The sequence below is a fragment of the Rosa rugosa genome, chromosome 4, assembly GCF_958449725.1.
Source record: "Rosa rugosa chromosome 4, drRosRugo1.1, whole genome shotgun sequence".
Classification (NCBI taxonomy): domain Eukaryota; kingdom Viridiplantae; phylum Streptophyta; class Magnoliopsida; order Rosales; family Rosaceae; genus Rosa; species Rosa rugosa.
Genome location: NC_084823.1, coordinates 11,214,292 through 11,275,239, shown reverse-complemented (window position 1 = coordinate 11,275,239; position 60,948 = coordinate 11,214,292). Strand labels below are relative to the sequence as shown.

The window sequence follows — 60,948 nt, the reverse complement described above, 5'->3', positions numbered from 1 at the left end:
ATTTGAATCATTTGAATGATATGGTTTATCAAAGAGTCCCACAGATGCGTTGTTCATCTAGGTTCATTAAACCCAGAATTCATCTCTAGCTCAACCTTCACTTCTTCCTTCTTTAGTCCGGGGAGGTTTGCCTTGAAGATATAGGCATCTGGGGTCTCCTTCCAATCGATTCGGGTATGGGCGAAGGCGAAGGTGTCGTCGGCAGTGGAGGAGGAGTTGATGAGAGAGCCTATGAAGGGGTCCCAGATGTCGAGGGAAAATGGGTCGAAGACGTTGCTGCGTCGGCTGGTGCCAAAGAGACAAAGAGCCATTGCTGGTAGGCTTGTTAAGGTTTTTGATTTGCTGGTGTAGGTAGGTATTGGAAGACTTGGTTGTTTTGGATGATTCTGATAATGGAGGAAAAGTGGATGTTTTGATCGATTAGGGATGCATTTCAGGCAAAAAGACGTGTTTGCCCTTTGTTTATGGGCCCACGTGCTTGGCATGTGACTTTTTTAACAGAATCGTCAACAAAATCTGATGGAAGTACCTCGTCGATAGCAAAATATGAGTTTAGGTATCACATTGATACCATTGAGAGTATGAGTATCAAATTGGCCGGTGCACAAGAGTTGAGGCACTGATGGTGCATTTTTCTCTATATTTTTTGCCTTTAAGGGTTTGTTTGAAATCAGATTTTTAGAATTTCAGTGAATACCAAATGTGGAGGTAGAAACAAACATCAAAATTTATAAAACCTCCTTACACTACATCAAGTTCACAATTTTCAAGGCTAAATGAGCTAAACCATATGTAAGCCCTGTTTCCCTTATTTCAAACATGCTTGCACGATATTAGTTCAAATTCCTTCATCATTGATCTTACTTCCTCCCTAACAACACTAATTTCACTCGTGTCAGTCCCTTCTAAATTCACCAAACCTAAAACATTTAATGAATCACCTTCAATTTCACCTTCATACTACTAGACCAAATGATTACTGGGCTGCTGGTGTATATTTCAGTTGTTACGTAATAATAAAAAAAGAAATTTGAAATTCTAGTTATTTAATTTTATTAAAAAGAAAAAGAAAAAGAGAGGATATATGAGTCATTTCACGCTATCCCGTGTCGGTCCCGTCTATATATACCCCAGAACTACGAAAGCTAGGTATAAAAAGCCCCAAATTTTTCTGCGCTCAGAAAAAAGCTTCCGAAGCTCAACGTTCACAGAGAGAGAGAGAGAGAGCACGACACTCAGACCCCCCAACAATCTCCTCTACAGCGTCGCCACCAAAATCCGTAACTCCATTCCCCCCTCTCTCAATTTCAATTCTTCATCTACTTTTCCTTTTCCCCCTCTAGATTTATTCTTCTGCTTCCCTAATCTTATCCCAAGCCCTAAAAAATCCCCAACAATTTCGGATTTGGGGTTCGACGAATTCGTTCTCAATTTCGTTTCTTTGTGTGGATTTCGTGACAGATCGAAGAAAATGGCGACGTTTGAGCTCTACAGGAGGTCAACGATCGGAATGTGCCTGACTGAGACTTTGGACGAGATGGTTCAGAACGGGACTCTCAGTCCTGAGCTTGCCATTCAGGTTCTGGTCCAGTTCGATAAGGTACTGTGTTTGCCCTATTTTTTTTTTTTTTTTTTGGATTAATTGATTTTTATTTGTGTATTGATTTTTGTTTCTGATGGGGTTTGTGGGGGGTTTGCGTTAGTCTATGACTGAAGCTCTGGAAACCCAAGTGAAGAGCAAGGTCTCCATCAAGGTAATGTTTTTTATTTTATGTTTGTATTTCTGGGTTTTCGTACTGAGATTTGAATTACTGAGATGGTTTGTTGGGTCTGAACATGCGTCTCCCGTGTGGTTTGATTGTGTATTTGAGTTGAATTTTGTCTTAGAACAGTTGTATGTTTCACGTCGAAACCTAAGTGATTGTTCCGTTGATTGGGCATTATCATCTGGGTGTGTTGCAGTTGATTGTGTTATTGAAGTGTGGTTCTTATGATGCTTTGATATTATCGATGTGCATGCGTGTTTGAATTTGAATTCACATTAGTTGTACAAAATAGTTGGCGAGGGATTTTTTGCATTTCTATTTTGTTTTACAGTCTCTTCGAGGTAATGGTATTAACTGATGAGTTGGACATATCTTTGGCGTCTTTATGAGCATCAATTTCCGTGCATTTTCTTTCTTATAGTTTAATTTGTTTTGAGTAGATGAGAGTTACGATTAGTTGTACTGGTCCTTTTGTAATTGTTGCATACTTTCCTGGGCGATGGGGACATTTGTTCAACTCTTTGTGTACTTTGTTTTCCAATTTGAATACAACTTTAATCAAAACGATAGTTGCAGAGCTGAAGTTTAATATATGGTTCGCTTAGCACTTAGGATTATTTTTGAAACATGGTTATCCCCCTTTTGGGATTTTTATTTTTATTCCTTGTTCCAAAATTTGAGTTGAAGGAAACCTTATAAAGTTCTTTTACTCACTGGAATTTAATATTCTTGCACTTTATCCGACATGCAGGGGATAATACTTCAGTTGTAATTTCAAATTTGAATTCTGAACTTTAAAATGTCTTAAGATATGTGCAGTCAACAGCAACTTGCAAAAAAAAAATATATATACTGACACTGGATTTTTCGGGACTGTTATTTTGGCAGATTGTTAAACTGTATCTATTCTATGTTTATCACCACTGATTGTCAAGTATCATTCAACATGGGGTGCTTGTTTCTTGAATTTATTTTTAGTGCCCTTCTTCTCTGTGTAATAAATTTATAAATTACGCAAGGGGGAAACAAAAATTGGAGAACACTTCTTGCTTTTGTTGGTATTTTTCGAATATTGTTTCTCTTGTTTGACTTGCTGCTAATAGTTTGGAGTCTATATTTTATGTCACGACAAGCTGCTCCTTCTTGTTGGCTTACACCTTTTAGATGAAAACCATTAAGTGGGTGTGGGTCCAAGGTACGGCCGCTCCTGATAAGCCTATAGGTAGATAGAGTTACCCGACACGAATGATGCCTTTGTGTAGTCGTAGATATCCTGTTATCTAGGCATATAATCGAAGTTGCATGCATGCATACTATTAAGTCTAGCATTCACCGATAATTCCATTTACCCTAATCAAATCTCCAAAATATAGCAAATAATAATGGTTTGACAATAAATGTACTTTTCTTCAAAAGTTAACATAAATGGCAAGTTTGTAACGGTTTCCATTACGAAGGTGTTTGATTTGATAAGTTCCATTTCTGTGATTTTTATTTTATTTAAAAAACTTAATTTTTATTCTTGGATAATGTTTGGGTGCCATTTTCTGTTAATCCCCCTGGATTAATATGCTACCACTCAATTTGGATAGGATTTAATTTAGTTTCTCAAAGGGGATATACCAAAAATGGCATCTCATAGTGAAAATGTGATGTGCATGAAACATTGTCATGACAAGAGTGCCATTTTTATGCATGCCTCTACGTCAAGTGCCATATTAGGGAATTCCCCAAATTCAAATATATCTGCTGTATTTGGATTTTGAAGAACTTGTGGAGGTCCCTTGCCTGCCAATGGGTTATGTGGGCCAGCAGTTCATTTTTGATACTTCACTAGTTTATATTGATGTTAACTTGTCAATGGTCTTCCATTGAGAAGTCTTAAATATTATAACTTCTGTTTTTGGAAAGTAATAGAAACTGATATTTTTTATATAAACAATAGCACTTGGCATTTTGACTGATTGATGTGCCGAAGTTGTTACTGAAACAAGATAATTGAGGAAGTGTGATCATATGTAAAAAATAATAGTTTGATTTAAACAGGGTTTATCCTTGATTTCACTGTCTTTGTTGTTTCAACTGAACTCTTTTCGTTTGTTCTGCTTTTGGTCTTTGTAGTATGACATTTAACTTTCCCCACATGGACACATGTTCGGCACTCTTATGAATCATGATTCCTTTTTGATCTTTCATTCCTGTGTCTCTTATTTCTATCATGATGTGGACCATCAATACTTGTACATAAGAGTGAAGTGTGCAGCATCTGAGCTATTTCTGACAAAAGGTGTATCCTATGCAGGGACATCTGCACACCTACAGATTCTGCGACAATGTTTGGACCTTTATCTTACAGGATGCTGTGTTTAAGAATGAGGATAGTCCGGAAACTGTTGGCCGCGTTAAAATAGTGGCATGCGACTCAAAGCTGCTCTCACAATGAGATATCAGACTGTTGGTGGTATGCTAAATAAGGACTTTGCAATCTGTTGTACTGGAGGGTGAGGAAGAATATAGCAGTTAGTCTGGTTACTTGCAGGAACTGGAAACTGTAGGAGACACATAAGTTATAAAGCCCTCTACGTTGACAGCTGTAGTTATTTGATGTTGTTATATTGAGGATGGTGTGTGCTTGTTCTATTGTTCTCTTGAGAAGATGAAACGGACTGGAGATCAAATAGTTCTACATTTGTATTATGGACAGTATTATTATGCTGTATACATTAGCATTGAGATGTTTGATGTTTTATTTGTATTGCATTTCGTCTCTCTGGCCAATGGTGTTACTGTGTCAGTTGACAATCGGTGATCTTAGCAGTTTTGGAAAGTTGTCTGGGGTGTTTCTATTTGTTTACACCATAACAAAACTGTTTTCTAGTCATTGACACCATTACCCTATACAAAAGTATTTCATCTCCCAAAAGTTTCATAGGCTGATTTCATCCTTTTTTCTTTTTTGGTTACAACGAGGCCCAAAGGGCCTAAAGCAAAAATAAACACTAGCCATGGAGGCTAACTTTCGATCTTCTGCTCCTCATAACTCCACAAATATCATCCATAAAAGCACTTGAAGCTTGGGGGGGGGGGGCCGGCTTGTATTGAAAATAACAATCTCAGGATCATGAGAGAGGCTGCTCTTAGCCATGGCATCTGCTGTCATATTGCTTTCTCTAAAAATATGTTTAATCTTCACATCTTCAAAATCATTAAGTAGAGACTTGCAGCTGTTCAAAGCTGATTTCATCCTTTTTCTCCCTTATTTTTGATTGAATATTTATTTTCTTTTGCATTATACTCTTCAGTTGTCTCAATTTTCTCACAATTCAAACAAACTGCTTTGCATGTCTGAAACGGTATAGTCCTTCTCTTGAGAGTTTTTTCATGGGTTTAATGTCCGAAAAGAAAATTGAGGTTTTGATAAGGTTTCAGTGTTTCACATGAAGTTTTTCGTCAACCATTACCCATAAAGTTTCACATAGTTGACAAAAAAAACTAAAAGCTAGATAAGATTTTAATCGGAATAAATTGGCACATGTAATGAAATTACAAGTACAAGAACACAAGTGATTTAGAGTGTAATTAAGGAGATAAAATGAAATTTACTTTAAAAATCAAGTTGTGTAAATATTTGTCACCCCTAAAGTTTTGCTTAAAATTATAGCCAAAATACTAATAGGGGAGTGCTTTGAAATAGCAATGGGGATTGGATTCTCGGCTTTGCTGCAAACTAGTGGCAAAACTTTAAAGATGACATCCATGGTTAATTTTAATCATATCATTGTCGAATCTGATTCTTCTCTTGATAAACTTGATTAGAGGGCAGTGGGATGATACTCATTGTCTTCATTGTTTTTGATCAAATTGTAAAGCTATCATGTTGGGGAAGCTATAATGTAATACGGTTGCCGATGAACTTACTCACACGGAATGTTTATTGGCCCAAACAAACACCAGATATAAATTTTTCTTAGGCCCAAATGAAGAACAGATATAGGCCCAAAATAAAGGTTCTAACAAAGCGCGCCAATCATAATTCGAATCGTGGAAGATGGTTTCAGAACCAAAGTGCCACCACTGCTTCGAATCTCCGATCACTTTCCATATCTCCCTCTCAAATTATTATTCCATCAGCATCCGATTCTCTCCTTCAAAACCCCCCAGAAAGGATTTTCCCTTTCTTGGTTTTCGAGCTTACTGCTCTGAACCTCACCAATGGCGACCTCCACTTCTTCCCAGGCTCCAGTAACTCCTCGGCTCCATCGCTTCGAGCTCGTCGAAGGGATGCAACTTCAGGTAATAATACCAAAATTTATTCCCTTAATTAATCAATTAATGGATTTCGTGGATTGATTGTGTTGGATTCATTGGATGTTGCAGATTAATGTCTCTGGGTCTTGTAAAGGACGCAATGTTAGACTTGAATTTCAACTTAGCAAATCCAGCAGCGCTTGGATTCTTCACTGGGGTTGTGTTTTCCCTGCAAACATGTAATACCAAAACCCCCCAAATTTTTTCTTTTTTGATTTTTGTTTTTAATATCTAGGTGTGTGTGTGTGTATGGTTTTTGATTACTATGTACAGGAACTGGTATATTCCCAATTCGGGTACGTATACTTTCAAGCAAGGTTCATTGCAGACTCCATTCACCAAGGTCTTTTCAAAACCCCATTTTCCTATATATGAATATATTCTCTCCACATATTCCTCTGCTTTATTAAGTTTCAATTTTTTTGGACTTGTGGTAAATTTTAGTTCAGTTCAATTAGTAGTCTTAGTATGTTTAATATACTATTCTGCAATGTAAATTGAATATCATTGACAAAGTGGTTGTCTTTGACCGGTCTTACTCTTTTTTGTACATTATGTGCATGGGTAGAGAATTGACCCAACTGTAAGAACTAAGATCAAAGAATAAGAAATCCTGAAAAGAATGATCATTATGTTATAACAGCCATTTTCAAACTGTTAGTGGATCCTCTCCTCTGTTTCTTCTCTGAGTTGCAGAAAGGAGAATTATATTTGTTAACCATTGAGTTGCGGGACCCCAATATACATGCTATTGAATTTGTTGTAAAAGATGGCAGTCGAGATAGATGGTTTGGATTCTTTCTCTCATGGGCACTTTGATATTTAATTTATAGAGCTGACCTTAAAGCAGTTTTTGGTTTATATATCTGTGTTAGGTTGAAACTAAATCATGGAAATTTTTGAGTAGAAATTCCTGAGAGTGATCCAACTTCTTTAAAGCCCTCTGTACCGAAAGAGCTGATTGAACGCAAGGCATTTTTAGTTTAGGAAAGCAAAGGCAGACCCATGAGCTCGCCACAACAACAAAAGGTAGATCCATGGTTATTATTATTATTTTTTTTTTATCACAGTGCTCTTGCTGTGTTGGACTAAAAGGATTCTTGGTTGATACTAAGAGAATACATATCTATATGGACTTTCCATGGCCCCTATCTAATTGATAGACTATTGTCTCATATGACACACACACACACTAGACAATCAACTGATGATTTGTTTCGCTTTCTTTAATGTGTTCAATTTTTGTTTTTGTTTTGATTTTTTTCTGTACTTCAGCAAATAAGTGTGTAACTGAAAATTTATCAAATACTGAGGATAAGGCAATTACATTGTAATGTTGAAAATATTGCTTATATTTCTTCCACTTCATGGTAGTTTTATTTGGTGCATATGTTAGTGTGAGTCTATGACTATCACTGAAAAAACAAACCACATTGTATTGTTTACTTCGTATGTCTTACACAGCAAGACTATGAGGGTGCTTTGATAGAGAGACAAAATCAGCTATCGAAAGGAATATCCTTGAATGAGTTGCACAGTAGTTTTTCAACTTCCAATACCAAGAAAGTGGTTGGTTATAGAGAGCAGCTAAGGAGTGAAATGACATACTCTTACAAAAGGAAACATAACGTTCAGCAGTGGTTGCAAAAGCATACCACAGGACCTGCCAAAAACACAATCTCAAGTTCAGCTCTCGTGGATCTTGTTGACAAATCTATGGGAGGAGATGATGTAGTCTCACGGAGAAGTTATCATGTTGGCAACTATGAAGTAGTGGTTAGTTTCTTCTACTTCGAATCCTTAGTTTTGTATGACTTCGCTTTCCATAGGTTGGAATGATCTACTGATAGCAGCATTTTAATGTGGTATTTTAATAGTTAATTCCTCACATTTTGCTTAGTTAATTCCTTAACGAATCGATTTTTAACTTAATTTCTATTTTTTTAGGTACATTGGAGTAGATGATGATGAAATGAGCATTAGGTCCATAATTACCTATAAATGATGGAGAAAAATGGAAATGTACTAAAAGGTCAATTTTACACATTTTCCTACTCCGGCTAGGAGAAACCAAGCCAAGCAAGGAAGAAGGAGCGGCCGCCTGACCAAATGAACTCCAAATGAGCTGAAACTTTCCAGATCCATTCTAGACATCCTAAGGATCGTTTCTTATGAAGAGTGCCAGAGCTAGAATTGAGCGGAAGGCCTTCAAACAGTCAGCCCAATTTCCTGCAGAAGCAAAACTGGAAAACTGGACCCGTAAGGAGTCCAGCAGAGATTCTGGCCCAAAGACATGGAAATAAATTCTGAAATTTTACCAAAATGATCTACACTCATGGTAGATCATTTCATATGAAGAAGTCAAGAGCCAAAACTGAATTCCTGTTGGAGAAATAATTGAAGGAATAAAGGGGCAGAAATTGACCTAAAACCAGCTCAATATTCACATGTTCATGTTTCCTACCCACATGAAGAAAGCTAGATGCTTTTCTCTTTTTCCTTGGATATATTTTTCTGCTCCAATAGATCATCATCACTTCCATACTTCTGCACCTTCATGCCTTGCTTTCATTTCATCATTACTCCATCTTTTCCATATTTTACAAACCACTTTCATTATTTTTCTTCCATTTATCATTTCACTCTTCTTTTTCTTCCATATATAAACACCTTCTCCTCTCACTCTAAACATATTCCTTCATCCATTTCATCTTCTTTGTCTCTCCATTTCCATTCCATTTTTCTCTCCATTCTCTAGTTGCAAAATTCTGCGTTTTCAAGTAAGAAGAAGAAGAAGAAGAAGGAGCCGGGAATATCATATCCTCCATCGTCCACCTTGAAGGCTTGCTTCCAAGATTCAAGATTTCAACGTTTCAAGCACTCCATCTCCATCTCCAACTCACGGTGTAATTCATTCTTTTTCCTTATTTAATTTCGTAGGAATTTGTTTCTAGTTAACAATAACATTAAGGGCAAAGTTTAAGCCCAATTTCTATGATTGAATAAAAATTGTGATTTCTTTATGTTGATTTTTATGTTGCTTATGTGAGATTGCTTAATTGATTTTGGATTATGGAAAACTTTTATATGTATGTGTTCTTTGATGGCCAACTTAGGATATATGCATGTAATTGGTGCTAGATTTAAGTAGTAAAGGCTTTGGACAAAAGTCGAAATCAATTAAGGAGGATTGCAAATAGATGGACTTTTTCATACTAGGTTGTGCACTTTGGTTGACATCCTTTCTTTGTTCTTCATGCATTGAATGTGTTCTTGATTAGCTAGTTTTCTAGACTATGATTGCATGTTCAATAGGTTTAATTTAGGTGCTTTCACTTAGATTAAATATTCAAGGAAAGTAAAATATGGGAAATCATTTGCTTCGAATGTTTCACATGGTCAACTTATTTCTCATGACATAGATAATCAACTATAGGAATTGTAATTGGATTTCATTCATATGATTGTAGTTTTGATCTTTGTTTCTTGTGTTCCACCCTTGTATATGTGTTTTTACACTTTCTTTATTTCATTTAATTTTAATTCCAATTCTATAATCTCAAAACCCCCCTTTTTATATTAACTTGTATATATTTTTATTCTTTATTTTATTTTTGTACATAATACTTTTTACTTTATTATTTTAATTCTTTATTTGTTTTTTTTTGACAATGACAGGTGTACCCTCAATCCCCGGAATAGAACGATCCCTATTTGCTTATACTACTAACGATGTTTTCAGGGTTAAATTATGCGCTTGCTTTGAGCGTATCAATTTTTGGCGCCGTTGCCGGGGAATTGAAAAATCACTTGTTTTTGTTTTTAATTATTGTATATAAACTGTTTGATACTTAGTTTAAATTAACTAAGTCGTTTTTTTTATTGTTGAATACGAGTTTAATTGTGAGTTGTAAATTAAAGAAGGAATAGGTGAAGTCGTGTTTATTAATATTGGCGTAAACCCTTTATTGGTACCTAGTTCAGGTCCCTTAAGGTTGAGGGCGGCCTTTATTAACATTCATTGAACTGTCTAACACACTTAGGACCTTTTACATCCTAGTAAGAATATCCTATGTGAGATGGTGTCTAGGAAGGGGACAACGTTCATGACGGGTTTTTGAATCCAGAAGTGCTTACAAATGGGCCTAGCTCATGCCAAAATGGATTTTTCCTCTCGTGTTCACCCTCCCCTACCTGGCCATTTCAGTAAGGTTGCCCAACGGATGTAGGAGGGACTTTGTGTCTAGACGACTATACTTGGGCCGCACGTCCAGTTGATTTACCGCTTGGAATTAGATTTGATATCAATAATGTTTATAACAAAAGAAATACTTGTGCATACTCTTTACGTGTAAATTATTTTGTTGTTTCACACTTTATACTTGTAAAAATACTTTTTACGTTTTATACTCACTTGTGTACTTAACTTGTGTCTTATGTACAAAATACTTGTTAATTATACTTGTAGTTTGTAATTCATAGTTACTTGTTTATTTTTTTTGTATTTCTTTGTTAATATTAAGTTACTAACTTTATTTAATGTAGGTACCGTCTGGCTGCAAGACGTAAAATACAAGCGTTGCTTGGGAGGCAACCCAATTCAGAATATAATCAGATTTGCTTTCTCTTCCCCTTTTACTCCTCCATTTTCTTTTTGTTTTAGTAGTTATTTTCGTAAATTCCATCCCTATATGCTTACTTATTTCATTGCATGCTTTTAATTGATTACATTGAGGATAATGCAATATTTAAGTGTGGGGGAAGGGATTTATATTTTTGTGTTTCATTTTGAATCCTATAAATATTTTTGTCTTTCATTTTGAGTCCTATAAATATTTTTGAGTCCTATATTTAAAAAAAAAAAAAAAAAAAAAAATAATAATAATAATAATAAAATAATAATAAAAAAAAATAATAAAATAAAAAAAAATAAAAAAAAAAATAAAAAAAAAAATAATAATAAAATAAAATTAAAAAAAAATAATAATAAAAAAAAAATGCATTCATTCAGTCTTATTAAATTCAGCTATTTACAAAAAAAAAAAAAAAAAAAAAAAAAAAATAATAATAATAATAATAATAATAATAATACTCTATACTAAGCCATGTCTGCATCTCTGTAGGAGTTGAGGCTGAGCTCAAGGGAAATGTGAGAGCCACCGCCATAACCGCTACCTCTCTCGGAAGTAGTCTTCATGATGCCCAAGATGTCCTCACCATGCATGGGGAATAGTGGAAGGGTTTCAATCTCCTGGTGATCTCCTCCTCGTTGTTGCAGGGATGTTTGTCCTCCTGTTGTGCCAAAAGAGTTGTACTGGTATTAGTGTTGAAGTGTGAGGAAGAATATGAAACAAAATTTAAATCAAGAAATCCTTCATTACCAGTAGAATCGGTGGAACCAAAGTTGAGATTAATGGATCTACCATCATCAGTAGAACTAGTGGACCCAAAATTGATGTCAATGGATCCACCAGCTGGCCCAAAATTGATGTCGATGGATCCACCAGCACCAGTAGAACCAGTGGACCCAAAATTGAGATCAATGGATCCACCAGTACCAGGAGAACTAGTTCCCATGGGCACTTGAGCAGCCTGATTGCACCTCTTCATCTGCTTCTCTCGAGCCCTGACATTCTGGAACCAAAAATAAATGTTCTTGCCCTCAACATGTCCATACTGGTTCAGCTGGAGACAGATCTCGTGAATGTGCTCTGTAGTTGGGCACTTAACTCCCTTGTCGTAGTAAAGATCCTTGAGGATCCTTATTTGATCTGGAGTAGGAACCCACCTGGCACGGCTTCGCCAGAAATCTGTGTTGGCACTACTCCCAGCTGCTTGGTTGTTTCCTCCATCCTCGATTTGTTGCTGGGTTTGTAGCTCCATCAGTTGCAGAGTTCGTGGTTCCATGGTGATGGGTTGAGGGGATGTGAAGATCGAAGAGTAAAGTTGTCGAGTGTTTGAAGGAGTTGTTGTTAAAGGGATTAAGGATGATGATGGTGTGTTGGAGATCTGAAAGTTCAGAGGAAAGATGGGATTGAATCAACTAGATGGGAGAGAAGATCAGAAGAGAAGGATTGAATCGAAGAAGAAATATTTTGAGTTTTGAAAGAAGAGGAAAGCTGAAGAGTTGGGAGAGAGGGGCTGGAACTCAGGAGAGATTTTCGTTCCTTTGGAGTGAACAGTTGCGCCCTCAGAATGCACCTATTTATAGAGCGAGGTGAGCAGATCTCCACCGTTGGATGGACGATTCCTGTGATTCATTCTACGCGTTGGATTAAAGTCGCCCTGAAACCCGGAAAAGTTGTTGGCGCGTGGAGAGCGTGTAAGGGGACCGAGGGAATCTCGAGGCGCTGTGGCAGACAGCTGTAGCCGAAAGCAGATTTGACTGCCGTAAATCACGGAAGGGATAAGCCGTGACACAAGTGGGCCGTACTTGGGCCTGTCTCGGATCAAGGCATCACTGTAGCTTTGGGTGGAGGCCTGATGGGCCGAGTTTCAGAAACAGTTTTGGACATGATGGGCCGAGTTTCTGAAACAGTTTTGGATGAGTTGGGCCGGATTTCTGTAACAGTTTTGGATACGTTGGGCTGGGTTTCTGCAACAGTCTTGGATGTTTTGTGCCGAATTGTTGAAACAGTTGAAACAGTTGGTTTAAATAAAAGGATTGGTATGGATAATAACGTGAGCAGCCGTGCTCGAGTGGTTGAGTGTAAAGTTCGTGTACAAGAGGTCTGAGGTTCGAACCTCGCCTCTCGTTTATTTTTATTATGTTCGTTTATGACATAATAAGTATAAAATTTGTACACATTATATTAAGCACAGCTTGTGCTCCAGTGGTTGGGGACAAAGGTTTCGTGCAGCAGGTTAAGGTTCGAACCTTGCCTCCCCCGCTTATTTTATTTATGTCACTCCATCAGAACCCTCCTCCGAAGGCTGAAACCAGCAAGAAGGCTGCCACTCGCCCGCATACCGCTCCTCCAAAGGAGTAAATGGAGGTACAAGTCTAGGCTGAAAGACTTTAAACATTAAGCGCTGCATGGGAGGCAACCCATTTCAACCGTAGCTGTGGAGGAGCCATCAACGCAGATTTGCTCTCTTAAACTCTATCTCCTCTATTACTATTTTCTGATTGTATCTTTGTTATTTGCGTTTTTAGTTTTTGTTTTTAGGTTTTCTTGAGTTAATCATTCCATTCACATGATAATTGTTCATTGCATGCTCTAACTTGTTTAACATTGAGGACAATGTATGATTTAAGTGTGGGGGGAAGGATTAATGCTTGTAGTTAGTTTTTGTCATAAAAAGAAAACAAAATAAAAAAATCAGAAAATTAAAAAAATTAAATTAAAAAAAAAAAAAAAAAAAATCGTTAACTTTGTTTTAGGTTTTATATTCATGTTTTGGTTTTTGTTTATCTTTGTTCTTTAGTTTGTTTGTTTTGTTTATTTGTTGTTAGAGTCAAAATGAATTTTGGGTAAATATCTTCTTCATCGTAGGCGCATCCAATGGGATGTGATGTCTAAAGGTCTAGTTTGGATATGAGAAGTGCTGACAAAGGGTCTCGTCCCCTGTCAATCAAGTGAGCTGAGCTCCGCCAAAATCGTTCCTCTCTTCACCTGGTCATGTTCCAAAGGAGTTACCGAAAGGAGAAGAGAAATATCCCTAAGTCCAAAACGTTTTTTCTTGTATGTTGCATCACTTTATGTGTTGTTCTTGTTTTTGTTTTGTTTTGAGTCTTAGGATGCCTTTCAACTGTCTGGGATGATTCTATATCTCTGAAATCATGACTAAAAGAGGATCACAACATTGAGATGATTTTAACATGGTATTCTTTGGTTAATTGAGATATATGAAAAATGTATGCACTTGTAGTGGATATGGATTGCATGACCTTGGTACAGAATATGAGCATGTTAAGATGAGTTGTGATTCATAAAATCCATGTGAGATAATTGAACCATGTCCCTTTTTCTTGGAGTGAAATGAAAAATATATTCTTAATTTCTTGGCGATGTTTTGATGATCTCATTATTCTTTCATCTTGATTGATTGCTTGCCATAGATTAAGTTTAATTGACTAGAGAATGCTAGAATTCGCTCTTGTGCTTGTTGAGACGTGATATCAATACATGGCCCTGATTCTAGAAGGGATAGAGATTCTCTAGGAATTACCACCATTGCCAAATAAACTTGTGTCCCCATTTGTGCCCGTCGTGGGACCCCCCTAGATAAGCCCCTTTGAGCCTACATTAAGCCTTTTCGTTCATCACCCTTAAAATCCTTAACCATGAAGCTTAGTATAGTTACAACCCTACCCTTTGTTCTAAGGACTTAGTGGAGCTATCTTTTGAGACATACTACATGGGTTTGGTGCTAAGGATGAAGATTGAGAAGAGGTGAAAGTTCAAGTGTGGGGATAAACTTGTCCATAAAGAAAAAGATATGTTGAAGCCGTGAAAAATGAAAAGAAAAGAGAAAAATTGTGTACGGCTAAAAAGAAAAAGAAAAAAAAATATATGTTTATGGACTTTCATCCCCCATACTTAGTGATTTTGGAGTTTGCTTTGAATTGAAGGCCCACTACAGAAAAATTTGGCCTTTGTCCATTTCACTAGAGTTCAAGGGAAGTTTATATTGAAGATTGGGCCCAACATGAAGACATTTGGCCCTCTTATATTACCTCTATGGGGAAGTGACGTTTTTGCAATGCCTTGGTGAAATATTTCGAGATCTCTACATTCATATGAGCTCTACTAGGTTTTTAGGACACTTTGATAATCTTTACCTTTCATTTCTTTAAACCTTGAGCCTTAGCCCCATTACAACCTTTGAGAGGACCTTCTTGATCCTTAAGATGGGACAGCCTTTGATGTGGAGATGAGTTACAAGAGTTGAACCTATGGCAGTCCATTCGTGCAAGTAGTTGGTATCCTTCATGAGATCTTAAAAGAAAAATATATGTGCTTTCGTTTATATATATGTGATACACTTTGTTTATCTTTCACATATACTTGAGTGAATAAGCTTTTAAGCATTGCCATGATCTGAGAGAAGAAAGAGTGGATATACCTTGTGAGGATATGAATCATACTTGTCTGAAGCATGCTAAGCTAAACCCCATCACCATTGTTACAACCAAGTCCTACTTGTGTATGTGTGGATTATATGTTTTAATTAACTCTCGAATGCTTAACATTGATTCTTGATTGAGTGCTAATCTTGGTGTTGTGAAAGTATGAGATTTCTGAGACAATATGTTAAAGGGCAATAGAGGTCTTTGTGATGTCAACATCTTGGTCTTTGTCTTTGAATTTACTCTTTTATGTGTGACATTTTTTTTCTTTGTGTTTTGCTTTGTGTTTTACGTTTTTGGTTTCTTTGAGTCTTTGTGTTTTTGTTTCCATACTTGGTCATTTTTTTCGTTGGTTTCTTTGTTTTGTGTCATAGTCTTTTTGGTTTGTTAGTTTTTGATTTTGCTAAGGGACTAGCAAAAGCTAAGTGTGGGGGAATTTGATAGCAGCATTTTAATGTGGTATTTTAATAGTTAATTCCTCACATTTTGCTTAGTTAATTCCTTAACGAATCGATTTTTAACTTAATTTCTATTTTTTTAGGTACATTGGAGTAGATGATGATGAAATGAGCATTAGGTCCATAATTACCTATAAATGATGGAGAAAAATGGAAATGTACTAAAAGGTCAATTTTACACATTTTCCTACTCCGGCTAGGAGAAACCAAGCCAAGCAAGGAAGAAGGAGCGGTCGCCTGACCAAATGAACTCCAAATGAGCTGAAACTTTCCAGATCCATTCTAGACATCCTAAGGATCGTTTCTTATGAAGAGTGCCAGAGCTAGAATTGAGCGGAAGGCCTTCAAACAGTCAGCCCAATTTCCTGCAGAAGCAAAACTGGAAAACTGGACCCGTAAAGAGTCCAGTAGAGATTCTGGCCCAAAGACATGGAAATAAATTCTGAAATTTTACCAAAATGATCTACACTCATGGTAGATCATTTCATATGAAGAGGTCAAGAGCCAAAACTGAATTCCTGTTGGAGAAATAATTGAAGGAATAAAGGGGCAGAAATTGACCTAAAACCAGCTCAATATTCACATGTTCATGTTTCCTACCCACATGAAGAAAGCTAGATGCTTTTCTCTTTTTCCTTGGATATATTTTTCTGCTCCAATAGATCATCATCACTTCCATACTTCTGCACCTTCATGCCTTGCTTTCATTTCATCATTACTCCATCTTTTCCATATTTTACAAACCACTTTCATTATTTTTCTTCCATTTATCATTTCACTCTTCTTTTTCTTCCCTATATAAACACCTTCTCCTCTCACTCTAAACATATTCCTTCATCCATTTCATCTTCTTTGTCTCTCCATTTCCATTCCATTTTTCTCTCCATTCTCTAGTTGCAAAATTCTGCGTTTTCAAGTAAGAAGAAGAAGAAGAAGAAGGAGCCAGGAATATCATATCCTCCATCGTCCACCTTGAAGGCTTGCTTCCAAGATTCAAGATTTCAACGTTTCAAGCACTCCATCTCCATCTCCAACTCACGGTGTAATTCATTCTTTTTCCTTATTTAATTTCGTAGGAATTTGTTTCTAGTTAACAATAACATTAAGGGCAAAGTTTAAGCCCAATTTCTATGATTGAATAAAAATTGTGATTTCTTTATGTTGATTTTTATGTTGCTTATGTGAGATTGCTTAATTGATTTTGGATTATGGAAAACTTTTATATGTATGTGTTCTTTGATGGCCAACTTAGGATATATGCATGTAATTGGTGCTAGATTTAAGTAGTAAAGGCTTTGGACAAAAGTCGAAATCAATTAAGGAGGATTGCAAATAGATGGACTTTTTCATACTAGGTTGTGCACTTTGGTTGACATCCTTTCTTTGTTCTTCATGCATTGAATGTGTTCTTGATTAGCTAGTTTTCTAGACTATGATTGCATGTTCAATAGGTTTAATTTAGGTGCTTTCACTTAGATTAAATATTCAAGGAAAGTAAAATATGGGAAATCATTTGCTTCGAATGTTTCACATGGTCAACTTATTTCTCATGACATAGATAATCAACTATAGGAATTGTAATTGGATTTCATTCATATGATTGTAGTTTTGTCACGCCCCGGATTTTGAATGATAAATTCAAATCCGAAACCTGAATAATTACAATTACAAAATCCAAATCTCGAAACTTCGAGTTCATTATTACAATTCACTCTCACAATATATTATAAAGCTCAAATGAGCATAACACACCTCACAACTTACAATTGTTGTAAAACTCTAACAATTGCTCTAACCGCACGATCACCGTCCTGGTTCTCCTGTCCTGTAGGATTACCCGCTACACAATTTGAATAGTGTACCGGGAGTTGCAACAACACAAAACCCGGTAAGCTTTTTACAGCCAGTATGAGTAAACAAGAAAGAATTGTTGATTTATTTCCTTACAATTATTATAACTCAACACGATCACCATAAAAGGAAGGATACTCTTGAGGCTCTCTTTTAAGAACTCATTCTTAAAAGACTCAAGTATCCTCAACACTTCTCACATAAGACCCCTCACAGTCTCAAGTAACCTCAACATTACCCTCACATCACTACTCAACAATTGGCAGACAGACTCATTATATATATATAGACCCTTATGAGTTACTCTCAATTTCCCTCATAAGGTTACCACATATATATAGACACTTATGAGTTACTCTCAATTTCACTCATAAGGTCACTCCACATTTGGCAGACAGACTCATTATATATATATAGACCCTTATGAGTTACTCTCAATTTCCCTCATAAGGTTACCACATATATATAGACACTTATGAGTTACTCTCAATTTCACTCATAAGGTCACTCCACATTTGGCAGACAGACTAGAGCTCTAACTGAACGTAACCACTCGTCCGGCCACAGACGTGATTACGATTTAATACTATTAATAACCACCAGCCCGGTACGAGAGCGTGATTCACTAATAGATGCCATGGTCGCCTCGTGACCTAGTGATCTCCACAGATCACAACAATTTATTGTTCCTCAACAATAAAACTCAACACCTCTCACAATATATTGTTTCTCAACAATAAACTCAATACCTCTCACAATATATTGTTTCTCAACAATAACTCAACACAACTCCAACAATACATATTATTTCACGTAATAATATATATACAGACATTCACACAGGAATGTCTAGTAACACCAACAATAGTTCATATGATTGCAACAAAATAAAGCAATTAATTGTATTGGGTTCGTAATATGAACCACGTGAGGTTTACTCACCTCTAATCCAGCTGCGTCTTCTTAACAGCTAAAACAACAATTTTCCCGAATTGTCCGCCAAATCAATCCGTCGATAACCTAATCTAATAATGATCTTAACTTAGCCAACAACTCATAAATGAAATTAAACGACGATCCAACGCTCAGATTCAAATTAAACGATGATCCAACGGTCGGATCTGAATTAAATGATGATCCAACGGTCGGACCCTCACGGATCGCCTTTAGGATCATCCTCCAAAATTATCATAAAGACTCAGATCTTCTTGAATCACTCTAACAAACATCTCCATAAAATTATATGAAAATCCGACGGTCAGATTCTCACGAATCGCCTTCCGAATCACTATTTCTCAATTATACGAAGATCCAACGGTCGGATCTTCGCCCGTGACCTCACAAAGTCACCGGGACAGTCATACGATCAACATATCCAAAATTGAAGCAAAACCGATGGTCAGATCTTCACAGATCGTAAACCGAAGATAAACGTAAAAACGTTAAATAGTAACGTCAAAACGTAAATCCACTATTTATCAACTTTTTCTAACATGACCATGTTATATATCAAAACGCTCGTATGGATGCATAGATCATCGCCTAGATAATGAAAACTCGAAATATGGTCTGATGCGCCGCCACAAGCGGTGGTCAGTGGGCGGTCAACGCGGCGGTCAACGCCGGTCAACCACCTCAGATGGCAAAGTGACCAACTACAAACTGGTTCAAAATGAAAGGGTGGTCGACTTCCATACCTGGAGCTAAGTCTGGTTTGGCCTAGATCGTCCTAGATCAAGCGTTGAAGTTGGATTAATCTCGGTCGCACGATCAGATCCTAGATTGAATCAGAGGCGTCCAAAAAGTCAAACATTGATCTAGCGGTCTACACTCAAAATCGTGATGAAAGACTTACATAGGGATGATCAGGGGGAGGAGGAGATCACGAAAATGGGGAGGATCGGCCCGTGCAACGCCGGAAAAGTGGTTTTCCGGTCGGGTCGGGTTCACCTGGCTGGGGTGTCTTCGATCTCCATCTGGGGGCAGCGGCGGGGCAAGGCGACACCGGAGGGAGGCCGGGCTTGGAGCGGCGATCACCGTGGTGTCCGGGTCCGGAGCTGGAGGTGGCCGGAGGGGGGTGAAAAAGCCGGGTCGGGTCGAGCTCGACCCGCCGGGTCTGAGGGGAAAACAGAGAAAACGCGGGGACTGTTCCGCAAATTCAACATGTTTTCGTCCTTAATGAAAAATCAACATTTTTTTGATATTTATAGAAAATTCCCAATTTTCAAATATTCATAACTTATTCATACGAACTCCGAATATTGTGTTCCACATATGTATGAGATCGTATCGACGAGCTCTACAACTTTCATGAAGGAAGTTTTCCCAAATTTTGAACGTATAAAAAGTCAACTTTGTTGACCCCCTAAAAACGTTCGTTTTCGAAAATAAAATCGTTCGAACTAATTCCACAATTTTTCCAAGCTTCGTACTCGCTCCTACTATCGTGAAATCATTTCTAAAAATCCATGGAATTTAATTTGGATTTTTTTTCGGGGTATTACAATCTACCCTCCTTAAAGAAATTTCGTCCCGAAATTTGAGCGTAAGTCAATTCCTCTCGATTAAGGTTGACCTAATCATAGAATCTCCATCTTTTCCAAATCTGTAGTAATCTACAAAGCCACAATCCTTTGTATAAAAATACATTCCTATGGCCACTAAATCCTTTCATCACAATGTAAATTCACAAAACAACTGCTCAACATCACTCCACATCGATTACACAAAATCATCACGTGGATCATCTCATAGATCCTCACATAGATCTTCACATAGATCATCACGTAGATCTTCACATAGATCATCACTCTGTACTGGCATACAAGCACAGTAAACACTCCCACAAAGTGTTTCGCTACTCAATTAGCATCACGGTAAATCTCTATAGTAAAACTCAAGCATGCACCATTCTTCACAACAATAGAGATGCATCACTCAAAACAAATCATCCCCAAAAGCACGCCAATAAATTATGTCACCCAATGATGATGACTTGGGCTTGCTCAATCCTTGGGCTAAGCACTAGGGCTGGCCAATTGGGCCTGAAGAAATCGGACCATCCACATTTCGAACCGGCCCAAACCAATTTGGGTTTAACATTTGGGCCTACCATTCGGGCCGAACAATTGGGCTTACTATTTGGGCCTACAAATTGGGCCTAACATTTGGGCTTACTATTTGGCCCACAACTTTTTAGCTCGGCTACGGTATGAAATTGTACATACCGTAGGTATACCGTATATACGTATGCATATCGTACAGACCGTATATACGTATGTATACCGTACATACCGTATATACGTCCGTATATCAAGCATATACGAGATCCAAAAATATGTGTAGGAGGTAAGGTTCGAACTCCCGACCTCGAACACGAAGGTTTTGCTCCCAACCACTGAAGCAAGAGCTGCCTTCATTAATATATGCTCACGTGTTATATTTATTATGTCATAAGTGACATAAATAAAATAACGGGGAAGACAAGGTTCGAAACCTCAACCTGCCGCACGAAACCTTTGTCCCCCAACCACTGGAGCACAAGCTGTGCTTAATATAATGTGTACAAATGTTATACTTATTATGTCATAAGCGAACATAATAAAAATAAACGAGAGGCAAGGTTCGAACCTCTGACCTCTTGTACAAGAGCCTTGCTCTTCAACCACTAGAGCACCAGCTGCTCTCGTTACTATCCATGAAACTTCTTTTATTTATTCTATCATAAGCGATAGAATAACAACAAACTGTCGGTACACTCCACGTGCCACGACACGTCTCTTCCGTGATTTACGGAAAGCAAATCACTTTCGGCTAAAGCTGTCTGCCACAGCGTCTCGAGGTTCGGCCTGTCCCCTTACACGCTCAACACGCGCCAACAGCTTTTCCTGGTTTCGGGGCGACTTTAATCCAACGCGTGGATTCAAATTCTGAGATCGTTCATCCAACGGTGGAGATCTGCTCACCTTGTTCTATAAATAGGTGCATTCTGGAGAAAAACTGTTCACTCCAAAAGAAAAGAAATTTTCTTCCGAGCTCAAGTCTTTCTCTCTCAACTCTTCAGCCTTTCTCTTCACAAATCCCCAGTTTTTTTTTCACTCTCAGATCTTAAATCTTTTCCTCCAAATCTTCAATCCTTCTTTCTCAGATCTTTTCTTCCATTTGAAGATTCGATCTCATCTTTCCTCTGAGAATCTCAGATCTCCAATCACCAGTTCAACAACTCCAATCCTTCTAACAAAATCTCCCTCAAACACTAAACCATGTATTCCTCGATTTTCACATCCTCTCACCCCATGACCCAAGAGCCACGAACTCTGCAACTAATGGAGCTCCAAACCCTGCAACAAATGGAACCACAACAACAGCAACCAACAGAGGAGGGAGGAAACACCCAAGCAGCTGGAAGTAGTGCCAACATGGATTTCTGGCGAAGCCGTACCAGATGGATTCCTACTCCAGAACAAATAAGAATCCTCAAGGATCTTTACTACGTCAAGGGATTTAAGTGCCCAACTACAGAGCACATTCACGAGATCTGCCTCCAGCTGAACCAGTATGGACATGTTGAGGGTAAGAACATTTACTTTTGGTTCCAGAACGTCAGGGCTCGAGAGAAGCAGATGAATAGGTGTAATCAGGCTGCTCCAGTGCCCATGGGAACTAGTTCTCTTGGTACTGGTGGATCCATTGATCTCAATTTTGGGTCCACTGGTTCTACTGGTGCTGGTGGATCCATCGACATCAATTTTGGGCCAGCTGGTGGATCCATTGACATCAATTTTGGGTCCACTAGTTCTACTGATGATGGTAGATCCATTGATCTCAACTTTGGTTCCACCTATTCTACTGGTAATGAAGGATTTCTTGATTTAAATTTTGTTTCATATTCTTCCTCACACTTCAACACTAATACCAGTACAACTCTTTTGGCACAACAGGAGGACAAACATCCCTGCAACAACGAGGAGGAGATCACCAGGAGGTTCAAACTCTTCCTCTGTTCCCCGTGCATGGCGAGGACGTCTTTGGTAACCTGAAGGCTACTTCCGAGGAAGGTAGCGCTTTTGGTTACTATTCTGGTGGCTCAGGCGGTTACAACAGTGGCTCTAACGTTTCTCTTGAGCTCAGCCTCAATCCATCCGGAGCTGCTGACTAGGCTTAGCATAGCATAGTCCTCGTTTTCCTTTTTTTTTTTTTTTTTGTAATATTTAATCAATAAGATGGTGTGCATGTTTTCTTTTCTTTTTGTTTAACCAACAACAACACCAAGGATCGAACCTTGGTCACCCAATACTATTTTCAAAACCATAAACAACTCTACTGCACACATCTTTCATAATGATGCAATAAAAACAATCACTCAAAAAGAATCCAACAATCAAATATGTCGCATCGAGATCTAGCTAGTATCCTCTGAGTCAAACCAAACACAAACAATTTCATCGATAGGATTAGGGATTTATAAAGCTAAACACATCCTGAGTTAGCTAGGAAAAACCCACGTCTTTAGAGTTACTCTTACAACTCTTATAGAATCTCGATAATTCCATCTATCAATTGCTTCAACAAAAACTCACCACAATTCAATCCCTAACATTTAGCGATTCAGAAATCGAATCAAACTCCATATCACATAGTAATTCACTTGAACCACTATGGATACCTAACAAAGTCACTAAAATCAATATCCGAAATTGCGTTTAACTATATCACCTAAAATCAATCACCAAAGGCACACACTCTCATCCAACATCATTCACAAGAACTGATTCTAACTCTCCCAATTAATTACACCAAAATCAACTCCATTGCAAAACTTTAAGTGTCCCGCCTACTTAAACTTAAAACACACAACAACTTCAAATTCACTGCAGTCCATCTCCATACTACGATCCAAAACTTAAGAAAACTAGTTCACCACACAAAGGCCACAAAATTCAATTTCATTCACTTGAACAAAACTATATTCACAAGTCACGGTCAGGTCATCAACCCATGGTGTTCAAATGAATATTTCAAATCCAGTTTTCCTTGTGAATCGTAACGTATCGTTCCAAAATGATGCAAGCAACATCAACCACGTATATAAGACACATCTCGCGAACTCAATTCAAATTCCGAATCACCAAAACTACTACTAATTCCAATTCTACCAACAATCTTGATTCTGAAGGAATTATAGTACTCAACGACAACCCAAAACAATGGTCTCTCATCTCTAACCATCGAGCACAAAATAAAATTCTTGTCTCGCACCTTAAACCCTGCCTAACAACTTACAAGCACAAGGAAGAAGTAACCACAATAATTTCTTCCCTAACCTCAACCCTACTAACAAACTCTACAAGGACATCTCATTACAAAACAAGATATCTATTATTTGACATGTACATCTCATCCAAAAACATATGTACGTCCAACTTAAGAAGGCAAACTTTCTATCCATTAATACTCGTATCCACACTAGGTACGTGCATAGGTCCACATCATGCCTTCAACCAAACACTTCAACATCCAAAAGAACCTCACTTCCATACAACAATCCTCGTTGACTTAACAGAGTTGAATCAAGAGGTTCCTATTCCTCAAGGATTGTAACTTGCGGCCACTGAACTTATTCCTATACGAACCTACAAGACAACTGTAAGGTTCTAAGTACAACCCCTTCGAATATCCATCACCTAAGGAGTATAGTATGCTTGGCTAATACATGTATAACACTTAAAACACAGTATAAGTCAAATACAATTTCATATTAACCAAGTCAATACTATAGGGAAGGTATTCACGTTCCCTAAACGACCTAGCGGCCTAAACAACTCCCAACACTCACGCATACCCAATGACTTAGCCAATACCGAAGAGCACACGATGGGGATCCGCTGCAGACGGGCCATCACTCGGAAGGTATTGACACATCACCAAATATGCACCTTACGCTCTGATACCAAACTGTCACGCCCCGGATTTTGAATGATAAATTCAAATCCGAAACCTGAATAATTACAATTACAAAATCCAAATCTCGAAACTTCGAGTTCATTATTACAATTCACTCTCACAATATATTATAAAGCTCAAATGAGCATAACACACCTCACAACTTACAATTGTTGTAAAACTCTAACAATTGCTCTAACCGCACGATCACCGTCCTGGTTCTCCTGTCCTGTAGGATTACCCGCTACACAATTTGAATAGTGTACCGGGAGTTGCAACAACACAAAACCCGGTAAGCTTTTTACAGCCAGTATGAGTAAACAAGAAAGAATTGTTGATTTATTTCCTTACAATTATTATAACTCAACACGATCACCATAAAAGGAAGGATACTCTTGAGGCTCTCTTTTAAGAACTCATTCTTAAAAAACTCAAGTATCCTCAACACTTCTCACATAAGACCCCTCACAGTCTCAAGTAACCTCAACATTACCCTCACATCACTACTCAACAATTGGCAGACAGACTCATTATATATATATAGACCCTTATGAGTTACTCTCAATTTCCCTCATAAGGTTACCACATATATATAGACACTTATGAGTTACTCTCAATTTCACTCATAAGGTCACTCCACATTTGGCAGACAGACTCATTATATATATATAGACCCTTATGAGTTACTCTCAATTTCCCTCATAAGGTTACCACATATATATAGACACTTATGAGTTACTCTCAATTTCACTCATAAGGTCACTCCACATTTGGCAGACAGACTAGAGCTCTAACTGAACGTAACCACTCGTCCGGCCACAGACGTGATTACGATTTAATACTATTAATAACCACCAGCCCGGTACGAGAGCGTGATTCACTAATAGATGCCATGGTCGCCTCGTGACCTAGTGATCTCCACAGATCACAACAATTTATTGTTCCTCAACAATAAAACTCAACACCTCTCACAATATATTGTTTCTCAACAATAAACTCAATACCTCTCACAATATATTGTTTCTCAACAATAACTCAACACAACTCCAACAATACATATTATTTCACGTAATAATATATATACAGACATTCACACAGGAATGTCTAGTAACACCAACAATAGTTCATATGATTGCAACAAAATAAAGCAATTAATTGTATTGGGTTCGTAATATGAACCACGTGAGGTTTACTCACCTCTAATCCAGCTGCGTCTTCTTAACAGCTAAAACAACAATTTTCCCGAATTGTCCGCCAAATCAATCCGTCGATAACCTAATCTAATAATGATCTTAACTTAGCCAACAACTCATAAATGAAATTAAACGACGATCCAACGCTCAGATTCAAATTAAACGATGATCCAACGGTCGGATCTGAATTAAATGATGATCCAACGGTCGGACCCTCACGGATCGCCTTTAGGATCATCCTCCAAAATTATCATAAAGACTCAGATCTTCTTGAATCACTCTAACAAACATCTCCATAAAATTATATGAAAATCCGACGGTCAGATTCTCACGAATCGCCTTCCGAATCACTATTTCTCAATTATACGAAGATCCAACGGTCGGATCTTCGCCCGTGACCTCACAAAGTCACCGGGACAGTCATACGATCAACATATCCAAAATTGAAGCAAAACCGATGGTCAGATCTTCACAGATCGTAAACCGAAGATAAACGTAAAAACGTTAAATAGTAACGTCAAAACGTAAATCCACTATTTATCAACTTTTTCTAACATGACCATGTTATATATCAAAACGCTCGTATGGATGCATAGATCATCGCCTAGATAATGAAAACTCGAAATATGGTCTGATGCGCCGCCACAAGCGGTGGTCAGTGGGCGGTCAACGCGGCGGTCAACGCCGGTCAACCACCTCAGATGGCAAAGTGACCAACTACAAACTGGTTCAAAATGAAAGGGTGGTCGACTTCCATACCTGGAGCTAAGTCTGGTTTGGCCTAGATCGTCCTAGATCAAGCGTTGAAGTTGGATTAATCTCGGTCGCACGATCAGATCCTAGATTGAATCAGAGGCGTCCAAAAAGTCAAACATTGATCTAGCGGTCTACACTCAAAATCGTGATGAAAGACTTACATAGGGATGATCAGGGGGAGGAGGAGATCACGAAAATGGGGAGGATCGGCCCGTGCAACGCCGGAAAAGTGGTTTTCCGGTCGGGTCGGGTTCACCTGGCTGGGGTGTCTTCGATCTCCATCTGGGGGCAGCGGCGGGGCAAGGCGACACCGGAGGGAGGCCGGGCTTGGAGCGGCGATCACCGTGGTGTCCGGGTCCGGAGCTGGAGGTGGCCGGAGGGGGGTGAAAAAGCCGGGTCGGGTCGAGCTCGACCCGCCGGGTCTGAGGGGAAAACAGAGAAAACGCGGGGACTGTTCCGCAAATTCAACATGTTTTCGTCCTTAATGAAAAATCAACATTTTTTTGATATTTATAGAAAATTCCCAATTTTCAAATATTCATAACTTATTCATACGAACTCCGAATATTGTGTTCCACATATGTATGAGATCGTATCGACGAGCTCTACAACTTTCATGAAGGAAGTTTTCCCAAATTTTGAACGTATAAAAAGTCAACTTTGTTGACCCCCTAAAAACGTTCGTTTTCGAAAATAAAATCGTTCGAACTAATTCCACAATTTTTCCAAGCTTCGTACTCGCTCCTACTATCGTGAAATCATTTCTAAAAATCCATGGAATTTAATTTGGATTTTTTTTCGGGGTATTACAAGTTTTGATCTTTGTTTCTTGTGTTCCACCCTTGTATATGTGTTTTTACACTTTCTTTATTTCATTTAATTTTAATTCCAATTCTATAATCTCAAAACCCCCCTTTTTATATTAACTTGTATATATTTTTATTCTTTATTTTATTTTTGTACATAATACTTTTTACTTTATTATTTTAATTCTTTATTTGTTTTTGACAATGACAGGTGTACCCTCAATCCCCGGAATAGAACGATCCCTATTTGCTTATACTACTAACGATGTTTTCAGGGTTAAATTATGCGCTTGCTTTGAGCGTATCATCTACCCCAGTTATTTACTAAGAAGGGTCACTGATGTTGCCTTTTCTCTTTGTTATGAGTTCTTTGTCCTTCTTGAATACCAAATCCAATTTTAACTAGTTAAATGAAGGACCAGAGGACAATTGTTACTATGATCTTTCAGTAATTCACAGTATCTCAATTGTGCTTATACTTCATATTGACCTCAACATTTGCAATACATCTGCAGTGAAATTAGTGAAGCTCAAGATAGGTTTACCAGTCTACTACAGAGAGTATATTTAAACCAGCCAAAGGATCGGGATGTAGTGAGACTACTAATGGCACATGTTGGTCGCGGGGGTCAGGGAGATGTTGGACAGAAGATTTGTGATGAAATACTTGTAATTCAGGTATCTAAGTTGTATTGTTGCATATATATCGACACACAAAGACATACATGTGGGGCTCATGTTACAACACCCTTTGCATATAACCTGCCACTTTCCACTATCAGAGAAACAATGACTGCAAGAATGGCATGATGGAGGAATGGCACCAAAAGTTGCAATAGTAGTAGCCCAGATGATGTGATAATTTGTGAGGTATGGTAGTTATGGTTTTGTATTCTAGAACGTATAATATCAGAGCATACCTAATTGGCCACCAAACTGGTTGCAGGTTATTTGTTCAACTCAAGTGCCATGTGTCTGATTGCAAACTAGTTTGATCTTTCTTACTATTGCAAGTTGATGTAGTCATCCCTTTTGTAACAGGCACTCTTACATTACATTAAGACTGATTTTAGAATCGATGTTTATTGGAAAACATTAACTGCAAATGGTCTCACAAAAGAGAAGCTTGGAGTCATGACCGCCCCATTGTCTCAGAGCCTCTAGAATAAATTCCACTTTGTAAAGAAAGAGTGACCCATGAATATGTTATTTCACAGTAGAATAGCTAGGTGAAATGAAACATAAATTGGTTTGATTACAATCTTCTTTATTATTGGATTTGATAGCATTTAATCGTGTTGGATTGCAACCTATGGGCCTTTCTGGTTTTGGATCCTTCAAATCAACCATACTTGAGTTTCATTTTTATTTTTTAATTTTTTAATTTTTTATGAGTTTTACTTAACCCTTAGTTTTATTGTTTTACTATTCAAGTTTTTATTTGATATATCAACATTTCCACAGGCTGTTCATTCAGGTGTTGACCTTGAATCTGCTATTGAAGTTTTGGTTCCCTCAAATAGGGTAATCTTTGTGAACTAGTCAAAGATTTCACTGACTATTGAACTTCCCCTTTGTTTACTGTCAAAAGGTGTATTCTTTTGCAGTTTTGCCTAATAACTGATTCACTTTTTCCTGCTTGATCTCCAGGATCATGATTTCACAAGCACCGTTTGTGATTTGTCCCCTAGACTGCAGGTAAATTTTCCTTTTTGTAGTTTAAGTAATCTTACGCTGAAATCGTTCTTGTAATACTTCTCTTCTTATGTGAGTGATAAAACTCTCTCTTATTGTGCTTCAAATAATAGGAGTGCCTGAACTTTGTCAAAGCACGTCATGGTGATGAAGATATTGTTCCACTAAAGGAGGTCATACTGTCTTACAAACCTTTAACTTTTCAAGTCTCTCTCTATTAAGGAATCATTGTGAAGTTTAAAATCATGTTCCAGAAGTTATTAGAGCTTCGCTCTCTTCTGATCACCTCCATTAGAAGATTAAAAGATATGCTGTTCCTGATATTGCTTTGGCTTCAGCTGTCAAAACAACTATGGAAAGGGGACTCACAGATCTACATTTTTCTAACCCACATGTAACCATCAAATATGCTGTTTGCTCTAAATATCTACTTACTTATTAGAGGAATTAATGTTAATAGATACCATTATGCAAACGAAAATTTATGGCGCTTTTTTATGATACTGAAAACAGGAAATTATGTTCTTCATTTCCTTGTTGCTCGAAAATTTATGCCTGTCAACAGTTAACAATGAAGATCTCATTTACTGCACCAAGGTGGATCTCTCGGTGAGCATGAATGCTGTCATGCTGACCTCTTCTCGTGTATCATTTGGGGAACTTCTAGTTTATGGTTTTGGTACTTGCTCTATTTCAACTATTGGAATGCAATGTTTAGATCCTTTTTTCTTTTTGAAATTTAAATGTCCAATGGAGTCCCTCTTAACTCATGGTTTTATGCTTTTGTCATAGGACTGGTACCGTATTAGTGAACTGTATATGAACCCAATAATGGTCAGTGGGCATCACAATCAAAGGCTATTCTTGATCGCTTACAATTAGTACTTGCTGATAGGTCTCAGTGCTACCAGAAGATGATCCAGCCCAGTGCAAAATATCTTGGTAATTTGCTTGGTGTTCAGAAGCCAGCGGTATGTTGTTGTTGCCTGACTTTTGCATCTATAGTAGACAACGAGTGAGGCTTCTTTTTTATGTCTTCTCCCTAATATCAGATTGATACTTTAATTTTCTGAGTTAATAAGGGCTGGATCAGAGACTATTCTGTCTACTCTATCAATCGTTTTGACTCCATTCTGAGAGAAGCGGCTAACTTAAGCCGGTAAGATTAGGTTGAAGATTCTCTCTAATATCCACTTAAAAATGATGTCTAAGTGATCTGAGTTTTGCTGTTAATATTAGTTTTGCTATACAACTTACACCCGCATTGCTTTATCTAAAGCATATACCTTGATACTGTGTTATTTATATATTTATTTATTTTTTCATATTGTTTGTAAGGATTTAACTTGAGTGTTGGGTTGTGTCCGGCAGTTGGCAGGTTGTCAGCCCAGTTGAAGTGCAGGGTTTTATAACTTCGGTTAATGAGCTAATTGAAAGTCTATAAAAAGCCAACCATTCTAATTGCAACTAGAGTAACTGGGGAAGAGGAGATTCCAGATGGAGTAGTTGCTGTCCTGACACCTGATTCGCCAGATGTTCTATCTCATGTCTCTATAAGAGCAAGAAATAGCAAGGTATATAGCCTTTTATAATTTGATTACAGATTCCCAAATAACAGACTATATTAAGATTTTTGTTGTAGTATATATGAGTCATATTGTATGAGTCATAGTATAAATGTCTATATCATGTAATATGTACTTGAGTGTATGAGGACTTGTGTGACATACTTTATGACAAGGAGCAACAGCATGACACTTATCATCATTGAAGACAAGTATGTGGAGCTGCAGCCCTCATCAACCAAGAGAAGATTATCACCAAAATGATAATATCTTAGAGCTTTCACACTAGCTTTGTATTCCTATATAAACCCTCCATTGTGAGAAGAATAAACACACAATTACTCTCTCCCTCTCTCTGTTAATTTATGCTTGTTCTCAAACACGTTATCAGCACGAAAGTACTCTAGAATTAGAATCGAAATTGACAAGAGTAGAGGAAGTTCATAATCCGATCAAAGTCATTTTTCCAAACCTACAAAAAACCTCCAAACCCTAGCAAATATCAAAGCCCCTGATTCAAGAAGCTCAGAACCGGCCTCAGAATCTCAAGAACCGGCCGGAAACTGCCTGAACCGGCCACCGGAAAATTTGAAGTGCTGCCGGATCGCTGCCGAGTCCTGCCGAGCTGCTGCCGAGACCTGCCGAGCACCTGCCGAGAGAGTCCTGCCGAGCAGCTGCGCAGAAGCTGCCGAGACCTGCCGAGCACCTGCCGAGAGGATCTGCCGAGCCCCTGCCGAGCACCTGCCGAGACCTGCCGAGAGGACCTGCCGAACCCCTGCCGAGCATCTGCCGAGAAGCTGCCGAGCTGCTGCCGACAGATCTGCCGACAGATCTGCAGAGCAAGTTTCCGACGACTTTTCCGGCGACTTTCCGACGACTTTTCCGGCTACTTTTCCGGCGATTTTCTCAACTTTTTCCAGCGATTTTTCCGGTCACCTCCAACAACTTTTTCCGGCCAAAATTTCCGGCAACATTATTTCAAGGTATTATTTACTAAAAGTTTCCGTTTTTGAGTTTTTTTTTCCTCCTTTTTCCTATCTTTCTTTTTTCTTGGGAACTTACAATTAAAAGCGGAATTATAGAAATTCACGCTAAACGAACTAAGAGCGTTCGTAATCAATGAACTAAGAGTGTTCATAATATTCGGACTAAGAGTGTCCGCAAGCATCGATTTATGATCATATTAAACATCATTGTTTTGGTCTAAATCTAAATATTATTGGAAATTGATTTCTTGATAGCATAGCTTGGAAATCTTATTATTTTAGATTTCGAGGAAGTTTAAACTCCGAAACTAATATATCTTCTCTTCTTATTTTCAAGGATGTCGAATGAACCTAGACTCGACTTTCAAATACTTGACTCAACGGGTTCGGAATATCATAGCTGGGTAACCGACGTTGAGAACCATCTCACTTCGAGATGGATATTGCCTATAATCCAGGCACCTAACCAAGGTCTTGTGTTCCAACGAACACCCACAAAGCACGCACAAGCTATTATCTTGATGCGACGCCATATGGATAAAGCACTCAGATTGGAATACATGTCAATCAAAGATGCAAGAGACCTATGGGTAGCGCTAGAAGAGCGTTTTGGTAATATCCAAGATACCCTCCTCCCTGACTTGAAGATTCAGTGGAACAATATACGCTTCTCCGACTTCAAGTCTGTTGCTGAATACAACTCAGAAGCTCTTCGCCTCAAAGCCATGTTGAGGTTCTATGGAAAACCTCTCACAGAAGAAGAACTAATTGAGAAGACTCTCTCCACCATCCCCGTCGCAGCACTTGTGATATCAAAGCAATATCGCACTGAAGTCAATGCTGAACGAATTACGAGGTTCAATGAGCTCATCAATATCATGTCGGTATCTGAAAAGCACGACAACATCCTCGTAAAGAATTATCATTCAAGGCCTATTGGAACCAAGAGCGTTCGCGGGGCAAATTATAATGCACCCAAAAAAGGGCGCAAGGAGCGGTGCCCTAATAATAGGGGACAAGAAGGACGAATGGGTCCATATAACCACCCCAATAAAGAAGGAAACCACAAATTTAGCGCGGACACACGTGGTGGCAACTACACACGTGGTAGCAACTACACACGTGGTGGCAACTCCACACGTGGGAGAGGTAGATACGGTAGCAACATGGGCCGAGGATATGGTAGCACCATAGGCCGGGGAGGTAACAATTTGGGCCGTGGAGGTCGCACCATGAGACGTGGTAGTAGCAGTAACCCTCCAAGGGAATATCCACAACGTGGACAATCTGCACCTCAAATGAAAGGAGGCAACCACAATGACATGTGTCATCGGTGTGGATCAATAGAGCATTGGTTCAAGCAATGCCATGAAAGTACCCAACTAGCTGACAGCTACAAGGAGTATAGGCAATTCAGGGAGCAAGAAACCAACCTTGCCGAAGATGAAGATAGTGAAGATGTCAATCTCACCCTAGAGGACTTCAAAGCTAAACAAGTGCACGAGGATGCCGCAGACTTTGATTAGAATAGTCCTTTCTATTTTCCAATAATGGCAAATGTGCCTTAGTCAATAAATGACAATTGTATTAACTCTTTCTTATGTGGCGCATCAAATGAAGTATGATGTCTAGGAAAGTAATTGAGATCGGGGTACTTAAGCGAGCCTCGCTCCACCAACATCTCTCTCTACTTTCCTGGTCATATTTCATTGGAGTTACCAAACGGATTGAGTGACTACAATTTGTCTCAAGTTTGATTTATTTTGGAATAGACTTTGGAAAACCTTGATGTAATCATTGGCTATTTTCCTCATTAATAAAAGTATCGCATTATCATTCAATGTCATGGACATGTGTTAATATTCCGAACTTTATTATTCTTTTTCAGTATGTTCTCCGGAGAAATGGAATGCCTTCTTGATAGTGGCACCACACATACTATATTAAGACATAGGCAATTATTTTTATGGATGACGCCTAGTCAATCTTCAATAACTACGATGGCAGGATCATCACAATTGATTCATGGTCGAGGACCAGCTCAATTTTTGTTGCCAAATGGCACAAATATTAATATCATCGAAGCTCTATATGCTCCTAGGGCTGGAAGAACCCTATTGAGTTTTAAAGATATAAGAGCCAATGATTTTCATGTGGAAACACATTGTGAGAATGGACAAGAGTTCCTTTGCATCACCTCTAATAACTACGGAAATACACGAGTATTAGAGAAACTTATGTGTCGCTCTAGTGGATTGTATGCAACCACTATTAGAGTAATTGAATCCAACCATGTCATGAATGAAAAATTATGGGATTCTGACACATACAGACTTTGGCACGACCGTTTGGGTCATCCAGGTCGTGATATGATGCTCCGTATATTGAAAACTTCACACGGACATCCATTCTTCAAAACGAAAAGAAGTGCAAACCAAAGATTGGTCCAAAGAATTACTTCATATCATTCGTTTTGCAAAGCTTGCTCTTTAGCAAAGGTAGGATCGAGACCATCCTATGCAAAGGACACTAAAGAAAATATACCATTCTTGCAAAGAATACAAGGTGATATTTGTGGACCTATCCAACCAACTTGTGGACCATTTAGATATTTTATGGTGTTGGTTGATGCATCGACACGTTGGTCACATGTCATGCTCTTATCCACAAGAAATGCTGCATTTGCTAAACTCCTAGCACAAATCATTAAATTAAGGGCTCACCACCCTGATCATCCTATTAAGTCAATTCGTCTTGACAATGCTGGAGAATTTACATCAAAAACTTTTGATGATTATTGCATGTCCATTGGGATCGAGGTTGAACACCCTGTCCCTCATGTACACACCCAAAATGGTCTCGCAGAAGCTGCCATTAAGAGACTTCAAATGGTTGCTAGAGCATTGGTTATGCGCACCAATCTCCCTATTTCTGCTTGGGGCTATGCAATATTACACGCAGCTGTGCTTATTCGTCTGAGGCCCACTGCCACCCAACCATTTTCTGCGTCCCAGATGGTAACTGGGTATGAGCCTGATGTCTCACACTTACGCATATTTGGGTGTGCAGTCTATGTGCCAATTGCGCCGCCACAGCGCACCAAAATGGGTCCCCAAAGACGATTAGGTCTTTATGTTGGATATGACTCTCCAACCATTATCCGCTACATAGAACCCTTGACAGGTGATCTATTTACCGCTAGATTTGCGGATTGTCACTTTGATGAGACAGTCTTCCCGTCGTTAGGGGGAGACATGAACACTAATGTTCAACAGAAAAGACAGGAATTGTCGTGGTTTGTCCCCACTTTGTCTCATCTTGATCCCCGAACCGCACAGTCTGAAATAGAAGTGCGGAGAATTCTCGATCTTCAGAACGTAGCAGAATCAATGCTTGATGCGTTTTCTGATATCGCTAAAGTGACAAGATCACACATACCTGCTGCAAATGTGCCTGCAAGGATTGATGTCCCTAACAATAGAGGACATGATGTCATCTCAAAAGTACATGAGAATGGCGCCAACGTCCCCAATATGGGTGACGTAGTGGCTAGGCCCACGGCTCCTGCCAGGAAGCGCGGAAGGCCCATAGGTTCGATGGATTCTCGCCCAAGAAAGAAAGAGAGTTTGGCACAAAATAATCCATTAATCATCGATACAAATAATCCATCTCATGAGAATATTCCGGATTATGGTTATGTCCAAGAGACATCATTGGAGGACGCTCCAATGACAGAACCAATTCCAGAAAATAGAGAGATCTCCATAAATTACACTAGTATACATGTGATAATGGATAGAAATTCTATGACTATTGATGATGCATTTGCATATCATATTGCAAAATGAATTATAGAATACGATGATATCGAACCTCGCTCCGTTGAAGAATGTCAACGAAGAGCAGATTGGTCTAAATGGAAAGATGCGATCCAGAATGAATTGGATTCACTAACAAAGAGACAGGTATTTGGGTCTATAACGCTGACACCACCAAATATAAAACCTGTTGGCCATAAATGGGTCTTTGTTAGAAAGCGTAATGAGAAAAATGAGGTTGTTAGATACAAAGCCCGCCTTGTGGCCCAAGGTTTCTCACAACGCCCTGGAATCGACTACGAGGAGACATATTCTCCCGTAATGGACGTTATAACGTTCCGCTACCTTGTCAGTTTGGTAGTTTCCGAAAAACTTGACATGCAGCTTATGGATGTGGTTACAGCATATCTCTATGGGGATCTAGATTCAGAGATATATATGAAGGTTCCAGATGGACTTCAATTACCCAAATCAAAAGGCTCTAAACCACGGAGCACGTTTTCAATAAGATTGAAACGCTCACTATATGGATTGAAACAATCCGGACGGATGTGGTATAACCGTCTAAGTGACTACTTGATTGGGAAGGGATATATTAACAATGAAATATGCCCATGCGTGTTCATTAAAAGGACAAGTTCAGGATTTGCAATTATAGCAGTTTATGTCGATGACATGAACCTAATTGAAACTCTAGATGAGTTAAAGGAAACTGCTAAATATTTGAAATCCGAATTTGAGATGAAAGATCTTGGGAAAACACGGTTTTGTCTCGGAATAGAACTCGAGCACCGTAGTGATGGGATTATGATCCATCAGTCAGCATATACTGAAAAATTACTAAGGCGCTTTAATGAAGATAAAGCAAAGCCTGTGAGTACTCCCATGATCAGCCGTAGTCTTGAGCCCAGAAAAGATCCGTTTCGTCCAAAGGATGAGGACGAAGGCTTATTAGAGGCTGAAGTGCCATATCTAAGTGCAATAGGTGCATTATTGTACTTAGCTCAATGCACAAGACCGGATATCTCATTTGCAGTGAACTTGTTAGCTAGACATAGTTCTGCGCCAACACGCCGCCATTGGATTGGTATAAAGACAATCTTTCGATACTTGAAAGGTACGATTGATATGGGCTTGTTTTATCTCTACAGAGAGAAAAGAAAAGACGGAAGCATGGGATCAGACCCCACAAGGCAAAAAGCCACCTTCCGTAATATAGACGCCGGCGACACCATTTATGGTGGCCGACGTTCTCCTTCTCTCTTCCATCAAAATAATAATGATGTTTTGATGGGCTTTGCTAATGCAGGGTATCTCTCTGACCCTCACAAAGGTCGCTCCCAAACAGGTTATGTCTTTACCATGGGGAGCACCGCGATATCTTGGAGATCCACAAAACAGACCCTTGTTGCTACTTCCTCAAATCATGCAGAAATTATTGCTCTACATGAAGCTGTGCGAGAGTGCATATGGCTAAGATCTGTAAATAGACGCATTCGAGGAGCTTGTGGTTTGAAGTCTACCACAAATGAACCTACATGCATTTACGAGGATAATGCAGCTTGTATTGAGCAAATGAAATTAGGTTTTATCAAGGGCGACAATACCAAGCATATATCGCCAAAATTCTTCTACAATCAGCAACAACAAACACTTCTAAATATTGAAGTAAATCAAATCCGATCAGAGGATAATGTAGCGGACTTATTTACTAAGTCGCTACCAAAATCCCCTTTCGAGAAACATGTGAAGAGCATCCGATTGAGAAGGTTATCCGAACTCCCACGATCTTCAGGGGGAGTCTAAATCAGGGGGAGTGTTTGGCTCAAATTTTGCTGCAGCTGGTCAACAGTCTCTTTTCTGCGCGGGCGTGCCAGCACCGTTCGGGTGCGGTCGTCGGGGGTGTCCCTTGACCTGACTTCTATCAAGCGATTGTAGACGAGGAGAGCACCAACCTCGTCGCGGGATTCTTTGTGCCTTGTGGTAAGGACTTTGCTGTAGTTTCTTCTTGTTCACACAATCGATACTCAATATTGTAGATTGAGCAGAGCGACATCACCGAGAAGTGTTGAGATCTTGCTAAAGCGTGACTTTAGCTTGGCTGGGTTGCTAGGGCGTTACCCTTGCTTGGCTGGTTCTGTAACCGTTGTGGTCGCGGCACTACCGTCGGCTCCCGAGGAGACTAGGACCGAAGCACGTTGACAGAGGGTTTGGTGGCACTGAAAGTCGGCTTCCAAGAAGACTAGGACTAGGAGTGTGATCACCGAAAAGAGAAAGAGAAGGAGAGGAGTTGCTCTTAGAGAGGTTTGCTCTAGAGAGAACTTAGATCATCTTAGAGATGTTTTGATGTATGAATTGGTCTTGTTGTTGTTTGAATTGGTGAATTGTTCTATGTTGTAGCCTCTATTTATAGGCTACCAAGCAACACTATTTGGCCTTAAAAACAAATCATAATGGGTTAGGTTTGAGCACTTAAACACTTAATGGAATGTTAGGTTTGAGCACTTAAACACTTAATGGAATGTTAGGTTTGAGTCATTTTCTGCTCCCTTATCCTTCAATTTTTATCTCCATCAAGCACTCAGTTTTTGACCGTGACTTCTTCATAAGAAATGTTCCACTATGAGTGTAGATCACTCTGATAAATTTTCAGAGCTTTTCATATAGTGGTTGGGCCGAAAAAACTGCTGGACCTCTTACAGGTCCAGTTTCCAAGTTTTGCTTCTGCAGAAAATTGGACTGTTTGTTTGAAGGTTTTCCACTCCGAACGAGCTTTGGCACTCTTCATAAGAAATGATCAATGGGATGTCTAGAATTAATCTGGAAAGTTTCAACTCATTTGGAGTTCGGATGGTTAGTCCGCCATCCCTCATTTCTTGTCTAGCTCGCTTTCTCCTAGCCGAAGTAGGAAAATGTGCTAAAGTTGATTTTTCATTTCCATGTTTGGTAGGCCTTATTTAGCCTCTTAATAATATATTTTTGAACTTATCGAAAATATATATGTGAGCCACTGATATTGGCTCAATTTCTCCAAGACACGCTTTGTCAAACCAAAATGCTCATTTTGGGTCCAAACATTGCCCCCCAGACCTCGAAGTCAAAGGTCTTCGTCTTGACTGAAGAGGTCTTGAATCAGCACTGCTCTTATAATGTTGTTGCTCCAAAAGCCACTTTTATTGGCTTGACTGAAATTACTTGACTGATTCCATATTAGGCATATTAAATGCCTCTTTTATATGTGCCCACTCCAAAACCAATGGCCTCTTAAGTATATTAGCAAGTTCAAGCCACTGTTAGGCAAGAACACAATTTTTTGCATCCTCCGCGACGCACAAATTTGAAACTCTTTTTTTTTATTTTTTTTATTTATTTTTTTTATATAGTAGCTGAATTCAATAAGACAAGGTGAATCAATGTTTAGACATGCGGCCCAAGTATAGTCGCCTAGACACAAATTTTCTTTCAAATCCTTTGGGCAACCTTACTGAAATGGCCAGGTGGGGGAGGGCGAACAAGAGAGGCAGAATCCATTTTGGCATGAGCTACTGCCACATAGTGGTTTAGGCCCATTTGCACGTACTTCTGGATTCAAGAACCTGTCATGAACGTTGTCCCCTTTCTAGACACCATTTCACATATGCTATACTTACTAAGATGAGAAATGTCATAAGTGTGAAGACAGTTCAACAAGTGTTAATAAAAGCCGCCCTTAACCTTAAGAGACCTGAACTAGGCATCAATAAGGAGTTTAAGCCAATATTAACAAAAGAGACTTCACCTATTCCGTTATGATTCACAACCCCTTACCAAATTCAACTTTTATTTTTATTTTTTTATATAAATGACGAAAATAAAAGTGAAAACTGAAAATTGACAGGAAATTAAAAACAAAGAAAGAAGTTAGCAGCACTATGTTTAGCTAACCTCCAGAAGGCCACGGGGGAGGCCATCTATGCTTCACTCCAAGCTCAGATGCGTAAAAATTTATAGCATGAAAACCCCCCTTGTGAGAGCTTGAAGGAAAGCAACAAAGATACTTCGCGTGCCAAAATTGGAAGAAATTTAGCTCGTAGGAGGAGTAATCTTGCCCCCCAAGTATCTTTGTTGGCATAGAATTAGCCACAGATTGACCATTATAGACGACCACTTGTTGGTTTGAATTTTCATGATCAAGAGCCTCAAAAACGACAATTTGGTCGCCTAGATCATATTTAATCACCGCTTGGCTATTAGAATTTTTAAGAAATTCATTTTGGTGATCAACAGAATGAACATGAGCTCCATCTTGCCCCCCAAGAATCTGATCAGTAGCCACATATATGGCTGGGTCAGTGGAGAATTCAGATATTTGTTCAGAGACAACTTTATTGTCAGAAGAACAATCTTATGGATCATCTTCTCCAAAAGCAACCTCTGTGTAAGGCTGTGATTCTCCAGTGAGGCGTTTAGGTTTATCGCCATCTGTAGGCAATTCAACCTCAGAAACCACCTCTTCGCGAGCAGATTCTTGACTTTTCAATTCTCCTTGCTGTGAACCGACTTGGGTAGCCAAGATGGAACTCTCCTTGCGCAAGGTTGTGAACTCAGATGTTATGTTTGAGGCAGGTTGAGTGGTCTGTTTGTCACTGCTCAAGAAAGGCTTACGGAATTGTTCTCTAACTTCTCGAGCGTTCTGCTCAATTTGTTGGTCCCAATCGCGAAACCTCTGCTTTGTTTTTGCGATCAAACTGGCCATGTCCCTGGCTCGCTTTTCTTTATGCCTCTCGACGTTGGCCATGATGATCGCCAGCTGTTCCTCAACGCTTGCCCCCTCTGGGATGGGAATAGGCATAAACTCATCATTAATGGCACTATCGCCAGTGGTGGCAACATTGACCATCTATTTACTTTAGGAATTTCTTTTGGTAAAGATTTTCCCCTAGCATCTCAATGATGGCGAACAAATGCAAAAAGACTCTAGTGTAGTCCCACTGGGCGTGCCAAAATGTTTGGCTCCAATTTTGCTGCAGCTGGTCAACAGTCTCTTTTCTGCGCGGGCGTGCCAGCACCATTCGGGTGCGGTCGTCGGGGGTGTCCCTTGACCTGACTTCTATCAAGCGATTATGGACGAGGAGAGCACCAACCTCGTCGTGGGATTCTTTATGCCTCGTGGCGAGGACTTTTACTGAGCTTCTTGAAAATCACAATCGATACTCGATGTTGTAGATCGAGCAGAGCGAGAACCACTGGGAAGTAGAGAGAACTTGCTAAAGCGTGACTTTAGCTTGGCTGGGTTTGCGAGGGCGTTACCCTTGCTTGGCTGGTTCCGTAACCGTTGTGGTCGCGGTACTACAGTCGGCTCCCGAGGAGACTAGGACCGAAGCACTTTGACAGAGGGTTTGGTGGCACTGAAAGTCGGCTTCCGAGAAGACTAGGACTAGGAGTGTGATCACCGATAAGAGAAAGAGAAGGAGAGGAGTTGCTCTTAGAGAGGTTTGCTCTAGAGAGAACTTAGATCATCTTAGAGATGTTTTGATGTATGAATTGGTTTTTGTTTGAATTGGTCTTGTTGTTGTTTTGGTCGCGGCACTACCGTCGGCTCCCGAGGAGACTAGGACCGAAGTACGTTGACAGAGGGTTTGGTGGCACTGAAAGTCGGCTTCTGAGAAGACTAGGACTAGGAGTGTGATCACCTATAAGAGAAAGAGAAGGAAAGGAGTTGCTCTTAGAGAGGTTTGCTCTAGAGAGAACTTAGATCATCTTAGAGATGTTTTGAATTGTGTGAATTGGTCTTGTTGTTGTTTGAATTGGTGAATTGTTCTATGTTGTAGCCTCTATTTATAGGCTACCAAGCAACACTATTTGGCCTTAAAAACAAATCATAATGGGTTAGGTTTGAGCACTTAAACACTTAATGGAATGTTAGGTTTGAGCACTTAAACACTTAATGGAATGTTAGGTTTGAGTCATTTTCTGCTCCCTTATCCTTCAATTTTTATCTCCATCAAGCACTCAGTTTTTGACCGTGACTTCTTCATAAGAAATGTTCCACTATGAGTGTAGATCACACTGATAAATTTTCAGAGCTTTTCATATAGTGGTTGGGCCGAAAACACTGCTGGACCTCTTACAGGTCCAGTTTCCAAGTTTTGCTTCTGCAGAAAATTGGACTGTTTGTTTGAAGGTTTTCCACTCCGAACGAGCTTTGGCACTCTTCATAAGAAATGATCAATGGGATGTCTAGAATTAATCTGGAAAGTTTCAACTCATTTGGAGTTCGGATGGTTAGTCCGCCATCCCTCATTTCTTGTCTAGCTCGCTTTCTCCTAGCCGAAGTAGGAAAATGTGCTAAAGTTGATTTTTCATTTCCATGTTTGGTAGGCCTTATTTAGCCTCTTAATAATATATTTTTGAACTTATCGAAAATATATATGTGAGCCACTGATATTGGCTCAATTTCTCCAAGACACGCTTTGTCAAACCAAAATGCTCATTTTGGGTCCAAACAGGGAGTATCCAGAAACATACTCCACACTCAAACGCGCGTTGTGCTCTTTTTATCCTTCGACCAAGGTTGTTTTTTCCCACAGGGTTTTATTACTTGGCAAGGTTTTTAACGAGGCAACTCAGAAGCGCACGGCCTAGACAAATACTATTGACATGAAACATCCAAGGGGGAGTGTTGTAGTATATATGAGTCATATTGTATGAGTCATGTTGTATGAGTCATAGTATAAATGTCTATATCATGTAATAGGTACTTGAGTGTATGAGGACTTGTGTGACATACTTTATGACAAGGAGCAACAGCATGACACTTATCATCATTGAAGACAAGTATGTGGAGCTGCAGCCCTCATCAACCTAGTGAAGATTATCACCAAAATGATAATATCTTAGAGCTTTTGTCACGCCCCGAATTTTGAATAACCAATTCAAATCCGAAACATGCATAAAAGCAACTAAACCAAATAAATGTTCTGAACTTTTTTTCTCACAAACAAACACACCTCACACCACCCAATATTACATAACCAAATCCTCAAGGAGTTTATTTATTACAGCACACTCTCTCCAAATATAAATGTAGCTCAAATGAGCATAACACACCTTGATCACAAAAGAAAATCAGATTTACACAATTGCAGCTACTCTACGCAGCTCGATCACCTTCCTGATTTTCCTGACCTGTAGGATTACCCGCTACACCGTTTGAATAGTGTACCGGGATTGCAACAACACAAGACCCGGTAAGCTTTTTGCAAAGCTCGTATGAGTAAATAAGAATGAACGGTTGATTTATTAATTCACAATTCTTTTAACTCAAGTAAACAACCAACAATTTCATCACTCACCACTCGACCCATCTTATATAATAAATATGTATTCATGATCACGAGTAATTCAACTCGCTGTTGTCATGTCATACTTCAATTTTCAAAAGTGTATTCATGATCACGAGTAATTCCACTACTCGCAGCTTTCATGTCATACTGTATTCATGATCACGAGTAATTCAACTACTCGCTGCTTTCATGTCATACTATGGCAGACAGACTAGAGCTCTAACTGAATCGTAATGTGTCACCTTGGCCAAGGTTCACGCTTACGAAAATCTTGCCTCAGTCACCACTTGTGACAAGATCCGTAGATCAAAACATTTAAAAGTTGACCTATCTGACTCAAATGTTACACTTCAACTCACTTATGTTTTCTCACAATAAAACAACAATAACATGATATATTGTATTTCCATACACATTTTCACTTTAATCACAAAATAAATAAGGTAATTAAAGACATTTGGTTCGTAATATGAACCATGTGAGATTTACTCACCTCTTATCCAGCTGCGTCTTCTAAAAAGGCAAAATCACAATAATCCAATCGCTCTTCAAATCCAATCGTTAAGTACCTAAACAAGTGCCGTCTTTACTTAGCAAAACACAACACGAAATAAACTTAAACGACGATCCAACGGTCGGATTCTAAAATAAAGACGATCCAACGGTCAGATCGACTTTAAACGATGATCCCACGGTCAGATCGAAATTAAATGATGATCCAACGGTCGGATCCTCACGGATCGCCTTTAGGATCATCCTCCAAAAATCGTCACGAAGATCCGACGGTCAGATCTTCCTGAATCATCCTTACTAATATCTCCACTAATTTATACAAAAATCCGACGGTCGGATTCTCACGAATCGCCTTCCGAATTATCTTTTTACAATTATACGAAGATCCAACGGTCGGATCTTCACCCATGACCACACAAAGTCACTGGGACGGTCATACAATCATCATATCAAAACTATGAGTCCATCGGACGGTCCGATCTTCACAGATCATGAATCGAACGATCGAAATCGATTGAAACGTAAAAATTCATAACTTAATCATACGATATCCAAAAATTGCGTATAATATATCGACAAGATCGTATTGAAATGTAGAATCTAAAAATGTACAGAAACCATATTTTTGACCCCCGGAGGTGGCCGGAAAGTGCCGCTGGAGTTAGTGGCAGAGCCGCCACCGACCACCGCCAATGGTGTCGGGGCCGGGCTGCACTTCTTTATCTTAACATGCTGATCGATTCTCATAACTAGCTCAAGATCAGAAAATAACGGGAAGAGGTCGAAAAATTACCAGAATAGTCACGGTGGCCGGAAAATTTCCAGAATCCGGCGAGCTTGAATTCGACGTAAAAACTTCCACTACTCGCTTCGATCCCTTCTGGAGATTTGTTCAGCAACTCAAGGTGATCTCCACAGTTCAATAATCACTCAAAACGAAGCTCTACAGCTCGAGATATCCGAATCGAAAGTTCCGTTCGATCTAGATCGGGGTTGACTTGCAGCCGCTGCTACGGGCCGCGCCTCCGTGTATGGCTGCTTCTGGGAGCTTCATTAAGTTGAGGCGAGCTCGAGGATGAAGTTTGGAAAGGATCGGTGGTCGGTAGTGTGAGATATCGAGTTTGGAACCAAATTGGGGTTAAATCGGCCTCAAGCTCCACCGCCGTGTATGGCTCAAGAGCCGGCGAAAGACTACCACCAGTAGCTGCGCAAGGAAGATGCGAAGGCGTGGGACGTGGTCTGGGGTCAATTGATGTCCTGTGGAGCGAGAACCAGCTTGGAGAAGGAATGCTCTGTTTTGGTTGCTGGTTTCGGCAGAGAGTGAGAGAGAGAGAGAGAGAGAGAGTGTGAGCCTTTGCTGGTGTCGGTCGTTCATTCAATCACTCTCAAGCAGAAAAAATCATGAAAGGTAAAGCCTTAAAACATGGAAAGTAAAGCAATGCCATAATTAAGTTTTGGCTTTGATTAAAGAAAACAACCGGGTATTACAGCTTTCACACTAGCTTTGTATTCCTATATAAACCCTCCATTGTGAGAAGAATAAACACACAATTACTCTCTCCCTCTCTCTGTTAATTTATGCTTGTTCTCAAACAATTTTATACTTAACTAGAGTATCATGAATCATGATGCAGGTATGCTTTGCCACCTGCTTTGATACGAATATTCTCAGGGATCTCAGGTTGAAAGAAGGCAAACCAATGTCAATAGAAGTAAAGTTGGCAAATATTATTATCAGGTTGGTCACTGGAGTGTTGTTTCTTTGGTAGAATTTGGTTCCACTTCACCATCCAAACTCTTTTTTTTTTTTTACTTGCAGTGACAGCAGTAGGTCTGTCTTTGCATGCAAGTCTTTTGCTACTCAATCCATTCATCAGGGATTTACTTTAAAAAAGAAAACTTTCTGCGGTAGATATGCTATTTCAGTTGAGGAGTTCACCAATGAGATGGTAAGCTAACAATTTTGTGCTTTAAATTCTTGTTTATTTTTTTTTATTGATATGTACATACGGTACAATTGATGAAAACCTGCAGAGGCATCATAATCCGAGCACGGGGCTGCTGCTCCTGGATCGGAGCACGATTGAACAAGGCAGTAGCTGCTGCGGGTCGGAAGAGGGAGTCTGTTGAGCGTCAAAAGCAAGAATCCGAGCACGGAGGTCAGAGAAATCAGGGAGAGATGGAGACTGTGCAAGAGCAGTTCGGAGCATGAGGTAGTCGGGGCCAAGCCCATGGAGTGTGGCAACCACCAAGTCGGCATCAGATACAGGTTGGTTGATGGAGGCCAAGGAATCAGCAATGGATTTGGCCTGCTGCAGATATGCATCAATGGACTGCGAACCCTTTTGAAGGTCAAAGAGTTGAAGCTTGAGGCTGGTGGCGCTGGCAATGGAGCGTTGGGAGAAGTGGCGGGCGAGGCAGTCCCAGATTGCCTTGGATGTATCAAACCCAATGGTAAGACGAGCCACATTTTCGGTCAGCGAGGTGGTGAGGATGTTGACAATTTGTTGGTCGATGGTAAACCAATTTTCATACTCCGGATTGGGGATTGTGGTGGCAGGTTTGTCTTCAGTGGCAAGAGTTGTGGTGGTGGGAGATGGTGGAGGAATTGAGCCATCAATATAACCCCAAAGCTTGGCACCATGAAGATAGGGTTTGATCTGACAAAGCCAGACCAGGTAGTTTTTTTTTTTTTTTTTTTTTTATCAATATCATCATCCATACTTCATTCCGGTAGAAGGAAAGTTACAAGCAGGGATGCAATGTAGTACAAAAGCCAAAAGGCCTACTTCTAACTCAGTCAAATCATCTGATCTGAGCATACCATCTACACTGAAAAAAAAAACAAAAAACAGAGCTAAACTCTCCAGAACACCAATGAAGCTATAGATAACCATAATCTGGCAAACGGGCCACAGCATGGTTCGAACCAGCGCCGGCATACCAACTGAATCGTGGCTCAGACCCAAGAAGGAAGAATGTGCACCAGTCATCTCCGCCTCGTCGGCTAGTGAATACGCGTGATAGATTCTGTTCTAAGGATCGACATCACAATAGGCGTTGGTGTGTAAAAACATTTGAAGCACAACAAGACCCAGAAAGGGTCAACCACAAACAGCTAAACTAAAACTGAAAAGAACTTAAACAAACAAACTGCTCCCGCCAGGTCCAGACCCAATCTAGATCAGAGCCAAGCCAATACCAGAAACCAAACCCAGAGAAAGGTCCAGATCCAAAATCAGCTCAACCCCAATCCAAACGTCGACCCAAACCCGCTTCGGTGAGTATGGTAAATTGGGCAGTGTTCTGGGAGGGAGGGGTTGAAGAGGTGGAAGCCATGAAAGCAGAGGAGGAAAAACAGAAGCAAAAGGAGAGATAGGTAAGGATCCTAGACCCAGGCTGATACCATGTGGAAATTGATTTCCCTTGATTAATCTAAGCTATTACATTCTATATATTATATAGCTGTGAGTATTGACAGTTACAAGTATTACATTAACAACAGTATCAAAACTGAAGCATAATTCTAGGAAATGGTAAACCAGCTGTAGACAAACTTATTCAATGGAGGAGAGTCTGGGAGTGATTGAAGAAGGAGATTGATTCTGTTTAACAGCAAGGACTTTCTGGATTTTCTCCCCAAGTCTAAATAGGTGAAATTATGCATATGTTCATGTTATCTGATGATTTTTTGCCGTATAGGTGCGCAAAATCTTGCAACATAAGATTTTTGAGAGGAAGGGTGCCAACATGGATTAAAATTCCTATCAGTTGCCATAACATTTGGAGCCTTTTAAAAGGTCCTATTAGAAGATGTTAATAAGGAATTGTTTACAAAAGAGACCTGCTGATTGGTCTTTCGACCTTTATATTTGTTTTACACTGAATTTTGATTGTACATCAATTCTATTTTCATTCAATCGAATTTCAATTCTAGCGTACCAAAATCACACTGTATTCTCTCTTACTATTCCCTGACTTAGTCCCTAAATTACCCAAAACCAAGAAGGCTTTGATCATGCATTTGAGTATTCTTTCCTCATATGTTATGCTCTTGTCAGATGCATCAGTAAATCTAGGAAGATCTATGAGAATGGCTATTTTTCTCAAGAGAACTTTTTGTGTACTTCTGTCACCAAAAAGGAATGCCACAAGTTCATACCAATGCTTTTGTCGGATGTCTATAATTTTTCACCCATAGTCAGATACTCGTTGTTGCGTTTTTTTTTTGTTGCTTTCTTGTCTTGGGTTTTTTTGGCTTGTCACCTCTTTTATTTTTCTTTTATTTTAGTTACATTGGAAGGGGATTGAAACCCTGACCTAGTAACCTATGGGTCTCATTAGAAATATATTTGTTGATTATATCAAAATTAGCATCTAATTATACTTAAAGGTTCTCTTGTGAAAGAATTTTTTTTTTTCTTGCCTGCTTGTTACAGCTTTTGAAGGGGAATCCCAATTGAATTTTTCTCGTTTGGATCTGTGCCCGACCCCCTAGCGGCACTGATGCTACACAGACATGCGTCTGTGTGGCTATCCATATAGATGTGTGTGTGCGTGTGATCATATATATCACACAGATTTATATTATTCTTATTTCAATTCATGGATTAGATCTATCACCATCACTATCTTCTATCAAATGAGAAGGGAAAAAAAAAAACAATAGTAAGCTTGAACATTTTTTCTTTTCTTTTTGCAGGATATAGCATATAAAATTTCTTCATTTTACAAATGTGTGAAGAGCGGAGACCTCTCTAAACTTCAAGCAATACAAGAAACTATTCTACAAATGAATGCTCCTTTTTCTTTGGTAATGAAGCTATCATTAAGTATAGTATTGATTATGTTATTTTTACAGTCAAAATGGTCCTCCCGCATTTCTCATTAGGTTTTGTCACTTGAATTCAACCTGCATTATTCATACTGCTTATTTGAATCTTTTGGTAGATCCATCAACTTAAGAGCATAATGAAGAGTTCAAGGATACCTTTGAAAAGAAGATAGTTTGGCTGAATTGATTTCATTCATTCATGTTGGTAAAGATATACAATCAGAGTCTTGCTCTACAAGGAAACTATCCCTACAATTAAGCTACAATCAAGGAGTACAGAATATTCACAATTGATGACTAATACTAACAGATCACTATTATCCTATCACAGAAGATACTAATTGATTTACTTCGTAACACTCCCCCTCAAGTTGGAGAGTGGATATCCCTAACTCCCAACTTGCGAATCATAGGAAGGAAAGTTTCCTTTCCCAAAGCCTTGGTAAGAACATCAGCCAACTGATGTGTAGAACTTACAAATTTTGTTGCAACAGAGCCATCTTGAACTTTGTCTCTGATGTAGTGGCAGTCCATCTCTATATGTCGAGTTCTTTCATGGAAAACAGGGTTGGCTGCAATGTGCAGTGCTGCCTTATTGTCACAATACAACAAGGCAGCTTGGTGATGAGATATCCCTAAATCTTTAAGGAGATATCGAAGCCATGTTAATTCACAACATGCACCAGTCATTGCTCGATACTCCGCTTCGGCTGAAGAAAGTGACACAGTTTTCTGTCGCTTTGACCTCCATGAGATTAATGAGGATCCAAGAAAAACACAATAACCTGTGGTTGATCTTCGAGTCAATGGACATCCTGCCCAATCTGAGTCACAAAAGGCACGCAACCTGAGGTCATTATCAGATGAAAAGAATAACCCTTGACCTGGAGCACCCTTAAGATACCTCACAACACGGAGTGCACTCTCCATGTGACATTTGCGTGGCTCATGCATAAATCTGCTCAAAATATGAACTGAATAAGTAATGTCAGGTCTTGAGACAGTAAGGTAAATTAACCTTCCAACTAGCCTCCTGTACCGGGATGGATCTTTAAGAACATCACTCTGATTCGACAACTTTAAGCCACGCTCCATGGGAGTATCAACAGGGGCTGCACCCAACAATCCTGCATCTTTAATAATCTCCAAAGCGTATTTGCGTTGGGAAATAAAAGTCCCATGAGCTGAGGAAGAGACTTCGATGCCAAGGAAATATTTCAAATCACCCAGGTCTTTGATATGAAATTGACTATGCAGGAATTTCTTGAGTGCAACAATACTAGCAGAATCATTACCCGTAATTAGGATGTCATCAACATATATCAGAAGAGCAGTAAAGGACTTGCCTTGTCTTCTTGTGAATAGCGAATAATCAGCTCTTGATTGAATATAGCCGGCTGACTGTATAGCCTTGGAAAACTTGGCAAACCACTGCCGAGATGCTTGTTTCAAACCATATAGAGATTTGTGAAGGCGACAAACGAGATGTTCCTCCCCCTGTCGCCGAAGACCAGGAGGAGGTGTCATATAAATCTCCTCATGAAGATCGCCATGTAAAAAGGCATTGTTGACATCAAGCTGAGAAAGGGACCAACCCCGAGCAGTAGCCAAGGCAAGAAGACAACGCACTGTGATCATTTTGGCTGTGGGGGAAAAAGTGTCGTGGTAGTCAACCCCTTCCATTTGAGTAAAGCCCTTAGCCACCAAACAAGCTTTATAACGCTCAATAGAACCATCAGAACGGTGCTTAATCTTATATACCCAACGACAACCAATGGGTTGCTTGCCGGCAGGAAGAGGTGTGAGGGACCATGTACCATTAGCATGGAGAGCCTGAAGCTCATGACGCATAGCGGCTTGCCATTCAGGATGAGGTGCGGCGTCGGCATAAGTAAGTGGCTCAACTGCTTGACTGATCTGGGCAACAAAGGAGCGATATCCAGGTGTATAACGATCATAGGAGACATAATTGGATAAGGGATACCGAGTACCTTTAGTTGGACCAGGAAACAAGGAAGACGACTGATCTGGAGAGGACAACGTGATGTTGGAGCATACGTAATCCTGTAGTTTGAGTGGTGGAGCAGTGGAGCGACTAGAACGACGGAGAGGGGGTGGAGGAGGGGATGGAGGATGGGCGGTGGGAAAAGCAGGAGGATCGGGAGGTAGCGATCGATCGCTGGAAAGTGGCGATCGATCGTTGGAAGGGACAGGAAGCTCAGGTGACGGAAACGATCGATCGCTGGGTGGGGACGATCGATCGTTGAGAGCAAGTGCGGTGGGAGGCGAAAACGATCGATCGCTAGGCGGGGACGATCGATCTGTGGGAGGGACAGTAAGGGCTGGAGGCGGAGACGATCGATCGCTGGGAGGGGAAGATCGATCGTTGGGGGCAGGTGAGTCTGGAGGCGAAAACGATCGATCGCTGGCAGGGGACGATCGATCGTTGGGAAGCTGGATAGGGCCTGGGGGAGGCAACGATCGATCGTCAGGGTGGAACGATCGATCGCCAGGGTCGGCAAGGGGAGAGGGTATGGGTCCAGCTGGGGAGGAGGGGTTAGGAACCGGACAACTAGGGTCATAAGGGAAGACAAATTCATGGAAGACAACATCACGACTCGTGAATACCTTACGGGAGGAAAGATCATACAATTTATAGGCCTTCTGACCTAATGGGTAACCAATGAAGATGCACCGAATAGCACGAGGAGAAAACTTGTGTTGGACATGAGTGTTCGTGGCATAGGCTAGACATCCGAAGACACGGAGGTGTGAGAAGGAAGGAGAGCGTTGATACAGACGTTCAAAAGGAGTTTGAAAGGAAAGGATAGGTGTAGGGAGACGATTAATAAGGTGCACAGCAGTGAGAACACATTCTCCCCAAAATGGAAAGGGAAGATGTGCATGGAACTTGAGAGCGCGTGCGACTTGTAAAATGTGACGATGCTTGCGTTCCACAACCCCATTTTGTTGAGGCGTGTAAACGCAAGAATGTTGAAAGACAATCCCTTTTTCTTTGAAGAAGGGTTGGAGAGAAAGGAATTCAGCTCCATTATCACTGCGTAAGGCTTTGATCTGTGAAGAGAATTGGGTAGTGACGAAAGCAGAAAATTGTTTTAAGAGATATTGTGTTTCGTCTTTGTGACGCATTAAAAATACCCATGTGAATCGAGTGTAATCATCAACAATAGTGAGAAAGTAGTGAGCACCAGAAAGTGAAGGGTGTTTATAACGACCCCAAATATCACAATGAATAATGTCAAAAGGTCTGACAGACGAAATTGAACTAATACCAAAAGGTAAACGACTCTGCTTTGCCAAAGGACAAACTTGACAAGCATTATTTGGACTAACGGAAACATTAAGAAACTGTTTGGCAACAAAACTCAAGCGAGAAGATGAAGGATGGCCTAGACGTCGGTGCCAGAGATCGGTGGAGGAAGTGGTGAGGTTGCAGGAAGTTGGTTTGGTGGAGGCGTTGGTTGGTAAGATGGTTGATGGGTTGAGTAATCCTTTCTCCGTCGCCAAAGCCACCAAATAGTATAAGCCATCACGCTGCTTACCCAAACCAATCGTCTTCCTCGAAGCCAGATCCTGCAAAACACACCAATAAGGGAAAAATGTCACCGAACAATTTAAGCCTCTTGTTAAGCGACTTACAGACATTAAGTCAACTTTGAATGTAGGAACACAAAGCACATCTCTGAGATAATAAACTGAATTTAAAGGATAGGATCCTGTGGCAGCAATTGGTGCTTTTTGTCCACTTGGTAACAAGACCGGTGCTAATGAAGAACTTTTCTTTTCACATAAGAAATTGGGGGAGGAAACAATGTGATCCGTTGCGCCGCTATCAATAATCCAACGGCGGGAAGAGATTTTAGACAAACCTGGTTTGGCAACTGCTGAATTAGCTTGGGATTGAGCACCTTCTTTTTCTTTGGTGCTTAGGATGCTAATAAGTTGCTGAAGTTGTGTTTCAGTGAGAGCAGTATTCAAGAGCCTTTCTTCATCTTTGGTTTGTCCATCAGATACCAGATTTGCGGAATGGCCACGACCTCTATTGTGCTTGGGACGGTTGGATTTATTCTTTGGATGACCTGGTGGATAGCCAATCAATTTGTAACAAGTTTCCACAAAATGTCCCATATCACCACAGTAGGTGCATTCGGGACGTCCTCTGGAAGAGCCTATACGTCGCCTATCTTGATCAGATTGTTGTCCACTTTGTGAGCCATTTGAAGATTGATCCGGACGGTGTTCCATCCTTCCTTGTCGGCCAGAATTATTTGGCCTATTATGTCTCACGGCCATGGCTGCTCCACCATGTGAATCAGATGCAGGTGTACTCCCAAGTTGCCTCTGCTTCTCTTCCTGACAAATGGCAGCGTAAGCTTGCCGAACTGTGGGAAGAGGATTCATCAAAAGTATCTGGCCTCTAGTAGCACTGTAGGATTCATTCAGGCCCATCAAAAACTGCATTAATTTCTGCCGGTCATGTTGTGCACCACAGGTACATGAGGAGGCATCAGTATACGAAGCCAATTCATCCCATAGACTCTTCAACTTGGTGTAGTAGGCTGAAACAGAGAGTTGTTCCTGCCGATGATAAGCGATTTCTCGCTGGATTTCAAAGATGCGAGGAGCATTGCTTTGAGAGAAACGCTCACGAAGGTCCTCCCAAACTTCACGAGCAGTTGTGTAATAGATTACACTATCAGAGATTTCCGGATCTACAGAATTAATGATCCAAGAGTGAATCATATCATTGCACCGTGACCAAGTCGCATAATCATCTGGATACTTGTCTGCTGATGGGGGTTTGATGGTGCCATTGACGAAGCCGAGTTTGTTCTTTGCATTGAGAGCTATGGTCATGGCTCTTAGCCATGTGGAGTAGTTATCTCCATTAAGCGGTTTGGAAACCAAAACCAAACCTGGATGATCCGAATGATGGATGAAGAAAGGGTTGGAGAGATCCGATTTGGGAGAAGCGTTGTCGCTACCTCCTGGTTTTTCGTTCCCAGGCATGGTGAAGGGTGAAAACAATCTGCAGCACGAGAGGCTAGGATGCGGCAGCGATAGGAGAGAATTTGGAGAAGGCTACTGTACGAGAACACAAAGTACAGTATGGGTAGAGACAGGATTTTCGTCCTGCTCTGATACCATGAAAAGAAGATAGTTTGGCTGAATTGATTTCATTCATTCATGTTGGTAAAGATATACAATCAGAGTCTTGCTCTACAAGGAAACTATCCCTACAATTAAGCTACAATCAAGGAGTACAGAATATTCACAATTGATGACTAATACTAACAGATCACTATTATCCTATCACAGAAGATACTAATTGATTTACTTCGTAACAACCTTGGCCTGGTGATGAAGGTGACGAGAGGTGGAATCAAGCTTGGTGTGCAATAAAGAAGGTACGAATGTCAATCATTTGCTTTGTGCTGTTCCATCGGTTAACTTGCTTTAGTCTTATAAATCGCAAGTTCAAAATACATACAACCAAAAAATCTAGGAAATATTTGGTTGTATGTAGATTTCTCTCTCTTCCATTTGGGCATTTGTTCGCATAACAGTATACTGTAAGACATTTTGTTTATGGTGGACTAGATTTCAATGAGTTTGAAGTTCCTCTTGTAATTAACCGTTGGATGTTGTTATGGTTCTTTAGAGCAGATTTCATAAAATAAAAAAAAATAAAATAAAAAAAAAAATTTTAAAAAAATTTAAAAAAAAAATTTAAAAAAAAAAAAAAAGATCATAAGTTGACATGAGTATCCCTTCCAAGTAGACAATGATAAACAAAGACATTAGGACAATCGTTTCAGGAAGCACCTAAAACTCATCATACAGTTGTAAGAATGGGTTAATTCTCTTATCCCTGGTTACATTTCATAGGCCAATATTTTCCTATACTACATTTTTTTTTCCATGATCTCCAATCTTCAAATGGATGAAATATTTGAAAATGAAGGTCCAAATAAAACTTCTATTCAAGTCAAAGAGGATTAATAAAGTATCAGATGGAACTGACAGCAGAGCGTAGCAAAATACTTGAGAGAGGGAAGATTGTTGGGCAAGACTACAAGACTGTGGTGACTTAAGATCCATCATATGATGCTATTATGACATGTATTGTTTTCCCTATTCTTAACAGGTTTGGGCTTCAAAGTGGAATGAAAGAGCTTTTATTAGTTGTAAGAAAGCTAAACTAGATCATGAGAATATATGCATGGCTGTATTGATTCAAGAAACCATCTGTGCCGATTCTGTGCCGATTATGCTTTTGTTATTCACACAAAGAATCCCTTGTCAGGGAATACTGCAGAAATTTACTCAGAGGTATGACTCGTCTCTGAGTTTGAAATATCTCCCCCACCACCCCATTAAATGTGATCATCATTCTTTCTTCATGCAAATACAGATAGTTAAGGGCTTTGGATAGACTTTGGTGGGTGCATATCCTGGACGAGCCATGAGCTTCATAACCCAAAAAGCCAATCTAAACTCTCCTATTGTAAGAGAAACTTTTAATATATCAGATGACAATATTTGCTTCATTAACAAATTGACGTCTCAAGCATGACTATGGCTCTCAGGTTAATTGCTATCCAAGCAAGCCAATAGGGCTGTATAGCAAGCAGTCTATCATATTCAGATCAGACTCAAATGCTGAGGATCTGGAAGGATATGCAGGTGCTGGGCTTTATGACAGGTTTGTCCTAAACTTGAATTTAACAATATGAATGAAGTAAAGAACGAAGAACTTCCATCTTTTCACTTCTGGACTGGATGAGTCAGCTTCAGAAAGTTACGTACTTTTTGGTTACACATGGAGGGTTTTTAAGACTAGAAAAACCTAGGATATCTCACAATTAATTGTCATAATGCTGTGGTTAAAAGTTCAAACCATCCGGTCTTATGTAATTGAAATCACCAGTCGGTCATTGGTTAACTTCTCTTTGCCATTGATCAGAAGTAGTTAAGTTCAAGAGATTCATTTTGTTTGGCCTGGACAGTCGACTTTCCACAATCACTTGGTATAGGTGCAAAGAGACAATTTGACCATATCCGTTTCTGCATTCTTAGTAAAAAGGCATTTATTTGAAATGGAAGAATGTGTTCAAACTTCAAAGTATTTTTTGTCTTGCCTTCTTTCCAAAGGGAGCCATATAATGGTTGCCATAATGTTGCAGTGTAATCATGGATAAAGAGGAGAAGATTGTATTGGATTACTCAAGCGATCGGATGATCATTGATAGGGCCTTCCAAGTCTCACTCTTCTCAAGAATTGCAGAGGCGGGAAAGATATTAGAAGGCCTTTTTGGTTGCCCTCAGGACATTGAAGGTATGGTAAAAGATGGATTGATATATGTAGTTCAGTCAAGGCAACAAATCTAGCCTTTAGCGATCGCAGGTTACTATTTATGCTGAAACTAATTGATTTTCAAGGTAAGCGTATGAATGTTTAGTTACTTTTGTTTAAGCATATGGCTAATAAAAATTTGTTTGAATTAATATAGTTACAGAATATTCCTTCAGAAATTTTTTTCTTTATTCTTATTGTTATGGATGGGAAGTTTGAATTTTAAATCTCTTCCAACATTTTGAATGGCATATATTACTGGACCTACCAGCTTGTTTCTTCAACATAATTAACATGTAGTTAGTAACTAGCCTGTGGTTGCCTGGTGTTATATCCGGGTCACTTACTGTTGCACCATCGTATGGTCAAACATTAGTTTGTTCAACTGGAGATATGCTTCTGTGGAATCATAATATATATTTTTTTTTTCAAAGTGAAGACAGAACAAGAATGTTGAGAATATGAATTCCATGTTGGAAAATAGACACATTTTTTATGGGATTGTAACTATGAGGGTTAACTTCGTGCATTGTCAATTAATATTGATTACATAACCAACATCTTTTTTGAATTTCCACTTCCTTATAATTTGTCCTTTGCATTATTGGTTCCCAAGAATCAACCTTCCTGGAATTCTGAACATGATCAGAACCAAAGTAGATGAAGATTCATTGTGTTGGCCTCTCGACACGGTAAACACTACACAGTCCCATGGTATAGGTGCAAAGAGTCAATTTGACCGTTTGACTTTCTGCATTCATAGTGAAGAGGCATTTATTTGAAATGTAAGAATAAATGCAAAGCATTCTTTGTCTTGTCCTGTTTCCCAAAAAGAGAGTATTTTAACTATGCACAGCGTAATCGTGGATAAAGAGGAGAATTGCACCAGGCATTTGCGGTTGTTCTCAGGACATTGAATGTGTGGTAAAAGATGGACCGATACATGTAGTTCAGTCGAGGCCACAAATCTCGCCTTAGCAAGTAGCAACCGCATGTTGTGTTGCATTTGTTATGTGTGTATATTCTTGTCAAAATGAAGGTATGAAAAGAAATATAGAGATTGTCATAAAAAAATTTTAAAAAATAGAGTTTTTTTTTTGGTCATGTAAAAAAAAGTTGAAACAAAAGAAAAAGCTGGTAAAAAAAAAGTTAAAAAGAAAAAGCTAGTCAACTGGAATCCTACATGAGTTTATTCATGGAAATGACCCGTAAAAGAAAAGATTCCACCTCACTCTCTAGATGATGGAGTGAGCATTGGATTTTATTCATGTCTTATTTTGAGTAGCGATTGCACCCGAGATTACCGCATAATGTCCACCCGAGAAGGAATCATTCACTACTAGAAATCTGTTCATTTACATCACATCATTTAAATCGGTCAGACTTGCACATGATGTAAAAAAGTAAGTTAACATCGTTTTAAAAAAATACCGATTTAAATGTATACTATTAACATCAGTTCTTAAAATGACCGGTGTTAAAAGTTTTGTTTGAAAATTTGCGGGAACCTAGTTTTGCAAAAAGCGCTAAGTCTTTTAAGTGAAATGAAGAAGCGGGGACTAAAACTCAAAACTTTCATACTTAAAAAAAAAAATTGCGCCCGACCCCAAAACTGAAACACAAACCCTAAGTTCAGTCTTGACCTCCATTCTCAACCCAGACTCGAGCTCCTCCTCCTCCTCCTCCTCCTCACCATCACAATCCTCCCTCCTCCATTCTCAGGCGGAATCTGAAGTGCCGAGATCCCGACCTCGATCTAAAATTGAAGTAACAGCTCTGAATCCTGAGCCCGGCCTCGATCTGAGCTCCCTCTCCACCTTGCTCAACAGCTCGCTCTGGTCTTCTCCGCCCTCTGCTCCTCAACCCGTCGATTCAATTTCCGATCACGAAGACAACGGCTTACCAGAGGCTAGAATTTGGGGTCGCTAACGGTCGCCGTCAAACCCTTGCCATCCGATTTGGTCAAAAAGCTTCTCTTCCAGCACCTGAAGGGCGTCGACGACTGTAATGATAACAGCATACTCACCGAAACCTAGACCTAAGAATCTGCTGCTTGACCAGAAACAACAGAGCCTCAAGATTGGCGATGGGATCAGTCAGTCTTTCGCTTTCTTTTGCGAGTTTTTATGCCGTACATGGTCACTCTCTGTTACCAGGTGTTGGAGATTTTGCTTGGGTCCACAGATTACTCGACTTGGCGGACATTTGGACCCTCGGCTGCATCTTCGGTACTTTCAATTTCCATTCATACTTTCTTAATTCAGTTGAGATTTTAATGGTTCAATTAGTTGATTGAGTGTTTTGTGTATTCTGAAATTGAATATTGTAGCTGAGATGGTCATCGGGGATGTACTGTTTGTTGGAAGTACTAAGATTCTCCCAGGTAGGGCTTTGGGGATCTGGATAAAAACAATTTATTTACTGGGATCTGGATAAAAACATTCTTCATGGAACTTGTTCTTAACAAAACATTAGGAACTTGTTCTACAGAGAATTTAGACCCTTCTCTCAGAAAAAAGAAGAGAGATTTCTATCTCAGAGAGAGAGAGAGAGAGAGAGATTGGAGATCGTGTCAGATCAGGAACAGAAACCTGTAAGAGAAATCTCTAACATTCTTGGTGTTCTGTTCTGTGTTTGTTTTTGGGATTTCTGCAATGTTGGTTTAGTTTCCAGTGCAAAGCTTGGAGCTTTGAGGGTGTTTCTAATTTTTCTTTAATGGGTATATCTTTGTTCTGCTAATGGTGGCTATTAAACTACTATTAAAGAAGTTAAAATGGAGAACATAACTACTATTAAACTAGTAATGGTAGCTTATGGTTGCCTCTTCCTGACTTGATTTAGTGCAAGGGTTATAGATGCGTTGTCCTCCAAACTAACAGAGTCTGGGGAATTTGTTTTGATGTGTCAGTTAAATGGTCATGGTGGTTTATACTTTGTAGTTTTGCCCCTGCTTCTGTTTGTGAGTCCCAATTGAACTGGGTCATAGAAAATTTTGAGTGTTCTTGGTAATTATTAATGTGGATGTGTTCTTGTAACACTTGCTTAATGATTATCTGCATTGTATGTTCAATTCTTCATATGGTGATGAATTTGCTGATGATATGATTTTCCATGAGCTTGAGAATGGTGAGCAAGAACAATTTTAGTGACAGTTGGTTGGTTCATATCAATTTTAGTGACAGTTGGTTTGAGCTGAGAATAGATTAGATGGTTAATGCTCCTTTTCCATGGACTCCGTTTCATGATGAGATTGTTTTGTAAAAGAGGGTTAAAGTAGTCGGCTTTGGATGCTTTTATTCAATTTGGTCATTTAGTATGAGATGTGCACAAACCTTAAACTGGGGAATGCCTATTTGAAATTGCAGAATGGTTGAATCATTTGATTTGTCATTTATATGATGGTTGAATATGACTCTCCATCATGGTATCTTCTGTTTGTTATTGAATGCCTACAGCTCTCACCCCCTGTCCTTTATTTGAGGTCTGCCCGAACTATTATCTATCGTCAAGCAACTCAAATTGTTTTGGCAAGAAAAAAAAGTTCAATTGTGTTTTAATTTTAAGCGGAAATGCTAATAGTTTATGTTGCTTCATTTGATTGGTTTTATCGTTATGAAATTCTCCACACATGAGTTATATCCGCTTGCACTGAATATATGGAGGTCGGATGAGTTAGATATTCTATCACTTGATGCCTCACCATGGTTGGAAGTTAGAAGTTGGAACAATAATGGAGAACTTTTTAACTATTAAGGATTAACTTTAAGACTTAAAGTCACATTAAACTTCTTTTTGAGTTCTTAAGTAATGAAATGGTAGGTGAGTGTTAATTATCTGCTGTACTTCCACTCCTGAACTTGCAATGATGAAACTTTGTTGTAACAACGTACTAGTCTGCTTAATTTCCTTTAGTTACTTTGTAGTTTGCACCCATGTTTTCCTATTTCTGCAATAGATGAAGGCTAGGTGTAACAAATTTCTAAATTTTATTGATATTTGATGCAAAAAAGACTGAAGTTGTATTTACTTCCCTTCTTTGCAGGTTTGTCCGATTTGCTCAATTAAAGTTACACGGGACATGTTAAGTCATATTACACTGCAACATGGGCACTTGTTCAAGATATCCTTTAAACCTGAAGTTTAATAATGTTGAGATCTCACTCATTATTAAATGCCTGATAATATATAACCATGTACTGAGTTTGATTCATACATTTAGTTTCCCTTAACATAAGATCACTTGCAGAGACGTCGCAGGTTACGTAGGGTTGCTGTTCCTAATAGTCAAGCACTGTCTCTCCTTGGCCAGGATCTTCGTGAGGCTCATCTCCAGGTGCTTTTAGGGAGTGGGGGATATCGATCAGAGAATGCTAATGTCACTAATGCAGCTACTGATCCATTCCTGTCATCACTTATTTTGAATTTCCCTGCATCAGGAGCAGATGAAATTTCAAAATCTGTGGTAACAACTGCTGAGGACACTCCTGCAAAGAAGGTGGCGCCATCACATATTTGGAAATCAAGGTATTGTTTCGTGTTCATCAGAAACTGTGCTTGTCATTGACTTCTAAAGCCCTTCCAATAACTATTTAAATGTTAGAAAGTGATGCGTTGTATATCAACCTCACACAATCTGAATATTGATTTATTACCTAGTTTCCTCATTCCAACATATTGTGCCAAGTAATTAGTTCACTTACATGGTTCTCTCCATTCTTTCGAAAACTTGTTCTGCATGTTTCTGAATTCTTAATGCATGAAAAGTATGGTAGACAGCATATCGACCTTGGCTCTATAGACTGGAGTAGACACTGCCAAACTTTTGTTTGGATAGGTGAGGAGTTCAAACATCTTCAAGGTACAAGTGCTAATCCCCAAGGTGGTGCCTAGTCAATGCTTGAACAGTTTATTGACTATGGGTGCATCTTCAATACACTGCTCCAGTTTCTCAAGAACGCCAACCAGATCCCTGGGCTGACAAGTCGTTGCTTCATACTGCAACTCAAACTGGAGGTGGCACTAATTATCCTCTCACAGCTACACGGGAATCTTTGTTTCTCAGCCGTGAGTCGCAATTGGAATCACAACTCCCATCCTCTGGACTTTCCATTTATGGACAAGAGGCTTCTCTTTCTTCAATACATTCTTCAGGACTTGGCCGTCCTGGTGCTCCTATTGTTACTCAGGTTCGTCTTTCTTACTGTTTCATCCTTTTAGCTTATACTTCTTACGTTGCAGTAACAAAGCTCATTTATGTCTTGACTTGCACTATAACACACAACCACAGTCGACTTTATTCTCTTAGCTTTGGCTTTTCTAGTCCAAAAGGACTCGGTGTATTTGAGAACAAATGTCTTGATGTAGGGGATATTGTGAAACATTGTTGTCAATTGGAAACCTATAGTGCCAGAATGTGTCAGGCTGTGTTGCATATGCCAGTTTGTCTATATATACTCTGAATTTTTGTTGTTGTTCATGAAACAACTATTAGTGTGAATAGGGCTACACAAGCAATAAGAACCCTGTAATCTTGAGATTGATTCTGCTTCAGTCTTGTATTTTGTTGTTCTATGTATGAAATCTTGATAACAATAGATTCTCTGCTGCATTCTATAGGGAGATTACCCAAACAATGCAAATCCTCTGTCTTATGCCGAGGACATCATTGGGGTATTTTTCTG

The 60,948-nt window shown here is 39.5% G+C and overlaps 2 protein-coding genes and 1 long non-coding RNA gene across 15 annotated transcripts in view; all 3 read left to right on the top strand.

Moving 5' to 3' along the window:
• The first annotated feature begins 1,137 nt into the window (after positions 1-1,137).
• On the top strand, positions 1,138-4,526 carry LOC133746326 (transcription initiation factor IIA subunit 2). The gene is made up of 4 exons (XM_062174509.1): positions 1,138-1,280; positions 1,462-1,600; positions 1,704-1,754; positions 4,069-4,526. The coding sequence occupies exons 2-4, from the start codon at positions 1,472-1,474 to the stop codon at positions 4,207-4,209; spliced, it is 321 nt and encodes a 106-aa protein (XP_062030493.1). The 5' UTR covers positions 1,138-1,280; positions 1,462-1,471; the 3' UTR covers positions 4,210-4,526.
• Positions 4,527-5,855: 1,329 nt separating this feature from the next.
• On the top strand, positions 5,856-44,823 carry LOC133743918 (uncharacterized). 9 transcript variants are annotated; one of them, XR_009863305.1, is made up of 14 exons: positions 5,863-6,059; positions 6,144-6,253; positions 6,348-6,417; positions 6,982-7,103; positions 7,539-7,850; positions 27,669-27,831; positions 27,936-28,023; positions 28,618-28,677; positions 28,804-28,851; positions 28,962-29,242; positions 29,362-29,527; positions 29,641-30,007; positions 30,220-30,422; positions 44,690-44,823. It is a non-coding gene; the product is annotated as an uncharacterized LOC133743918 (long non-coding RNA). The 9 variants fall into 9 exon arrangements; XR_009863303.1 differs by having other exon boundaries at positions 6,950-7,103; XR_009863300.1 differs by having other exon boundaries at positions 5,856-6,059; positions 6,348-7,103.
• A 12,036-nt stretch (positions 44,824-56,859) lies between these two features.
• The window catches only part of LOC133706787 (protein DEHYDRATION-INDUCED 19-like), a 5,518-nt gene continuing 1,429 nt past the window's right edge, over positions 56,860-60,948 (top strand). For 3 of the 5 annotated variants that reach the window (XR_009844721.1, XR_009844720.1, XR_009844718.1), the window contains exon 1: positions 59,508-60,453. Coding sequence is in view for 1 of the 5 variants with exons in the window: in XM_062132329.1 (XP_061988313.1) it covers positions 57,394-57,495; positions 57,597-57,650; positions 59,310-59,387; positions 59,508-59,791; positions 60,040-60,157 (636 nt within the window). In the remaining 4 variants the exon portion in view is untranslated. Of the gene's footprint in view, positions 57,496-57,596; positions 57,651-59,309; positions 59,388-59,507; positions 60,454-60,948 lie in introns of those variants that run through there. The other 2 variants (XM_062132329.1, XR_009844719.1) reach the window with 2 other exon arrangements.

Bases quoted from the DNA above. Each gene is read 5' to 3' on its own strand.
- LOC133746326 (XM_062174509.1), top strand. From the start codon at position 1,472: ATGGCGACGTTTGAGCTCTACAGGAGGTCAACGATCGGAATGTGCCTG. The intron at 1,601-1,703 runs GTACTGTGTTTG...GGTTTGCGTTAG, and splicing joins TTCTGGTCCAGTTCGATAAG to TCTATGACTGAAGCTCTGGA. The intron at 1,755-4,068 runs GTAATGTTTTTT...TATCCTATGCAG, and splicing joins AGAGCAAGGTCTCCATCAAG to GGACATCTGCACACCTACAG.